The following is a 72,089-nucleotide window of genomic DNA, read 5'->3' as shown; positions in this document are numbered from 1 at the left end:
ATCACCTGTGTGAATAGCCTATCCTTAAGTTACCTCTAAAAACGTGAAGTTAAGTTTTCAGTCTTCTTTTGTTTGAATATTGATAGTTTTATTTATTCAAGTTCATTAAAAACGTACACCGATCTTAACTGAATTCTTACATTCAAAACATCAATAAAACATATTATCAGGTCATAACCTATTTCCATGTTTGCTTACATTGAAAATAAAAATATTTTAGAAACGATATATCAAACCGAATCTATATCGATATTTCTGCAGACATATGTCACGAATACATAGAGAAAACAAACTCCTCAATGAGTATGGAATTAATAAATAAATAAACATATCTATGGAATTAACCAACACAAGTTGTTACTCGTTTATCCTGTTTACAGTAGTAAATTTTGGTGAAACTGGGTGCGCTGGTGTCTACAAAATCAGATTTATTAGTTTAGGGTTATTTATTTGTTATTTAGTTTCATGGTTTGTACTTTACTGTTTGGTTGTATATCTGGGTAACGAGTTCTCTTATAAAACCAATTTATGAATTCATACAGCAAGTTTGGTTGGTTTGGTTAGTTTAGAACAGTTTCATTTCATAATGAACAATAATTTTTTCCTCATGAAATCATACAGCAAGTTTGGTTGGTTTGGTTAGTTTAGAACAGTTTCATTTCATAAAGAATCATTATTTTTTTCTCGTGAAATCATACAGCAAGTTTGGTTGGTTTAGAGTAGTTTTTAATTTCATAATGAACAATTATTTTTTCCTCATAAAATCATACAGCAAGTTTGGTTGCTTTGGTTAGTTTAGAACAGTTTTTCATTTCATAATGAACAATTATTTTTTCCTCATAAAATCATACAGCAAGTTTGGTTGGTTTGGTTAGTTTAGAACAGTTTCATTTCATAATCAATAATTATTTTTTTCTCAACAAGTGAGTGTTCACAAGATCTACATGTTGAAATCTTAACTGCCGTACTTTGCTATTGAAACCGTGGGTTTAAATGTTCTAAACTAACCAAACCAACCAAACTTGCTGTATGATTTCATGAGATAAGAGAACTCGTTACCCAGATATACAACCAAACAGTTAAGTACAAACCATGAAACTAAATAACAAATAAATGACCCTAAACTAATAAATCTGATTTTGTAGACACCAGCGCACCAAGTGTCACCAAAATTTACTACTGTAAACACCTTTCAAACATACATCCTTCAATAATTCAAAAACTGGAAATCACGTTTATAAAACATGGTAAAAATTTAAGACCCAGACCCCAGCTTAAAAACACTTCCTGAAGAGTGAAATTGTGTAAAAAGTGTATAAAATGAAGTTTTGGAGGATAATAAATGGGGGAAAAGCAATTCCAGTCCCAAATATTGACTGGAATTTAATAAAACCGACCCTAACAACAGTTCAACCTCTATATACACCATTTTTACACAATTCCACACTTCAATGATGTTGGATTCACTATATCGACGAGAAAAATTCACAAGGAATATGCACTCGACATATAATTTACTGTTATTTATATAATTTACACTCTAAGATAACCAAAACCGGCACGCACGGAGAGCACCATGTCTTTGGTTTGCCGATAGCCAACCAGCAACTAGCTTACAACAAAAATTAAAATCACTTTGTCCAACAAATACATATTGTTAGATATCCAATTATTTCACCAGGATTCACCCTGTTTTCTACATAATGTCCGAACGCGATTTTCCGACACAATCAGAATGAAAATTAATCACAAATTTGAGCTACGTCCTCCTTTGTCCCAACTCACTTTGAACTAACAACATGGAGTCATGGAGACAGTTCTAAACCAACAACTAACAAAGAATCCACCAGCTAATCAGATTACTGCATGAACGAAACCATCAGCCAATCAGAAATCTGCACAATTATATCATCTGTTGATCTGTTTTACCACAAACCACAAACAATAGCAATGCAGTTGCAGTGACAGGTCACTGTACCACAATTACCCCTAGAATTCCCTTAATTTAACCTGAATTCCCTCTGCATTTCTCGTAAAATCCTGGTTTCAATAGCAAAGTACGGCAGTTAAGATTTCAACATGTAGATCTTATGAACACTCTCACTTGTTGAGAAAAAAAATTATTATTGATTATAAAATGAAACTGTTCTAAACTAACCAAACCAACCAAACTTGCCGTATGATTTTATGAGGGAAAAATAATTGTTCATTATGAAATTAAAAACTACTCTAAACCAACCAAACTTGCTGTATGATTTCACGAGAAAAAATTATTGTTTATTATGAAATGAAACTGTTCTAAACTAACCAAACCAACCAAACTTGCTGTATGATTTCATGAGGAAAAAGTAATTGTTTATTATGAAATGAAACTGTTCTAAACTAAAAAGACAGAAATTTGAATTTTAAAGATCACATCACGCATGTCTCCCAACGAGCAATAGGAAGAGTGAGAGGTCTGTACATGTTCAGAGGTATGCTGCCTGAGGCTGCAAAGCTTCAACTCATGCAGTCACTGATATTGTCAGTAGTCTACTACTGCTTCCCTGCATATGGCAATAGTATCACTAAGTAAGACATGTGCAGAATACAGCGAATTCAAAGCTCAGCAATCAGATTTGTATTCTGCCTTAAAAAAATTGACCATGTTTCCCCTTTCCGTGAAGCAGCCGGGATGTTACCCATGGAAGCCATGTGCAGGTTGTTGACGTGCTGCATGACTCACAGGGTACTGACTCTCTGTGAGCCCGACTATCTTTGCCAGAGGCTTTCTGTCCGCGATGAGATCATACAACGTAGGACACGTCATGGTGGGAGGCTTCACTTTCCAAGGGTCACCTTGGAATTGGGAAAGAAAAGTTTCTCATATTTCGGACCCACATTGTACAACGGACCACCCAAGAGCCTAAAAACCGTTTCATCCAACAATACCTTTAAGATTAAGTTTAAAAAGTTTTTAAAAAATATAAATGTTTAGTTGTAAGTACAGTAGTTTAATGACAAAAGTTGTTCTGAAAAACTGATATGCATCAGGGAAACGCTGGCTAATAAAGACGTTTTTATTTATTTATTTATTTAAAATCGGAGTAAGTTTAGCAATCCTATAAGCCTATCTAAAAGTAAAGTACAGCTATCCTACTACTAAGTTGATGTTGCAACAATCACTAGAATGTTCATTTCTAGTATGTGTCTATCCAAAAATATGTTTTAGGACCACTTCAAATAGCAAAAACTGATTATTGTTTGTTAATTCTTGCAGTTCACCAGCTCGCCCCTTGCTTTGCTAAAACATTCAACACAGACCCGGGGCCTAATGTCACTAATGCAAGGCCGCCACCTTCTTAGAAAATTCTCTTGGAATGTGTTGTGGCGTCAACTTAGCCACAGCTGTGATGCCTTTGGTCTTCACTTTATTTTAATATTTATTATGTTACAGCTGTTGCTAGATTGTTAAAAATGTTCAGTTTTGACTATGTTATGATTCAACACACACACTTATTCATTCGTTTGTAAATAAAACTTATTAAATATTCGTTCATATAGTGGTGACATTATTTCATTCGCTACATGACCTCAGCCACCCAGGCATTAAAGCTACTGCAAAGCTTGTATCAGATCGATTTGTCTGGCCAAGTATTCAAAAAGATTGTTGTAACTGGGCTCATACTTGTGAGCGATGCCAACGTTGCAAGGTAACGCGACATGTTCATGCTCCTCTAGGGACATTTTCTTTGCCATCATTACGTTTTGAGCACATCCATGTTGACATAATTGGGCCTTTACCACCAGCAGGACCATACAAATACTGTCTTACAGTCATAGACCGTTACACTAGGTGGCCTGAGGTTCATCCTTTAAAGGGGATTACTGCAGAAAAAGTCGCCGAAGGTCTAGTCTCGTGCTGGTTTTCTCGTTATGGCGCTCCTTCAAGAATAACTACTGATCGAGGCCGCCAATTTGAATCATCCCTCTTCAAGTCCCTTGGAAAAACTTTCGGCTCTGAAAGAATCAGGACTTGCAGTTACCATCCCTGTGCAAATGGATTGGTGGAGAGATTCCATCGTCATCTTAAAGCTTCACTGATGTGTCATCATGATTCATCCTGGCTGGAAGCTCTTCTAATTGTCCTAGGTATAAGAAGTGCGTACCGTGAGGATCTTCAAGCATCAACGGCAGAAATTGTTTTCGGACAACGGTTGAGACTTCCAGGAGAATTGTTTGATCTCCCTGTTGACAGACCCAGGCACGAAGATCCTACTGATTATGTTGTACGACTCCATCAACACATGTCTTCAATCAGACCTGTCCAAGCTTCACGCCACGTCAAACCCAAAACTTTTATATTTCAGGATCTTAGAAAGTGCACCGATGTTTTCCTAAGAGATGACTCTGTGAAACGTGCTCTACAGCCTCCCTACAACGGACCATGTCCTGTAATTTCTCGTGATGAAAAATCCTTGGTAATATCACAGAATGGCAAACAAGTGCAAGTGAGCTTAGACAGGGTGAAGCCTGCATATGTGTTACCTGACAAATGTAATCATCCAACAATCAAAGAGCCTCAAAATATACAATCATCAAACACATCCCTCAAACCTCCAAACCCGGCATCATTGTTCAGAAACTTTACAACTTGATCTGGTCGAAATGTAAAGCTTCCTGGATTTCCAGTCTCTGAGGGGGGCTGATGTGGCGTCAACTTAGCCACAGCTAAGTGACTAAGCGAAGCCTTTGGTCTTCACTTTATTTTAAATTTAATATTTATTGTGTTACAGCTGTTGCTAGATTGTTAAAAATGTTCAGTTTTGACCATGTTATGATTCAACACACACTTCTTCATTCGTTTGTAAATAAAACTTATAAAATTGTTCATATAGTGGTGATATTATTTCATTCAGATTAAACATCACTATAGTGTTTTAGTTTAGTTTGTATTGTTGTATAGTACATAAGCTGTAGGCTACAAAGACAAAATTTGTAAAATTTCTACAGTAACAAGAATAGACAAATATATTTGTACTTTACAATTTATAATATTTAGAGTGCACTGGAAGTGGTCTAAGTGGAATTTTTTTTAACTGTCACTTCTTAATTCTTTTAACCTTTTCACGTTTTTTTTTAGGTTTCATAGTGCTCTGTCATTTGCTCAGCAACATGTCGGCTTCGGCTATCTACATTCTTGATGTGAAAGGAAAGGTAAGACAATTTGTATATTAATTATTAGAACCAGGGGACCGAGCATTGCTCAAGGTGTTTAATTTTTAGAAGTTGTTAAAAAAATAAACATAGGACTACATGTACAGTTTCCATGATATTATAAAATACAGTCTAAAATATTTAATAAAACAAATTATATAATAACATTTTATCATGCTCACGTATTGGTGCTATTTGCACAACATTCTGTGCATGACTCTGTCATCTCAAGTCATTGAAAACAGTTGTAGGCCTACCACTTCCTACGTCGTAGACCTGTTTGCCTCCCTTCCCATAGCATTTAAGTAGTGCATGTACATTAACCAAACTGCCACAGAAGGTTCCCTCACTCTGCACTGCTCCTCGCCATTACCCCTTCCCTTACCACTTCCTACTCCTACGTCGTGGACCTGTTTCTCTAAGATATTTCTAACATTTTGGAGGAAATCGTAGGAGCTGTTTTTGAAATCATTGTGTGCAAACGTTAATCATATTATAGTATAGATTGTGTATGGTTATGTTTTGTGATATATATGGCCATGGCCGTTAGATTAGGGCTGAATGACCAAATTGTTTCTAAACAAATTAAATGATAAGACATTTCTTGTTACCCGTGAGCGCAAGATACAAGACAAAGACATCCAAGATACAAAGATACAAAGATACAAGACTCCTGTACAAGACAATTTCTTGTTCAGTTGGAAAAGCTACATGAGTAAACGGGCATTTTAATTCCCCAGTAAAAATGGTTTCCTAAGGGGAGTCACGGAAAGGTAAATGTAGACCTCTACGTAAAACAAATACATTGTAACTAGGGGTGTGCGAGTACTTCAGTGGTTGAGTCGAGTGAGTATTTCAGTTCTCGCCTTGTCTCGAGTTTTTTTAAGCTGGGCTTCACTCCAGGCACATGCCAGTAGCATTAAAAACAATTTTAAATACATAGTCTACACCCTGGTTTTTTTTTAACATGGTCTTTCTAGCAACCAGTTCTTAGAAAGCATTACTGGTCAATAGTAAAAGAGTTATTTATGATTTTGATTAAAGATAAAAGAGTGGTTCATGCTTTGAAGAACACACCAGATGTGTTGTACATTATTCATGAAGTGTCTCCAAGTAATATTGTAATTGTAACTTGACCTACGACCATTTTTTAAACTAGCCGTTTCAGTTCTTAGAATTGAAAATATTCACTTACCAGCATTGTTTTTTTACTTAACAACATGCCCAGTGGACCAATGAGGTTCAAAGATTGAGAGAAAATAAGTAAAATTGTAATGCTTGGATCTTCAACTAATCAGCTGTTTACCAATATATTTGTGATGATTGGTGCAATTAGTGGTTTGTACAATGAGTCGTTGCATAACTGTTAGTGGAAATGAGAGATTATGAACTAAAAAAAAACCTCTCTTAGAAATTATGAGTAGTGTTTGTTAGTAATTAAAAACAGTCGTAGGTAAAGTAGTGTACGCAACTCATGTAAATAGTCCTAAGGACAATCATAGAAGTTTAAGGCACTCCCTAATGCTCGTAACTTAAATTTTCAACTCGTGTTGTTAACACTTTCTTTTGTTCCGTAAACTTCTATAAAATCTAAACTTAAATGTAAATTTATTTTGTAAATTGTAAATACCTTAGGGTAATAATAATAATGACTTGAAAAAGTTCGAAGCTCGCAAAATTTATGGAGTACTCGACTAAAAAATTTACTACTCTCACACCCCTAACTAATGGGAGCTTTATGCAGTGAGGAGGTTTCAATAGGGATGTACTGTATGGCTTACATAGAGGTATAGTGTGTGGCCAATGGGAACTGAAGATTTTTTGTACCTCACGGTCTATGTAGAAGCGTCTCTGTGATTAGTCCGTTCGATGACATATCACCCTTAAATTACCGTTCTGTCAGTAGTTCAAAATCATTTAGATCTCCTTTTTTTAACAAATATTTCCTGCTGAGTATCCAGGTAAAAATTTTGTAATTAAAGATTAATCTTATCATGATTGAATTTAATTTGTATTTCGTTCAACTATAGATGATACACATTATTAGGTAGGTAGACTTAACATTTATCTAGGTAACTTTAAAGTAGGGGTTTGCGGTACAGAAAATTTAAGGTCGGTAGGGTTCGGTAAAGTACAATACTGTATTTTGTATCTTGGTTCTTGGTACAAAATCGAAAATCGGTATGGTTTGCGGCTAACATAGTTGAGGTAAAGGCTTTACCTATTTTACTACTAAGATATGTCATAGCCATGATAAAGTGGTTTTAAAACTAGGCCAAGAATTTTTAGGAATAAACATGTTTGAAGCATCAATTCTACAAGATAATTTAACACAACTGGTTACATTTTTCAAACTAACGACTGGATGTTTAATTTAAACTTTTAAAAACATATCAATGCATTCAGTAAAAAGACAATGGTAATCGTCGTTGCCAGATGTTCACATTCAACAGACGACAATGAAAGACTGGAGGTTATGATGAAGTAAAGGCAAAGAGGAAAAATACATAACATCAAAACTTGTATCTATAATTTATAATAATATCAATTGCAAATGTTCCACAATTTCTACAATAATACTTTCCGGTTATAAACTTATAACTTAGCATGTTTTAAAAGTATTGAGGCAAAAAAGTTTACATCTGAACTTAATACATTGTTATTCATGTAAAGAGAATTATAACAGATAGGTTTATGACGAATGTGACACTCCTCCTTGGACTGTGAAGTGCAGTTCTAACCTCCTTTTGACTTTGTCGGCTGCTTGGCTACTGCGTTTTGCAATCTGCAAATTGATCGTGTCCCTGTTTCTTATTACATTTATAGGTTGTCTAATAATATATGACGATGATTTGATTCACATATAAACCAAAATAACAAAAAGGAACAAGGGAGTATAATGAAACAAATACATAATAATACTGTGAATGTATTTATATTTAGTATTCCTGTGATAACCCATCCAAACAACTCTTGCTTACTTCGCGGCTGCATTCCATCTGCTCACATTGTGTGACAACTACGTAAATCCATTGTGCAATCTGGCTTGCCTCATTAATTTTACCGTTTGACTTGAGGAAAACAACTTTTAGACTGGGATAGTGAATTAAAAGTAATTAATTTACTATAGGCTGTATCAAACTGAATTTGTACCGAGTAAAATGCTGTACCGAACCGATGGTGGTAATTAGGCCAGAACCGTACCGTACCAACTTTTTCTGTGCACCGCAGACCCCTACTTTTAAGCAGAAAAATAAGTTTTATATTTGCCTAAATCTTATGTTATTAAATTTTCATATTTATTTGTGGAAGAAAAATTCAACTCTTGATTGTGCAACGTAGTTTTCTTGAGGAGAATAATAATCGTGAATGTTGCCAAGATAGCTCAGCTTTCAATGGCTGGGTGAAATTCCAGGGTCTGCAATGAGGGAATCACCAGACTAAAATCCAGGTCTAACTGGTGTAGGACTTGTTCATACACAGGCATTATGAACTGCTCAAGACAAGTCATCCAACAGTCATGCAATAATCATCACCAGACCTACACCAATTTTCTACTCCCCTATTTGGTCGTTTCTGAAATCGCAACTCGGGATTCTCCCCCACTAAACAACAGTTCAGCCCAGAATGCCTAAAACAAAGTGAGTGAATCGGTAAATTGACAACAATAACCTTGACACATGACACATGTTATCACCAGGCGTGGTCTACTCGGCCACTTATATTCTGTACACTCACTATTATGCCCAAGCTAGCAATCCAACAGCAGTTCACTCAAAACACGACAATTCAACATTCAAATCAAAGTACAAGTTATGTAACTAAACCCTTAGTAGCTGGTCCCTACAACTCACACCCAGCTTAAACTAAATTCCAGTTGCACTATTGATAATATTATTAAACTACTTAGTGGTTAGTGTGATAAATGTTCTTGAATACAAATATTTTCCAAGCACTAAATATCTTATAGTTGGTACTATGCTATTCAAGCTACTGAGATAAAGTGCCAGAACTACCAACTGGACGTTTAATTAAGTTATGATCATAAAGTTAATAACGATTAAAAACCAACCACCACAATCAACCTGCTGTAAGCTGGGCCTATATTTTGTAGGCTATTAGGAGTTAACTAGTAACTTACTGGCCAAGTGCAGTCAAACAATTTGTATAGCCTCAAAGCTATCATTAAAATAATAAGTTCGTAGTTTAATACAAAATAAAAATTTTTCAAAATCACTAAAAATTTGCGCTACAAAGCTTGCCCAAATCTGTCTGGAATCTACTTCAACATTATTCCTGACACTGAAAAACCTAGCTTCAGAATTATACCAGTATGGTGACATCTCGTATTCGTCAAATAAAATGGGAGAATAATTATTTTCCAGATATTTCTCAGACCTTATATGAAATACTTAGACAAATTTTACTCACCACTAGTGAGAGACTCCCCTACCTGTAACTCCAACTCAAGACTTTGAGACACTCACCACCCAATCACACTTCTTGTACATGCATTTACCGTCTGCTCTAGACTCACTCACTCCTCTATACTGACTGTAGACTGCCTGTCCTGAAGATCCATGATACCCAAGGCTTTCCGACACTGATAAGCCGGGTCAAATGGCGCTGGCTCGTTTCACGCCGCTGCCGTTCAACTACCTCCACAATAGTCTTGCAGGCAGATAACAATATCATACCAACCTGGAACAACGGCTCGTTACAATAGTTAAGTAAGGTACTATTGATCTTTTGAACCGAGGACATGTTGTTACTTCCACCCGTATTATCATTTAACACGTTCATTGGGTTTATATAAATTTATGTGTTATGATAGTGGTCCAAGAACTATGTCTTGTATGTGTATTTTACAGCTGTTTCACAAGACTTTATGCACATATCTTGTCCGCATCATGTGATTAAAAAGATTGCAGATGGCGCAGTCTGTGGTGTGAATTGAAAACTAAACACGGAAGCATGTATGGTGCCAACCTAATTGAGTAATGTCAATGCTTATTTTCAGGTTCTGATATCTCGCAACTACAGAGGAGATATAGACCTTGGAGTAATTGAGAAGTTCATGCCTCTTCTGATGGAGAAAGAGGAAGAAGGGATGCTAACACCGATGCTGCAAACAACAGAATGCACTTTCGCTTACATCAAATACAACAATCTGTACATTGTTTCTACCACCAAGAAAAATGCAAATATTGCACTTGTATTTGTGTTTCTTCATAAAATTGTACAGGTATCCATTCACGTTTATTTTAAACACAAGAAATTAGTAGTGTTTTAATATATGAAGGTTTATAAAGTTAGTTTAGCCCAGTGGTCTCCAACCTTTTTACTCAAGGGCCACATTGTCAATTTTTGGAGGAAAGACCCGTCAACATTTCAGTGTAGAAAGGTAGCCCCCTCCAAATAACCCACAAAGAGGCAGTTTTCTAATTAAGAGCTCAGCAATTAAGTTTTACATTTCTTGCTGATTTTTTGTTGCTATTTAACCTTTTGACTAACTAAAATTCTACACATTTCTGCGAATGATACTGTGACCAAACAAAATAATTGACCCTACCTTAAATTATTTATGGGTATATAAACCGTGTTTGTCTTATACTTTGTCATAAATAAATCACGATCACTGGAATTTTACTGATACCGTGAGAGATGTTTACAGTTCAGTCGCGATCGTGGGAGACGATCACGGTATCGACGAGACAGCAAAATATTCTCGTGAGTATTGCCGCGATCATGAATGACGATTGTAGTATCGCGGAGACTGCAAAATATGCTGGCAAATGTTGCCGCGATCGCAAATAACAATTGTGTTATCACTGAGACCACAATATTTACTTACGGGTGTTACTGTGATCGCAAATGACGATCACATTATTGCCGAGACAGCAACATTTACTTACGGGTGTTGTCGCTACCGTGAATGACAACCCCGGTATTGCCAAGACCGCAAAAAATGCTCGCGAGTGTTGCTGCGATCGCGAATGGCGATTATGTTAATACCGAGACAGCAAGATTTACTTATGAGTGTTTCCGCTCCTGTGAGTGACGACAACGGTATTTTTGAGAAGGCGAAATATTTATACCAATAATATAAAAATAATTATTTCCCAGTAGGCCTTCGCGGGCTGGATAAAATCTGTGGGCCGTAGGTTGGAGACCCCTGGTTTAGCCTATTTTCCAGCTGACTCATCTTGGAACAGAATACACTTGCTGGAAAATGTGCAAAGTCTTGGAAGAGCCTAAACCATCCAGGGATATTCTGTTATCATGAGTTTATAATTGAATACTCTAGAAGAAGTCCTACTTTCCCGGATAAATCTATTCTTACGATTCAAATTTTAAATGCTTGGATTTACCATAAAAGGATGTATATAACAGCTATATTTATAAATTTAGTTGTATTAATAGCAATATCACAGACTATAGCGTAATAATTAAGTAGTAACGGCAGATACAAAGCCTCTTTGAGTTGGCCGTAAAATGGCCAAGAAATATCAGGAAAGCCAACCAATATAAGGAAATATCAACCAACCACCTACCTTAGAAAAACATAATGAAAATAAAAACACTTTAAAGCTTATTTAATATTTTTGCCTGTAAGATTGACAGCTCGAGTAGTACAACATGTATGTTGTATTAAATGTATCTTTTGTTTGTAGGTAATGACTGAATACTTCAAAGAAATTGAAGAAGAGAGTATACGTGACAATTTTGTAGTAATATACGAATTACTCGATGAACTTATAGATTTTGGATACCCTCAAACGACAGATAGCAAAATATTGCAAGAGTAAGTATTCTGGTTACTAACTAACACGGTTGTATGTTTTTTTTTCACTAGTGTCCTTGTGGGAGTCTGGCACAGACTACCACACTAACAAGACTGTTTATAAACCTAGTTAGCCTAGCTCTAGCATACCTAGTTAGCATTAACCTAGTTTTATCATATCAGGCTTCAGTGCGACAGGTTTGATTTCTGGGTAATGCTGTATATTGGTATTACAACTGACTCACTTAGTTGAACCTTTGATTAATAATAATACCCATGTTAAATTTGTAGCCAGATTTTTTTTTTTAAATTGTCGTAGTTGATGTAAGCCACCTACAGATTGCGCTGATTTTAATTACTAAATTCTTTTGAATACACAAACTTTTTACCAAGTCAAACTTAGGGAATGACTTATGGTGAGCTATAGCAACTGTTATGACCCATCAACATGGTCGGCAACAAAAAATAAGTTATAAAATATAATTTTAGACACTAGCGAATTCTGTGACAGGCTCACAACTATTTTCTTTTTTAATTAAAGATTGGCAACAGCTGGTCCATTTAGATAGAATGTCTACTTCAGTAGTATCCAATAGTCAATGGTTGAACTGCATTATTATTAACTGTTTACAAAATATTTGTAATTTCTCCTCTCAAACCATAACGTTGATGGCTCATCATATGTTTTATGAGTGAGCAGATACTGTTGATTTGTACAGTTTGATTTCTGATCACAAAAGTAAACTGTACATTTTTTGTAGAATACTTAACATTACTTTTAAATGATTTTAGGTACATTACCCAGGAAGGACACAAGCTAGAAATTCAGCCGAGAATACCAATGGCTGTGACAAATGCTGTTTCGTGGAGATCAGAAGGAATCAAGTATAGGAAAAATGAAGTGTTTCTAGATGTCATCGAGTCTGTAAATTTACTAGTAAGTTACTTCAATAATAAGTAATGTTTGATAAGGAAACTAGTTAAAAACATTCTATGCTTTTTATGTTAACCCTGTATGCTTTATTTGACTACATTGCACCAACTTACCTATTGATGTAAAAGGCGCAGAATTGTTTCAGCAACAGCTGTCTCTGCCGATCCTGTGGCCAGTGCTTCTCTGTTTATCACTTTGGAAACTATCACGGCGGCTTCTTCCCAACAGCTCAGAATTATTTTAGTTTCAAACTCTAGACAATCATTTTAGTTACATTATTGGACAACCAATGTGGAACTGATCCAAACTACTGTGTTGTAAGACTGCAGTCAATACAGCAGGCTATCTTGAAAATCCTTAAAACTAGTATTTTTTGTTCCAAAGTGTAGTAGTTAAAACTCAAATAAGCAGCACAATACAGTCAACAATAGGTGCTTAAGTAAGAGGTAAGATATGATATAATATGGAGTAAAGGTAAAATGACCATTCAAGGGTATAATTTTTCTAATATGAGGTACATACCTTTACGTCAACAGTTCAATTGTAGTAAGTAGAACTCACAACATGTTTCGCCTATTCAGGCATCATCAGGTGATATCCTAGCAAGAATGCTTTGTCTTCATCCTGAATAGGCGAAACATGTTGTGAGTTCTACTTACTACAATCAAACTGTTGACGTAAAGGTATGTACCTCATATTAGTCTAATTAAACAGTCCAGGGGCCACATCATGAATTTTAATATAATTTTTTTTTTTTAACAACAGATAGACGCCAAAAAGTGTGCGTTTAGCGGGACCACATTGAAGTGCACTTAGTTGGATCCATATACTTTGAAATCAAATAAAATACCCAATTTTTATTATTTGCTGCTGCAACAAGGCTGAATTATAAAACCCAAATATGATACTTTTGTACTTAACCTGTCCAACCTTTGTCATTACGATATGTTTGCAAGGTCTATTTTTTAGGCAAATGCAAATGGCAACGTGCTGCGTAGTGAGATCGTAGGAGCTATAAAGATGAGGGTTTACCTGTCTGGAATGCCTGAGTTGAGACTAGGCCTCAACGACAAAGTTCTGTTCGAGAGCACAGGTCGAGGAAAGTCAAAATCTGTTGAACTTGAAGATGTCAAGTTTCATCAGTGCGTCAGATTGTCTAGGTGAGGTTATGTTTCTGGTTAATGTAATTTTGTTTTTTGCAAACTTTTATTTAATAAATGCCTACCTATACATTTTTTACAATGTTTTATACATGATTAAAATATAGAAACGGTGCTGAATAATGTTTTTTTATTTGAAATAGGCCTATATAGATTTTAAATATAATGCACAAATAGGCAAATCACTTGAATGATTTTTTTGCCAGTATGTAATGAATTATCTTTCTCGGTTTGTTAATTCAATAAGGGGTTTCTGTAACATCTTTTTCACCCGTCCTACCATATGATTTGAATGAATAAGGTGTCATTTTGAAGCGCATATGATGTAGCATAGGGATGAATGGTAATTAAAATGGACTACTTCGTGTAGGGCTTTACCCCCTTGCCTTAAATTTACTTCCAGAGGGCGTTTTCACAGGTCCGATGCTTGCTTTAGGACCTTGCATCTTGCTTTATAACCTTTTAAAATGTGGATTGTAATTTAACATCGGATTATCTTCAGTTGAATGAATCAAACTATAGTCTGATCAGTAGTGATTCCAAGAGGGGGCTATAGAGGCTAAAGCCCTACCCCCAATGGTCCCTGAAATTGTGAATGTAAATGTACATTTCGTCATAAAAACGTAACTAAGTTTTTAGACACAGTTCTAGACATTAAAAATGGCTTTAAAAGTCACCAAACGGCTTTAAAAATGGCAAATTTTCTGGGGCGGAACCCCCCCCCCCCTTCTGGTGTGGATCAGCCCTGAGCTCCCCCCTGTACGTACAAGCATTGACTATTGGATACAGAAGAAGACATCCCATCTATATGGATCAGCTGTCGCCCAGTCACAGATTGGGCTAGTGTCTAAAACTCTATTTTGTACCTTATTTTTTGTTACTGACATAGTTGCTGGGTCACAACAGTTGCTATAGCTCATAATAAGACATTCCATCAGTTTGACTTGGTAAAAACCATCATGTTATCGGCAGAAATCAGTAATTTAGATCAGCGCAATCAGTAGGTGGTTCACATCAACTAAGACAAATTTTATTAAAAACCTGGCTACAACTTTAACATGGGGATGGAATGTCTAGTTGTTGTATTAATAGTCAAAGGTACAAGGTCCTAGAACCGCCACTGAGTCCGATTGTAAACGAGACAAAATAGATTATGAGAATTGATTTTAAATGGGCTGCTTTTACTGCTAACTGTTGCCTAATTAAGGAAGGTTAATTATTCTTTATGGTATAGATCTGCAATCGACATTTCTTAAATATTTCGCTATAGGCTTAGCGGTAGTTTATTTGTCTAATAACTGTCTCAAACAATCATTCATTTTAATTCTACATTCCTCAGGTTTGAAAACGATCGTACCATCTCCTTCATTCCACCAGATGGCGAGTTTGAACTCATGTCTTACCGTCTGAACACCCATGTAAGTAATTTTTGATGCAGCAAGGGTGTAAAAATTGGTAAAAAGTAATGTCTATGTCCCCTCTATGACCAAGATATGAGATAGTGCAAGTACAGTAGAACCTTGATAACAAGACTCTCAGGTTACACATGTGATTAGGGGTAAAATAAATTCTGGGGGATTTGAAAATGACACTTGTTATCAAGGTTCACTTGTTGTCTATGCTCTTGTTATCAAGGTTCCTCTGTATGTTGATGCCACAAGATATGACTGGAGTTGACAAACTGTGTGGTACGTAGCACACTAAAACAATAAATAGAACAGTCACATGCAGTATGTGACTGTTCTTTTTTCACTAGTGCACCTACGTTAACTAACGTTTTTAGTAGAAATTTTTGTTTTGCATTGTAGTGCTAAGAATTTTACATGTAACTGATGTTATTTATATAATTATTTACAAGCATCACTGCTTTATCCTGAGTTTTTGTGTAAATTGTAGCAGCATAGTAAATATGTCCACAAAAGATTAGTACAATATTACATTAGCCATACTGTTACTTTTTACGATGTTCTACCTGTGTTTATTTTATCTACGCTTAAGTTAATTTTTTCTTATAATTTTTGTTGAGTTTATTCTACATTGAGACATAAAATTAAACTGTGGACCAGCAGAGATACAATGAACATGATTGACCAACAAATTAACTCCCTAATATTCTTGGCATCACCCCGTGTGCTTTCTTGATATAGGGTAGATTAATGGCTTTGTCTAGCGTATAAAAACATCCTATTCGATGTACTAATGGAGAAAATTATGGAAAGCTTTTTCAGGATTCCAACAAAATTTAAAAAACATAATTTTACACATGGATTGAAAGAGAAATGGCAAACAACTTCATTTGACAGTTGACTTTATGCATAACTGCTATTTAATTCACAGCATTTACACATTTGGATCAAATAACAAGACAACTATGTTCACAGGTGAAACCCCTTATTTGGATAGAGTCGGTGATTGAGCGACATGTACACAGTAGAGTAGAGTACATGATCAAAGCCAAGTCACAGTTCAAGCGTAGATCTACGGCCAACAATGTGGAAGTAGTGATCCCGGTGCCAGCTGACGCGGACTCGCCAAAGTTCAAGACCACTGTGGGGAGTGTGAAGTACGCTCCTGAGCAAAACGCTATTACATGGACAATCAAGTCATTCCCGGTAAATATTCAACCTTTGTGTATGGGGATTATTTGTTGATCGAATTACACCTATTTTATTGTTTACCTTCCTTCCATCTTATGAATAAAATTGAAATTAGAAATAATCAGTTTTGAGTAGAAACGTGTTGAGTAAGCATAAACAGTAGGGAATGTCTGATTTGAGGTGTAACACACCATAAGACACAACCAATATTTCGTCAGTGAGTCTGTGGCTCAGTTGGTAGCGCAGTGGACTTTGAAGTCAGGAAGTGATTTCAAGGGTTCGGATCCTGGTGCCCGCCACTAAATTTTATCAGTACTCTTCACCCTGTACTGTAACGGCTCACCCGTTGCTTTGCTGAGTAAGTTCCACACGTGGGACTAAGGCCTATTTGGACGGTCAAATGAAAGTTTGAAAGAGGCCGCTAGCCTCTTAAAAAATGGGATCTGAACCCTCAAACTATAGTGCTGTCTCTTGGAAAATATCCTCAATAAACCTTTAAACATTAACTCACCATCACCAACAATGAACTTCGAACAAATAACTGTATCTGGCTCAAATTCTACCAAGGACAGTTTAGAAAGAAACAGATCAGAATATAAATTCAATAAGTGGCACCTATCAACAGTTTTAGGCAGATAAGGCTAAGGAATAAATAACAAAAACTGTGATGTGCTTTCTGCTTATGTGCTTTTTTATGGGTCATGCTGTTATACTAATGTAAATGTTTTGTTCAAATGTTATTATTTAATTAGGCCTACTTGTTATTAAGAGTCAGGCACATAGGTTATATACTCTATTTTAGGGTGTTAAAACAAAAGTAGAAAGATATTATTTAGCCCGCAATAAATTTTTTTCAAATAAATGTTACTTACCAGTAATTAGGTTTTCTGTTGTAATATTATATTTGTACATTTTTAGGGCGGAAAGGAGTATTTGATGCGAGCCCATTTTGGACTACCCAGTGTCGAATGTGAAGACAGTGAGGGGAAACCTCCCATCCAGGTCAAATTTGAAATTCCTTACTTCACCACTTCTGGCATCCAGGTATGTGACACGGTATTAATTTTTTAATATTGAAAATTTTGATCAACTTTGATGTAAGAAACCACATTGTGACAAGTTAGTTTTTTTTAGTTATTAGTTTATCAAACGTGCTTGAAGTAGCTATTACACCAAGCTAAAATAATAAACCCAAATACCTACTACAAGAACAAAGTCTAGTAATGAAGAAGGAGCTCTTAGATTTGAAAATTCTATATTTTGTTGTGTATTTTAATTAATTTTGTAAGTAAGGTAGGTATACTCACCAAAGACAAGATTTAAATTGATATTTTGGCTATCTAAGCAACCTTCTGCTATGGAACATAGCAGAACATTTATTACATTCCTCTGAAGAAGCCCGCTTGGAGGGGCAAAGTATCAAGTATGTTGTTAATATTTGTTTGTGTGCTATCAACTATCAGAAACTTTTCCCTCATATGAGGTAGTCTTATCCATTTATCCTTAAAGTATTTCTTTGACAAATGTTTTTCTTTAAAAAATGTACATTAATAGAATATGAATGCATTTTATTGTCTGGTATTTTGTATGGTTTTAGGTCCGCTATCTGAAAATCATTGAGAAGAGCGGGTACCAAGCTCTACCGTGGGTTCGATACATAACTCAAAATGGAGATTACCAACTGAGAACTAATTAAGTCACTTTGCAACCTAAGTTAAGCTAACTAGCAACGTACTCTAAAGCTTAATTTTAATGTTTACTCAGTGAAAAGTCTTGGAAAGAAACAAGTTTTGGAATTTTAATCAATGCTTTCTTAAACTTTTAAATCATTATTAGTTTCATTATATTTTTTTACACTTTTTTGGTTGAGCCCGAAATATATTGTACATTTCTATAATAGCACTTATATAAATATTTTTTAAATAAGTTATATTTTAAAAATATTATGGTTGTTTAGGCAGGAGTTTTTATTAAATACTTGCCTACTTATGCTATTGCATAGCTAAATTATGTCATGTTATAATCCTAATTTAATTGAGAACTTAGAGTGAAATTCCTAGCCCTACTATTCCAATAACCCATCATTTATCAGATTAATTATATATTATATATTCCAAATAAGTTGATAGATTCTTGTTAGCTAGGCTTTAGTTATGAAACACATCTGAGATTTGTTATTAAATCAATTTCTATAGTTTAGTCAGGGATTTTCACACTTTAACAAAGAACTTCTAGACAGTTTTTACAAGTAAATAATGTTTAATTTGTGTTTTCTTTTAGTGGAGAATCAAGGTGCCCAAGGTCTCGCTCTAAATAGCACTAAAAATGAGCAAAAATAGGAATAAATAGGAATACATTATTATTTACATTTTTTTGCGACCTTTGTTATTTTTTTAGTTATTTAAAATAATATTCAAGCTTCTTTACACCTATAAAGCTATGGTTATTGATCAGTTGAATATTTTTCTTTATGTTTAGAAACTTTTCTTATAAATATTAAATCTTAAGGTGAATATTGAAACCAAAAATACAAAGTATTATTTTATTGAAATCCGTCCCTATAACTAAAGTAAAGGAAGGGTATAAGTAAAGTAGTTTATGTAGAACCAACACAGCATGAAAATCAATTTGTATTTTTTTTATAGGATTGCAAATACAATTGCAAATAAAAAGTAGGCAAGCAACTAAAATAGATCATTTACCAGACTAAATCAGTCTAACGGTTCAAATTACAAAACAAATCAAGATTATTTTGTAAATCAAATAGATCGGCGAGTTATTCAAATTTGTCTCAATACTTCCATCTTTAAAGTAGTATATTAGTTAAACAGTATATATTTAGGGCATTTATAAGATTTATTTTAACTTTCATTTTAATTTTAATAAAGGTTGAAATAACTCAATTAAGAGTACATCTCATATTTTAAAACAGTTAGCATTGTATACTGTATACTAAAAAGGTATGTCATTAATTATTTTTCATACAACAATTTTTTTTGTTTCAAAACATATTTTTATTAAATTATATATTGATGTAATATGTTATACCCATGTTTTAATCTATACTGAACTTGATAATTTACAATGAAAAGAACCCATTGCAGGTAAAAAATACAATATAAATCTAATATACTGTATTTACTACTAGTTCGGGTTAGTTAGCGAATTTCCCTATAGGGAAGTAGCTATTGCCGTAGGTCGCACGGTAAGACCTAGGCCCGGGACCGATTTACTTTTTCATTTTGATGTCCCCAGAGGCCAAAAACACAATTTGTTCAAATTTATATATATAAATTTATATATATAAAACACAATTTGTTCAAATTTATATATATAAATTTGAACAAATTGTGTTTTTGGCCTCTGGGGACATCAAAATGAAAAAGTAATTCGGTCCCGGGCCTAGGTCTTACCGTGCGACCTACGGCAATAGCTACTTCCCTATAGGGAAATTCGCTAACTAACCCGAACTAGTAGTAAATATATATATATATATATAGTTAATAAGCAAAATAATAAAAACCAGAGTACCCTGAAATTCATACTCCAGTATTCCAACCAAAAAACACAAAACAGTGTGCTTTTATTAGGCACGCAATACGTGTACGCTTGAAAATAAGTTGGCAACACTTAAAGATATTACGACTACGATCAGCTGGTGGGATTTCCCATTTCGTTCAATGTTTGGATATAACCTAACCTATAAACGTGTTGTTCAGTGTTTGAAAGAATAATCATTTATATGCTTTATAGTCACTGTAGGAAAAATATAATGTGTAATGTGAGCGCAAAGTAAATCACTATTTCCATACACTGACTCTTTTTGCTTTGTGTAACCCTCCTCCACACATCCCAAACTCTAAACTTGGCTAGTGTATTAGAATGTTCTTGCCACTAAGCTATAGTGAACATTTTCACCTGCAATGGGTTAAACAATTATGGTGGTACAATAACCCTTATCTTATTGTATTTATTATATTGTTTAGGTTTGTCTATAAATGTTCTTGTTATTAATTGGCTGTGTAATTTATTTTTGCCTTCATTTACATTTCCTTACCATTTGTTAGACCTGTATGTACCTATGGCAGATTTTATTTTTATAGTCGTGTACTAAGAAATTTTTCAATGGCTTAAGATAGGCGTAGGAAAATTTTACAGTGTGTATGTATCCTTCATTTAATTTATTTTAACAGTTTGTTTGTATAAAATATTTATGAAATAGTCATTTTAACAAGTCTTGAGTTTTTTTTTTATTGATCATAAGACGATCATTTGAATGTAATATGTGTCATTAGTTAAAAACTACAGATAGTATTGTAACATATTTAAATAAATATCTTGTTATTTTAAGATAACCATTGTTTTTATATTTCACTCCAATCAGGACCCATACAATGTATTGTTATTATTTTTAAATCACTTTGATTAAAACAAGCTTCGGTCTAATACTGAGCTCTGAACACTGACCTGGTAGGTCTACTTAACAAATGAGGTGCACTTTTTAAAGTACAATGTTACCGCAAAAGTCAGTTGTTGTCATAAAAACACTGTCAGTATTAAGCCATTGTGAGAAACGGAGGTCACCTATTTCACAGCGCGCTGCTTCGACAGTTATGTTAGGTTGGGTTATCATAAATATGTTTGTACTCTTTCCTCGTTTTGTCATGAATCGAATGATACCAGATGAGTCATACTTTCTATTTATGATAACGATAACCCAACCTAACATAACCACTGCAGTGCGCTGTATAAGGGTGGCCTCCGTATAATAACACCTGTATAATAGTACCCAAAAAGTAAATACCTGTACAAATATATTTCAATATTAACAAAAAATATTGTAACCAATATTCTACCATTAGCTTGCACAGTGTATGACTAAGCGTTAACATTGCTTTAGAAACATTTTCATTAGGCCCTATCTTCTGATAATTTTTTAAAATAAATATTTAAAAAAATAATTTGTATTATGGACATTTGAATATTAGAGGTAATGTTGAATTAAATGTGATTCAAGTCACCTTTTGTCGATTCTATGACCAAACGACAATTTTATGAAGGATAGAGAGAGCCCGATTCAAAATCATCTAAGTTACAGTTGATTTTTTTACTAGAAGCTGTCGAGATCATTGCAGAGCAGTTTTTTTTATTTCATCTCAAAATTTAATGTGACAATTATTATTTTCATCACACTACAGACAATGAAGTTTCTTGTCAAAAACAGTCTACTATATATCACTCATAGTAATGTTGTTCAAAAATAGCGTTCAACCAGATATATACCACTGAAATATGCAAGAAACAAACTAATGCCCAATTACATTAATTACATATATAATGATGTCAAAAAAGTTAAAACAAGAGACCCTAATATTAGGTTATGTACGCTATATAACATAATCACTACTCCAAGTACCTGTAATCATTTAAACAAATTTCTAAAAACAAAAACAAAAAAAATTACGACCAGTTTTGATTAATTAATCAAACATTGCCTCTGTATTTTCACTTTAATTTTGTATCAATGAAACTAGCGACAACCAAAAGTTAACTGCTGCAATTCTGCTTCTGTAGAGGCTGGTAATTGATCTACTACAGAACTGGTTGCTAGAGGGCCCCAGCATATAGAAGGTTGGCAAAGCTCTACAATAAATTGTCAACTTAACAAATAGGAAATTAAACTAAAACAAATAGGAAATTTTAAATTTCTTTTAAAAATGTTGTTTTTGAATATCACTCTGGTGGGATTGTAAACAGCTTAGATAAAATCACACTATTCATTTGTGTGTGGAGTGTACAGAGCTACAGACCACATCAATGGTCCGATTTTGATGAAATTTGGTATGTACTAATCTACGATGGAGGTCTCTTTTAAAGAATCATCATATTTGCCTATTGTGTAGAGTAGGATTTCTTAACAGCCTATTTTAAATTATAAGAGGAAACAATTTTTTAAATCGTATATATATGCCATTTTACTTAGTGATGTGCTTAGTTGACTAACCAAAACTATTAGACTAATAAGACTAATTAGACTGCTCAAAAATAGAAATAGCAGTCAGCATGGTTTACATTTTCGTCATGGTAAAAGAGATCATTTAAACCTCTTTTAGTTCTGGTATCCTCCCATCCCTCCTTTAGGACCTCCTCTCCCTCTTTCTGAGCCTCCACCTCTCCCTCGGCCTCCTCTGCCACCTCCACGACCATCTCTGGACCATGTCTGGAAACCATCATTGGAGTTTTCAACACCTTGGGTGGGGGGCGCAATGTTGGCATGGTGAAGGTATGGGTAGGGATGGGCAGAGCACTCGGCACAACTGCTACATCAGGGTCCAGCTCTGCCTTCTGAATAAAGTCTAGGGCCGATACACAAACACTGAGTTGGATGCATGTGAGTACGAGTGTTCGTGTCGTGCTGGCATACAACAAAGTCGTGTTACCTTACAACAGTTGTCGTGTCGGTATACGACTCAGCAAACGCAACAGCGAACTTTACTGGCTTTAGGACTACTCATTTGTGAGGATGTCGCCGGAGGAAGAGGTTCTCCTTCTCCTGTTAAGGAGAAAACGTCGACGTAAAAGAAGATGTATCCAAACAGATCCTTTTTTACTTGATAGAAGGACGAAAGGACTGTTTAGTGTATCGTTTGACGAATTGAAAAGTGATGGGAAAAAGTTTTTTGGATATTTCAGAATGTCGCCAATGTCATTTGACATCATGCTGGATACTTTTAGGGACAAAATAAGAAAATTAAACACGTAAATGAGATTGGCTATACCTCCTGAGGAGAGGCTTGTATTGACATTGAGGTAATTAATTACGCGTTGACTAAATATTATATTAATATCTTATTTCTAACTATTAAAATGTTCATGGATTCAATAAGGTATCTTGATAAAAATGTAAGGGTTTTCAGGTACAGTGAAGTAGACAGTGTCAACAGTAATAAAAACAGTTTCAACAATTACTATAATAAGCCCAAAATGTTGGTAGTCGTGTCCCGAGACGCACTAGTGTGTATACACCGACGCGACAGCCATATAACGCCATGTCCCGCTATGACTCAAAACAGTCGTGAGCCCATACGACACGACTTGCCTGTCGGACCCCCAGGCGGTGTAGGGTGCGACTTGAAATTTGTCGTCCACGACTTTGACACCTCCACGACTGCTGTCGCACTAGTGTGTACACCCCCATGCGACTTCCATTGCCTACTTTGTTTCTCTACTTGTCGGGCAGATATACGATTTCTTGAGTCGTACAGGGGCACGACAAAAGTCGGTGTGTGTATACCGGTCCAAAGGTGACAAAAGTCGGTGTGTGTTTACCGGCCCAAAGGTGTTGGGACTGCCGTCTATAACGTTTGTTAACACATCAGCCAAGGGACACTGAGAGAGACAGCAGTCCAGCTGGGTACAGTCCAGCAGTCTTAACCGCTGGAGCGACTACAGGCTCCAACGTTGGTATTGCACTGGACTAGAAGGTGTAATATGGGTTCTTATGGCCAAAAACTTCAGGCAAAACCTAAAAAGTATTTTAAGTTTTAAAAGTTGAAATGTCCTTAGTTTTGAAATTAAATAATATTTTTTAGTGATTATTTTTTGCAAACAGTTTATTACTATCTTAACATGAATTCTATTTACTGTCTTAAATTTAATACCAAATTGTATAAAGATATCTTTCAACAGTTGTAGAGGTATAAATTTTAGATACTAAAAGGCAAAATGGCAATATCTCATAACGAGGCATTTTGAGAAAAAAAAATTTATTCGTGATTTTTGTTTTAATTTTACCCATAAAACCATTTATGGAGTTTGGCTGTTAACTTACGAGAACGGGACACCCTGTATATCATCAGAGTGAGGGGAAACAACACAATGATTGAATTAACTATGACTAAGTAAGACCAAGAATGGTACATTTATGCCCAATTCACATAAATTGGTCAAATCAACGAATTATGGAGCGTGTGATGGCCATAAGCAACGTGTTGTGTCATACGAGTGCACACAGCTATGTGTTGAGGATGCATCTTGTGACGTACAGGCACCGAGAGTGGCAGAACTCGACCGTGCTGTGTGACATTACTGTAATAATACACAATTGTTTACTGTTGAGTGTTTTTATAAGAATAATTAATTGATCATCTTATTAATTTTTTTAACACTCAAGGCCCTATGGAACCATTTTGAAGAGGGTGCATACATAGGGTCCGAATAACAGTAGAGAAAAAAAAATTATAAAATGTAAAATTAAGCAAAAAGCCATTTTCAACTCCTAAAATTTTATGGATAACCCGTTTTGAATCAAAGCAAGGAAGACGATTGCGTTAGGTTTTCCAAGTAGGTAATGTATGATTATGTTCGTATTTTAAGAGACAGAATGTTAGCTTTAGACGAATTTAAATATTTAATTACTCAGTTCTTGTTCTGTTCTTCTTTTTGAATTACCAGCAGGCAAGAGACATAGATAAAACATAGTCCCCTTAGTAGATTTCCCATCCTTATGGAACAGATGAAGCCAATTTTATTGTTAGTTCTGTCTGGTTTTCTGTAGATGTCGGGTTTTGTTTACAGTTTGTTTATATTATTTTAGGGTTAGTTTCTTATTATTTGTGTCTCATTATACTGTGGTTATATAGCTAGTGGACGAGTTATTGTTTATGCGATTAGATAGTTTTATTTGGTTAAACGAGGTTTTAAATTACGGAAATAACAAGAAACAAATTGTAAACAAAACACGACATCTACAGAAAATCGGACAGAACTAACAATAAAATTGGCTTCAGCTGGTCCATAAGGATGGAAAATCTACTGTATAAGGGACTATGTTTTATCTATGCAAGAGATTGAATCATGCATTTTCTCAATGCACTCATAGATGAATAATCATTGATGAAAATGAGAAATATACCAAAGTGTGCTTTAATATTAAAACATATTATTCTTGCCATACTTTACAATTAAATGTACAATAATGATAACAATCTAAAACTTGTACTACATTTTAACGCACGTACAAGTTTCACCCGAACGCAATTTTCCAAGCTACGCTACGAATAAGACATTGATAGAATTGTCCCAACACCGGCGACACACGACCTTCGAAGTTGACGGCGTTACTCCAAGTGACGCTGATGATTGCACTGGTTTGGTTTTGGTCTTTGTGCACGTATCACTCCGCGTTACGCCATAGTTGGATGGAGTTGTCCGTTGCCTTGGCGCGGATTTTTAACATTAGAATTTAAAATCAGCACAATTTAAGGCGTTCTCTCCACCACAAAGCGATGCCCTCCGTCCACCAGTATGTGGATTTTCGGTATCCATGTGGTTGCACTTTCCGTGGCATATCGGCGTCACAACCACGCTCGATTAGCCCAATTGTGGCCTCCACAATGTCCCTCGTGGTTTCCAAAGATTCCAAAACAGTGTTCTTCGCCTCGTCGATTACCGAGGACACCAGCACTACATCGAACCTTGAAACGTTCCAGCCAGGCGTCCAATTATAAGGTTTCTTGACTCATATATAGTTGCTGTTAGCAAGACTGAAAATGTGTGTACTGGTGATTGGAGCCTGTATAGTCTTCGATCACCTTCCAGTCTGAGATTCGCCTCGAGATGTTGTCCATGGTAAAGGCCACATCTGGTATTGTACAGTAACCTCGGTCCCTGCAGGTGGGTGATTCTCCGACGTTCGGGACAACCAGGCCAATCCAAAACCGCCATCTCCAAAATCCTTTGTCCTCAACGTCAGTTCTTGTTCTTTGCATATCCCAATCTATGGCTCGGGCATTAAAATCGCAGCCTACGATCAGGTGGAACTGATTGCAGGTGTCCACTGAGAAAGCGAAGAAGGTCCTCAAGCCGATCCAGACAGTCCTGAAAAGCAGCCACGTACTCGTTGGGTCAAATGTAGAAGCTAACAAATTTGTATGGTTGGTAGTTACCCAAACGAATCCATTTCCCCTACCGTGACTTCTAAAAAATACATTTGTATTTGGGGTCCAGATGGCAGCAGTCCCAATTGTGTCCGGGTACCAATTGGGTCCCTCCCTGTCACGGTACTGCTCGCTATAATAATAAGCAGGTCGATCTTTTTCCAAGACTATCTCTGGCCCCCCAGAATACCCAGCCTACCTTTATCCTTGCCGCCTTAAGGAAAAGGAATGAGTTCATTTGCTCCACGTTCTGACAGAGAGACTATATATGGCTTCAGCTCTCTGATGTTGGGTTGGGTTAAAGATACTTTATCCCCCCCCCGCTTGAGCTCCAAGATCTCTTTCGATGGCCTCCTTCACTTCTTTTTCGGAGGTGAAACTGTCAAGATTCCTAATTTCCAGAGAGATTCGCTCGGTTCTAGGTTCTTGACCGTTACATTTTCTCCAACGGCTTTCTTCAGAGCAGAGGTAAAATTGTCTTTGTTGTCAAATTCTAAAAATTGTTTTTAAAAATCTCTCTGTTCTCTGGGTCTATATTTTTATGATATAAGATCAAGAGCTAGCTATGAAATTTCATTACATTTAAATATAATGAATTTCATCAGTTGTTAACAATTATTTGTGATGACGTTTGTTGGGTTGGCAGTAGTGACTTGCTTTTTTTCTAGCAGAAAGCTCTAAAGCAGATGTTCGTCGCGTCGTCGTGCTCATGCATTTTTGATTTGACAGTTGACACTGACAGGAGGAAGGAAGGCTACGGCTACGGCCATTGCTTACAGTACTTATAAACATTTGTTATCATCATTAGTGTTTCCCTGGATATCTAAATCTAGGTTATCCTCGAATGTTATTTAGAATGAATTTTAAAAGCTAAGTGATATTTATTTTTACAATTTAAATTTAGGTAAGTTACAATCATGTAAACCATCTATTTCTATTTGTCACACTTCTTTTAAATTGCTAGGTTAAGTGGAAGAGAAATTTACTAGAACCTATTGTATTCAATTTGACATAGCCCACTTTTTCTGTTGTACACTTTTACCACAGGACATTTTACGTTGTTTACAAGTGAATGGAAATGTTTCTATTAAATTCTATTTATAGATATAATCACGGTAATTGTTGGGCTAAGCCTTAACATTTGAAGTTTTAGTTAGTTAAGTAGCCTAACTTAACTTAAATCCCAACCAAAGTGAGTTATATTGTAATCTACTACCTACGGTAAGGTACGTTAGATTGAATCTTAAATAAATATTTAACAGTATTTACCTCAAAAAGGATCCTCATTCTTATTATTGATAGACTACTAGGTGATAGATTGATAATTAGTCAAAAAGTCCTTTTAAATTAAAACTAAACATTAGGCTATCCTAATTTATTTTTTTATTTTAGGCCCACCTAGAAAGCTTTTGTTGACAAGCCCATTTAACTTAATTTTTTGTCTGCTCTTTGTTCTGTATGTAATAAAACATAAAACGTACATAATCAACTTCCAGTAGCCTACCGTAGTCTATTAAATTAGAAAACCTTGCCCAACAACAGTTCCATGCAAATAATGTCTAATTTCTTGCATGATAGTAAACTGTACGTGCAATAAGCCTATTTGATATGTTGTCATTTATTCATGGGGAAAAACTATTGCTATTCCCTTCTTATATTATGGGCTAGGTATATAAATAGCCTATGCAGAATTTTATTAAACTTTGCTGCCTTCAACTGTTAAAACTTCCTATTCCTACGAAAATACCTGCACAATTTGCTAACTGCTTCAATGAAATTTTTCTAACTAGTCTACATAACTTATAGTCTTTTTTCAAGATTATAAGTTAACTTACCACTAGTTTTAAATTGTGGGAAAACTATGTCCTTAATTTTTTGTACTTTACAGGATATTTTCTTGTCCTGCTTATCAAGTTAATATACTTTATAAGCCGCGTCTCCACCAACCGAACATGTTCGTCAAACAGTCTTCGACAGACATTTGTGAAGTCCGCCAAACATTGTTCAGTTTTGATTTGGTAGAGATGCATTCTCGAACATTATGAGCGTCATGGTGGGGGTAGTGCGGGTACCGGTTGTTGGCTGTTAAAGTTTGCTCCCAAACCGTTCATTTTAGTCGAAATCACGTTTCTCCTCATACAGCTTGTAGCAGTTTTCACTATTTTAGTGACCTTTGTCATTTGCTAATTGCTAGTGATTTTTTTATAAGACCTAGGCTCTAGGTAGTTTTTTTTAAATATTTTTATTGATTGTTAAATCAGTTTCAGTATTGTTAAATGAACAGAAATGAGTGATTCAACAGAGATTGAGTTTAATAACAAACAATTGAGGTAAAGAAGAAATTATAAAGTTTTCTTGCCCAATAAGGAAGGGTGATAAAGAGTGCAACTATGTCTTCTAGGATGGGAACAAGCGAGAAAAAGAGCCGTGGCGGGGGATCATGAGATTTGTCCGTTTATTTTTGCAAACATTGTCCTGCAGAGACGCGGCTATAAAGGCCGCTACACACTAGGACACCCGGTTGCTTATCAACCGGCGATCTGGTTAACGAGCGACTAAGTTGATGATTGAACGTTTTATTGCTGGAGGCCACAGACTAGGATCCCTAGCACATTCAATCAAGGAGGAAATCTAAAATAATTTGGTGGAGATTGATAAGATGTGTTTCGTTCTGGTTCGAGCTTAGTTGCACTTGGGCCTATCTAAGTGTGTACCTAAGTGACAACACCATGCCCACCGACGAAGAGGAATTAGCTGCCAAAGTTATGATTATATTTAATTGTGAGAAGCAGAGAAGGAAGAAATAAATTGTTTATACGGTAAGATTTTGGCCTAAAGGGTGGCTTCAACGTAGAAATAGTTACAGCCACGTCTACGAGCTTTGTGACTTGAAAATCCTCAGGATTTTAAGAACTAAAATCCACAGATGTCAAATGACAGTTTACGTCCTACTTAGCAACCAGTGTTTTTTTAGTGGTATTGCGCATGCCCAAGCCGTATTTGGTTGATCAACTTAGTGGCTGAACCCTTCACACTCTAGTTTTTTGAGAAATCTCATTGCCCGGTGATAAAATGGTTGATCGGAAACCACTAGGTTTCGGTAAATGACTAAAACGAAAACCAAAATGTCGCCTGGCAAACTGCAAATCGCGGTCAATCAAATTGACAGACCCCAACACACACGGCGATATTTGTGCAATTTTGTCGCTCGTCAACCAGATCGCCGGTTGATAAGTGACCGTGTTCCTAGTGTGTAGCGGCCTTAAACGTTTTAAATATAATTCTTAAAATATAAAAAAGTCTCGATAACGAGACCTAAACCAGTCACAGCAAGGTCGAATAACAGGAAACAATGAAAAACCTATCGTATGTTAAAGATGTCTTTTCTCTATTGGCAAACCTATCAAGGCTTTAATTTTGTATATTTTTAACCACTAACTTTCTCCGTTTCAAAGCCATTATTAAGGTTAGCAGGGAAGTATGCAGGTACGAGGACTTGAAAAACTGTGTGGTATGAATTGTGCTAAAACAATCAGAAATTACAGGCTCATGAAGCCTGTAGATTGGAGATGAATATTCCAATTACTACAGACAAGGATGGAAAAAGGATTGTCTTTAGTGTACAGTGATAACACATGGAAATAGCATGGGATTTTAATATACTCAGTTGTTCTCCGGAAGGCTTGGATAAAAGAGACTCCTCTGTAGTATATTTCACCAAAAGACTTTATAAATCTTAGTTTTTATTAAAGCCAAGCAAATTCCTAAAGCTAAAAAAAAAACTGACCGCTTGAAGGTGTTAACCCATTGGCGCTGACTTACGAACGTTATTCGTCTGGCCGCTTCAGGCCCAAAATCCTACTTACAAGCCTAGCTGGTTTTTTTTAAATCTTTTAAGTTTTTTATTTTTTTTTAAGGTTTTTAAATATCTTGCTTCTTGTTTTGCGTATGTAACCATTTATTTTCGGGGATAAAAATGTTGTGTTGCCATGGAAACCAGATATCACCCAAAATGAGCTGTGGTAAGGTAAAACAAACAATGTTTTTCCATATTATTGCTTAAAAGTAAACAACTTGTAATTTTTCTGCGTAGGGAATCAATTGAACTTTATGATAACAGTGTCATTTGGTGTCTGGATTAATCTTGGAATTAATAAATTAAGTTTCCTTTAAAAAAATATTTAAAAAATTTCTATTTTTTATAGTTTAATTTTTTAAATTTTACACTTTGATAATCCAGTTGCAATTTTATTATAAACAAATGGCGAAGAATTATTAATTTACTACCTAAGGTTTTCTTTCTATACCTTAACAATTAGAGTAAAAGTCTACAAATTCAGTAAAATTAATTGCTAACAGAGGGCACTGCGGGCAGCGAATTAATTCCTTCGCTAATGGGTTAAACAGGATGTACAAAATAATTACAGTGCATTAGCTTACACATTCGTACCTTCAGTGCCAAACACGTCAAAACAGTCAAAAACATTTCTCCTCTCGTCAAAGATTTTTTATGACACATTTCCATTCTTAAATTGTTATGGGTCTGTATACAAAAAAGCTACTAACATAATATGCACTACGTTCTTGTATATTTTAAATTATTATTTTAAACATGTCTGTAAATGAAATAGGAAAATTAATTATGACAATCACAATGTAAGAATACTTTGTTTATATACACCTAAACAAAACTACAAAAAAAAAGATTATGTAACTTTGAATCACCAGGTATTTAATACTAATTTAATTTAGCAGTTGAGGGAGACTTAATTCCTAAAAAATGAGTAGGCCTACTTCTTTATTTATGCAAAAAAATATATATATTTGTTTATTTCTTAATCTTCTTAAAATTGGTATGCCTATCTGACACTTTTATTTCATACAATTGATCGAGCTATCATTCTGGAGGACTATGACTAAATATATAACTTATTACAAAAGGCCAGTAAGACCCGCAACCCCAAAAAATATTTCAACTCGAGATTTCCAGACATAATGATATATTTAAACATATCCAATACAACCTTAAATTTAAAATGATCTGAATCTTCTTTTTAAATGGTTTAAAAACGATTCCACCTTGCCTAATGTTTGTTTCATCCCTGGTAGAGTATGAGTATGAGGGGCTCTTGCTAATTTTATGACATTTTCGCAATAAGTAAGGTTATGAAATTGAGTGTGCTATTAAATGAATCATAATATGATGTGTACTTGGTAGCTTGATATGACTTGTTTCTTTAGGGGCAAGTGATCTTAGCAACTACACCGCGCAGGTAAATTCACAATACCTTTTAATTATGGTTTGTTACAGGATAAACATGTCGTTAGCTGAAGACCCAAATGACATTGAAGCTGATGATGAGGCAAGTACCAGTAACTCTTTAATGATCAAGTCAGTTCTGAATGATTTAGATGTTTCATCAGTTGTTAGTCTAATCAGCTGTGGTTTAGGCCTCGTCACTGTCCATTAATGATGTGAACGCAAGAGTTATCTTATGAAACAAAAAAACAGCTGGGTTTAAAAATGAATGCAATATATTCTGAAGTGGTGTTGTGAATAATATTTTCTCCAATTCAGTCACAGTTTTATATATTTACATTTTAAAAATTTGCTAACTTTTTGGACTTGGTGTAATGTTTCAGTTTAAAAATCTTTTTAAAAATCTAACTTTTCTCTGGAGTCTTGCCACTTAGTTTTAAAGCTTGGACATTATCTATAGCTGTGTTCATGTGAAAACCCCAAAGTCCAAAATCTCCTTTAGTCAGCAGCACTCTAAGCCAAAACCGACCAAATCAATTACACAATACACATAACTAGAAAGTAAACAAAAAAATATAGATAAACCTACTCCAACTTGGCCAGTACTCTATAGACCTATACCATAAAAGTAGAAAATAGTACCACTGCTCAAATATTTACAATTTATTTTTGCATATTACTTTTGGGTTCAATATTGTTATGAAGAGTTTTCATGGATCATAGCCAAACATATTTCTGAGATTTATTTTAAGTTTAAAAACACCTTTATTTGTTTACAAATGCAAAACAATGTTTCATACAAACAACAGTTTAGTAATATGTTATAAAACATTTGAAAAAGTGTTGAAAACAGTTATTTTGCTTTTAGTATCATTTAACTGAAAACTTGGATCCTAAACTTTAAATATGTAAAAATACAGTTTATATGGGAGTCCATAACAATAAAGTCCCCATCTATTTGTTTTTAAAACTAACTGGAACTTTTAAATTTTGTATATAATGTAATTTATCTATCTAAAAAAAAAAAAAAACTGTGAATGCAGACAGTGAAGAATTTATCTGCTAACCCAAACCGCACACTTCTAGGTTCTAATCTTGATACCCTTGACCTTACAATAATAGTGCATAATTTTGAAGTCTGTGACCACCCATTTGACCTACTTACTTGGGAGTCCAGTATTTTACTGCCTGTCCAAGGGCATAAGACAGTAGAATTGATTCACACCTTTGCATGAACAAGTTAAATTGAAAAAAATCTGAACTAGATGCAATAAGTACCTTCTACAAAAATATAAATTAATAATTTTGTGAAAATCTCTCATTATTTAGTCTTAGTTATTGACTAAAACGGCAATTTTAAAGATATTTAAAAGTATTTGAAACCTCTTTAAAAATCAGTTGATCAATTGAAGTTGTGTCCTGGAAAACAAATTGACTTTGATTACTATTATTGAAAACATAAGACAGTTACAATTTATATAATCACTGTTGGGATTAATAATTGAGGAAAGCTGCTACCTCAGCTTCAGGGTCAAATACGAAGGTCAGATTAAACTGGAGACAAGATCCTTCTGTTGATGTCTTGGGTGTTAAAATTGCTCCTGTTATTCTGTTAGTGTTGTTTCCCCATCTAACAGGGTTGTCCTAATTATTGTGTACATAACCTGTTTACTTAATCAAGATCCTAATCCTCATGACTATTACATTGAATATTCTAATTTTACGGTTCATGTTTAAACAATTTACTAATATAAGTTAAATAGATAAATTCTATTCATTTTTAAACATATCTGATATTTATATTAAATAATGGCACATTATAATGTTGATACTGAAAAAAATGTAGACACAAACAATTATCTGATGCATCAAACCTGCACTTAGTAAATTTTCAGTTGTGTTTGATTTTTTATCCTAAAAGTTTGAAAATTAAGTGACATTTTTGCTTGCATTCTAATCTAATATGAATAGGCTAATGTGTGGACTTAGTCACAAGTAAATTAGTGTTGGTCACAAGTAAAAAAATGTGTTTTGTTAAATTTTAGAAGTGTGAAATGAAGTAAAGAAACTTGTATTTTCAAGATATAAACAAGCTATACATAAATTACATTTTTAGTTTTTATTCTCCATAATATATAAAAGGAGGCTGTGTGTAATACTTAGAATATCTTATAGTGTTAGGAAATCGGGAGTGCCGATGGAGACCTGTGGGGGTGCCTGCGTTTGAAGGGACTTGACCTGGTCTCCATCGGCATTCCCGTTTTGCTAACACTGTAGTAACCAATAGGTGTAGAATAAGAATGTAAAAGGCTGTGCAAATTTTTTTTATTTTAAAACTTGTTAGATTGGTAAAATATTTTCAAAATTCCAAAATTAAAGTAAACGGGTGAACCAGTAAAGCTACCAGTACACTATCGTCGAACATTCGCCCGAACGTTTCGCCAAATGTTAGGGCCGGATTGCGACCACGAATGTTGACGAATGTGCAGCCCGAACCATCCCGAACTAACCAAGTACACTATCGGCTAACTTCGGCCGAACTGTGTTGAACCCAATATTGCAGCAAAACATTCGCACCAAACGTTTTGCAACATGGACGCTAATGTCGAAGACTATTCTAGAAAATGCTAGAGGAAATTCTATAAACTTCGTTTGGTGTTAGACACTACTTGAATGTATCCTATGTTTCTTACTTCTCTGTGGCTTAATAATTTAAAATTAATGCTTAATTATTATTATTAAAATGTTGGTTTTCTTAAGCGATACTTTATACAGTATATGTATATGTACAATTAAACTATCCCACGGCCACAGAACAGGCTCACTATGGTATAGTTCCAAAAATAACAGTGTTTCCTCATTAGAATACCCCATACTTTATACAATTTATCTCTATAACATCTAGTAGTAAATAATTAAATAACAAAAACTAAAAGTAACTCAAACTACACAACCACTGAAGTAAATACTGTAGAAAGAGAGCGTCCGTTACTACGAATGACAGCGAGTGTGTGCTGGCTATGTTCGTGCCCGTCTGCGCTCGGCATTCGTCCTAGTTCGTCTCCTTTGATTCATGACGGGAGACCGCCAAAAAAGGGAACGCACCCGAACAAGAATGTTGGCGATGCGAACTACCCCGAATGTACACGAGCACACCGAGTACACTATCGCGCTCGTCTTAGTTCGCCTACATTCGGCGATAGTGTACTGCAGGCATAAGAACAACTAGATGGTTGGGTATATACTCCTATTTCCATGATCTGAACAAGTTGGTTTGTTTAATTGAAGTAGATGTTGCTTAAAATGTTTCATCCAAACAATGCGAGACTGCAGCTAAATATTGAACATTTTCAACGGTATTGTGGACATCACCATCATCTCCCACAATCATGTCAAAATCTTGATTACCTATCGTGATCTCGGAAACCTCTTAATCGTCTTTTGATTGTGGCAAAATCCTGAATACCTTCTGCGATTACGTAGAATTTACTACAGTCTCCCGCTGTCACAACATTATCCTGATTGATTACCACGGTCTCAAACCAACTTCTACTTCTTCTTGTTGGACTTATCTTTTAAGATTTCAAATTGTTTGATCTTTATCCTTGTCTTGGTCTTCAAGTATTGTCATTAATTCAGATCAGAGTTGTATCTCTTTAGTTAGCTGTTGCTCGGGTTTATTTGAAATTGCTATTACGGATGTTATTCAATTTAATAGAAATTCTTTCTCTTGTTCTAATCCTTCAATTTTAGGTTCATAACTCATTTCAAGAGAATTATTTTTGTTAAAAGCCTAATGGGCTATTTATAAAAGTTTAAATACCTGCATTCAATAATCCAAACTGCTGCTTGTGGCAACTATAGTTTCGGTTCAGCTAGGAACCATCTTCAGGTGTACAAGGTGTCTTTATTTACCTCCGTATATGAAGGTCAAGTCAAAATCAAATCAAATCAAATTATCTTTATTCACTTTATACATTTTATATACATGGATAGTGTCAAAGCATACAACATTGGATATACAATTTTTATCTAAAAGACCTAACCATAAATTTGACAATTAGTTTAGAACGGACAGCTAATTCTGAATGATTTTAGCTTCTTAAAAAAATTGGGTTTGTTTTGATCTTTTTTTAGTAAGGCAGGCAAACTTCTTATAAATAAATTGCCGATATACGAAGGCTTCATTTTTGAAAGTTTCAGCCGATGATGACTTTTTACAGTAAGATTTTTCCGCCTTGTATTGTATTTATGGGATACTTCAGTGTTTTTATCTTTATAAACATACCGAATAGTTTTAAAAATATACAAACCATATACTTTTTCATAAATAAAAATTTATGAATGAAAAATTTATTAATGAAATTTTTCATAAATTTTCATTTCTTTAAAGTGCTTTTTCACCGACTTCTTATCCTTAAATTTTTCAATAAGTCTAATGGCCTGTTTTTGTAGTTTTAAAACTTTTTTCAAATTTGTTTGTGCTGTCCCACCATAAATTTCGATTCCGTAGCCAATATGACATTCTATAAGCGAGTGGTATATCAATTTTAACAAAGCTTTATAAGAGATAAGCCATTGATCTTAAAACAAACAAGCCTGAATAAATTTTACCAATCAAATATTGAATATGTTCATTCCAATTTAGATGTTCATCAATTATCAAGCCTAAAAATTTGGTTGATTTCACTTGATTGATCGGTTTATTATTTAGAGTAATTTTAGGGATTTGATCTTTTTTTTATCTTATTTGTATGAAAGAGAACAAAATTTGTCTTGTTTGTATTTAGTGTTAAATACAAGAGTTAGTGTTTAGTTTGTTAAGAATTGTTCAAAATTTTTGAGCTCCAATTCAGTAGAATTTTTAATATCAGTAATTGAATTACCCGAAGTTTTAAGATTTATATCATCAGCATATATACTTAATGTACTGGCTGACTCAGTCAATGCATTTGGGAGGTTTTTAATGTAGCATTTAAATAAAATAGGGCCCAAAATAGAACCCTGAGGGACCCCTAGATGGATTTGTAGTAAATCTGATTTTGTCTTCTGTATCCATTTGTTTTTCGATAAATAAGAGAGTTCTACTAATTGATAGCAATCCTCCAAATATGAAGTGAACCATTTATGTGCAACACCCTTAATGCCCATTATCTTAAGCTTGTTTAGCAATACCATATGATCTACATTGTCAAATATAAATTAAATACGGTCGTCATTAAAAATATAAGTACATAAAACACACATGATCACGCACATTGATTGACAAACAATTAACATTTAAAAACTACACGAGATACGAGGACACGAGACAGGTGACGTGACCGGGCTAGTTTAGCATTATGTATCGTCAAATCATGCAGTTCTTGTTTTTATTTATTATTTTCTGTAAGTAGAGCATTACCAACTTCAACATCTATGGTTAAGGATGATTCTAGGTCTTCCTGTTCTTGGTCTTGAAAAAGCTGCATTATTGCATGAAGGTATTCTGTAATGGCTTTGAATTGACATGGAATGGTGGTTTCATGATTTTGAGAACTTAAAGGTGTTTTCTTTTATGGCAAAGCATGAGTTGCATCCCTTGGAGTTTACATTACAGTAATTAATTGCATTTCAATGATTTGTAACCAGCTTTTGAAGTGGTTCTGAAGTCACTGAAAGTTTGACTAGTTCCTCAGGTTCATTAGATTATTGTTGACAAATCTCCTTTCTAATTTTGTAATATTATTTATTTATCAATACAAACCAAACAAACACGGCTTGACAAGTAATTAACAACAAATATCAATAATCAGTTGATTAGAGGATTGCTAATTGCTTGTTAAACTCACATAGAAACTTTTTTTAATTTAGCATGTTTCGTCGTTAAAACAGTGTTTTCTCTATTGAATAACCGATACCTACCATTAGATTTCCAAGTTTTACTTAAGTTACCTCATGCCAATAAAAATTAGATATTTTGTGTACTTATTTCACTACACAATTGTGTAAGTGGAAAACCCATGGGTAATCATTACGTAAACAGGTATGGAATAATTTTGGTATTCCTAGTAGTCCATTATACATCAACAACACTTGGTTGAGGTCCCACTCAGGAATTGGTCAATAATCTTTATGCTAAGCATACCATATTTCAACTGTTTGTATTTTCAAATTGTTTTAACCATCAAATTCAAAATCACTCAAATAGGATTTTTAACTAATCATACCTTACTTGAACTAGTTAACTAACATTTTTGAGACTTGACAATATCAGTTCAGTCACATTTAGGTTCAGTACAAGGAAAATATGACTCCAAAACTGATAAGGTACCTTTGAAATTGGATTTTATCAATTTCATCCTCATAAGATACAAGATAATGATTGGTTAACAAGTGATATAGTCAAGTTCACTCTCATGAAATATACCTTTTATTGCACAAGAGATTATTTTATACATTACCTTATTTACTTTATTTATTTTACATTAATTTATTTTACAGCAAAAACTTTTTGAGACATGGTTATTATTCAAAAGCTTATACACATTTGAGGATAAGATAGAAAAATACAAAGTCAATTGAGTGTAATAAAACACCAATGTTTTAGTACAAAATTTGCTTAATGATTTCAATTTGCTGTAAACACTGTTACTTGAAGTTTGTTTACTTGGTTTAGTGCTGGTTTACTAAATGTCAGCATAATAATAAAAATTAAAGCTGGCCAACAATATTTTTTACAAAATTATATCCATCTTTTATATAGATTATACTAAATTTGTTTGACTTTTATATGTGTGTTTCAGTTTGAAGATGCATACGAAACACAGCCAATGTAAGTAAAAATACAGTTTAATTTGTACATTTTAGATTATTGTTTTTTAGCGAATTTCCCTATAGTCGGTAGCTATTACCATAGGTGGCACGGTAAGTCCTAGGCCCTGTACCGATTTACTCTTTCATTTTAATGTCCCCAGAGGCCAAAAACACCATTAGTTCAAATTTGTATATATATGTATATATATACGTACGTTTTATACGTTCGTGAACACAATAACTTGAGTAATTTTTGTCCTATTCTGATGGAATTTGGTTTAAAGGTGTAAGGCGGGATAAACTTGAATGAGTTCGCGAAACAGCATGAACGGACCATGGGAACGGGGTTTTACAGGAGGTTTTATAAGGTATAAATTGGTTTTTCTCATTTTTGACCCTCAAAACACAAAATTTCCCAATATCTCTCTCGACCTTTTTAAAGAGCTAAAAAAAAAAAAAAAAAAAAAAAAAAATAGTATATCAAATTGTTTTTGTTCGGTTATTGATAACGGAGAAAATTCTAAAAAATTTAAATTTAATATTCCCACGTTATTCTTATGGAGAATATTGTAAAATGTTGTAGTTTGCTTGTTTATGGATATATTGTGATCTATTTATTTATTTTATACTAAGCTATTAATATTTTACTAAAAACACACCTTATTCGTTTCATTGTAGCAGCAAACCTAGATACTCGTTAAACCTAATGTTATTTAAATAGATTTTATTGAAAATCAATTCAGACAAATAGAAATTCGCTCAGTCGGCAGGTTTGCTGCGGCGGGGGTATTTGTATTTAAGACGCAGTAAATCCTTAACAATACTCCTATAATTAGTAATTAAGACTTAAAACTTAATTACCGGTACTTGTTCTTGTTAATGGTGTACATTTATGATTTAAAACTGAATTGTGTTTGACCTAAACAACAAGAGGTTGGAGAAAGTAAGGTAATGTACAATATACACCAACAATTTTATTTTATTTACTTTCTGCATATCTATCAGCAACTTTGATATAAAATGTAGATTCTCCAATAACTCTTTGTAAATAAAATTGTTCAACAAATGTAAATTTTGGCTTTCTATTTTATCTCTGATTTACGCATTTAATTTTGTCCTCTAGCCAAAAGTATCATTGGCCAAATCTGGCCTTGACATATTGACTTTTCTTTAAAGTAAGATGTTTTCAATATCATATCAAGGCCATTTGTTTGATGGGATAACATTGACATGGAATAAACAAGAATGATAGCAGGCCGATTTTGAACACACCTAGTAATTCAAAGTTTCGTTGATAGAACTCTCTATTCAAATTCAATTCAAAAGGACACAGGTGAACTTATAGATTCATTCGTGTCATAACAGGAAACTATACTTCCTGTTGGCACAGTAGCTTCGGTGTTTAGTTAGAGCAGTAATTGTCATCCGTTACCAGTGTTTGCTCGTTGTAAAAGCTAAAAGCCCAGGTGTTTTAAAGGCATCTCTGTAACTTATCGGTCAAACAAAAAAAGGCTTGGATAAGAACTGATTTTTCAATGATACCCATTCATCATTATATATACTGATATGAAACGCCAAAATTGTAAATTTATCTTGTTCCTAGACATCAATTTTTTCTGCCAAACACGACATCAAAGATGCAGCTGCTTGACAAGGCATCATACAAAGTAACAAAAGGAACCTTTCATCTTTAAAACAAATTAACGTCATTCCCAATAAATCAAACCCATTTAATAATTTAAAACTCTTGATAGTTCAAATTTGTTTGCTTCACCTTCCAATTTCAAATTATTGTTTTCATAAAAATTTTGACTTTGAGTTTCGGGTGAAAATATATGTTAGGTCTGAATCCAAAAGAGAGGTTTTCGAAGCGATGTCTGTATGTGTTTAGATGTATGTTTGTGGATGTGTACACAGCTACAGACTATACCTGTGGTCCGATTTTGATGAAATTTGGTGTCAGGGTACCAAATAATATCATCTCCAAATTTTTTGATATGAAATTTTAATGGTGATTTTATCTTAAAACCAATAAAACAACTCAAAGCAGAACGTTTTTAAACTTTCTGCATCGAACTTGGTAAAATCCCAAAATTTTCTGCAAATATGCCCAAGTTGCATGTAAATGAACCCATGTGTGATAGTTTTGGATTTTGGGAATAAACAAGTTTTCAAATCGGTTTGAAAATGCCACTACATTAACCACCAAACCAAGCGTTTTGGTATTACATTAAATCGTTTTGGTAATTCAGTTATTCTATGCGTTCTTCCTCACGATAGATGCACTGGATATTGACGTCCCAGCTTTCGTTTATATAATGCATGACGTTTTGTAGTGTTACTGTTTGCAGAATGGAGAATTTTTCTGCAGAAAATAAAGTTGTCGACTTTCTATAAAAATATTTTCTGCAAAAAAATGTTATTAAATTGTTATGTCACATTTTCTACAGAAACTTATACAGGTTTAGTGTAAGAAAACCAAAATACCCCCGCCGCAGCAAACCTGTCGTCTAAGCGAATTTCCATTTGGCCGAATTGATTTTCAATTGATCTATTTAAATAACATTAGGTTTAACGAGTACCTAGGTTTGCTGCTACAAGGAAACTAATAAAGTAGTGTGTTTTTAGTAAAATATTGATAGCTTACTATCAAATAAATAAATTTGCCAAGTTTGATCAAAATATATCCATAAACAAGCAAACTACAACATTTTACAATATTCTCCATAAGAATAACATGGGAATTTTAAATTTACCATTTTTTTAGTTTTCTCCGTAACCAATAACCGTACAAAAACACTTTAATATACCGTACTGAATTGTTTGTTTTTTTAAGCTCTTTAATAAGGTTTAGAGAAAAATTGGGAAATTTTGTGTTTTGAGGGTAAAAAGTGAGAAAAACCAATTTTTACCCCATAAAACCCCCCATAAAACCCTGTTCCCATGGACCGATCATGCTGGATCGCGAACTCATTCAAGTTTATCCCGCCTTACACCTTCAAACCAAATTTCATCAAAATCGGATAAAAATTACTCAAGTTATCGTGTTCACGGACACATATATATATATATAAATCTATATATATATATACATATATAAAAATTTGAACGAATGGTGTTTTTGGCCTCTGGGGACATTAAAATGAAAAAGTAATTCGGTCCCGGGCCTAAGTCTTACCATGAGACCTACGGTAATAGCTACTTCCCTATAGGGAAATTCGCTAAAACCAAAAAATTATGAAAAACAACCAGTTGGGCAGGCTGGGCTTTCTGCAGCCCTCCTCGTCTTTCTGCAACAATGTCGCACTGGCACCTGTAGTTCTGCTTTGGGGATAAAACAACGGATAATTGGATTGAAAATACGGCTCAAATGTTTTTGATTAAAAATTAGTATGTTATATTACTTTTATCCCTAAGCAAGCTCAAATTAATTAATTAAATAATTTTTCTTCGGAACCTGTTAGCAAATGTCCCATATAAGGAATAAGCTGTTTTTAGGCTCATATCATTTCATAGTAATTTGGTTTCTCATTGAAATACTTAGTTTTAAGATTTAAAAATAAAAATTATAGTTGCATCAGAATAGACTATGTATAATTGAAGGTAATTAAACCCTAAGTACCTCAAATCAAAGTGGGGTCATCAATTGACGAGGGATTAATAAAAAGACTGATTGGAGAGGAATCTCAATCAGTGCTAGCGAGATGGCAGAAGCCCAGGTAGTGGAAGATGATTCGGTATCTGATATTGAAGATGTTATTGAGTGAGTAAATACATACATTTCCATATAAAAGTATAGTGTACTTATAGCATAGTTCCCACAGTGTTGTAACCAAGGTTTGGGTTTTCAAATGGTCTTGAACATTTATAGCAAAACTTTAATAAACTAAGTATGTAACATAGATAACAAGAGTAGGGTTTTATGGATTTTTGTTGAGATGGCAGATTCAGCTGAATGGGAAAGAGTTTACAATGGCAGAATAATCATACAAACATAACTGTATACACTAATAATGTAATTTTTGTGTGTAGAGTTAATTCAATTGTGCCAGCATAAACTCCTTCTCAATCAGGTAAACCTGATAATCCAACAATAATCCTTCAGAAGATTGGTTTCATCAGTGAAATCAAAAATGCCATAGATATGGATTTGGTGATTTAAACATAGTCTAACTTTTAAAATTATTATTTAAGGCCTATTAAATTGTAATACCAGATTTAAATATTTTAAGACAGAATATATTAAAAAAGAAATATCTCAATAACACCAAAATATTCATGTATCTTATCCGTCACTTCTGATTTTGAAAGTTACAACCATACGAAAAATACCAGTTTTCTATTCTTTTGGCACATAATATCATTGTCATGACAATGAAATTGTCCTCCCTTAAGGTGTTTACTCACTAGTAAGGTCTCCCCAGCCCCAATCCTGTTGTTGCGTCAGGTGTTACGCAATTTGATGAATATGTGTCTTTTTCCCTCACTAAAACAAAAGTGTTGTGTAAACTTACTTTTATTGTTAGTTTTGAGGATTTATTAAACGTTTTATTTTTAGAAAATATAGTTTTTGTTTTACTGAAAAATTTCTTAACATTACAACAATTTAAAATTGTATTTTTTATTCCTGCCAGTTCAATTCAGTTTCCTAGAAATATTTTAACTAACAACCATGGTCAATGGAGAATTATTTTAAAAGACATTTTATCTACATTTTTGACACAGTTAATATTAGATTGACTTGGCTTACAACTTGACACAACTTTGACATCTGATGGCTTCTGTAGAGTAGTGGGATCTTTCAATGCATTCCACTCTTCTTTGTAGTCACCTCTTTCATCTTTCTTGGAGAAATTAAAGGAGAAGAGTTGTGTCAAAGAGGTTGTAGTTTACGATTCTATTGAAGTTATTGCTGTTAAATGTAGTAATCGGGCTACACTGGGACGGTGGCGTAGTCCTGTAATCCAGCTACTAGGAGGTAACGAATTGTGGATATTTATAGGCATGCACTGTGGATGCGATACTCCCTGGTGTGGATTAACATCCGCATTAGTGAGTACTACGACTATCCGCCGTACTATCCTGATAATTAGACCAATTCGTTAATTACAAGGCAAAAATGTGGTTCGGATTCCACCATAAACTGAAGGTCCCTTAGTTGCCATTGGCTGTATGGGCTATTAATTAACAGCTGTGTCTAAGGAACAAGTCAGCCTTAATCACTAACAAGACTACAAGATCGTGCCACTTATCCTACACTCATCTCCATTCATACTTGGCTTAAAATACCTACTTTCGTATGGTCGCCATTTCAAAGTAAAGTATTAAAGTATACACTCTCCTCTCCAAAGCAGTACACCAATCATGTCACTTAAACTCATCAACACGTTCATGCCACCTCAAGCCATCAATCAACCCGTTGTCCAATAGCACTTACCGGTACGTGAATGTTGTTTCTTGACCTGGTTCAGTTTTACTAGATTATATTTTTTTAGCTCATACTGCAGACAAATTGACAATACATTTGATTGCAGGCCTAGCTCCATGGATCTGGAAACAGCCATGCAAGAGTCTAAGGTGGCTGTCCATCTTTTTTTCAACAACAAATTTGATGAAGCATGGGAAATGCTTAGACCTTGGTAAGGAAAAAATCATGTAAACTTCTTTTCAAATAGTGCTAAACTGCATTTGGCAAAATATTCAGTTTAATTGTTTTCTCTGAAGTCAGAAAATAATCTTTCCAAATTTGTTTTTTAATGCTGACTAGCAGTCTGGAAATGTTCTATGCAAATTCAAACAGTAACTAGTTTATTGTTTATCTTTTTTTATGAGCTTAAACCATAGATATTTATATTCAAATTTACTTGTTGTATCACAACTTGCACTACAGGCCTATATTATCTGTGATTACTTGTTACTTGTGTACAAATAATTGTAACTGTTGCAGGGTTGGCTCGAGTGTTTACCATACAGTTGGGAATGCAGTTTTCCATTTCCTAGAAGCGGTTCTTACACTGGAAGTGGTAAGTATCAGTTTATTGGATAAGGCAATTTTATGTGTTGTGTTGGTTATTCCTGTACTTCAAAAGATCAGTGGTTGTGTTGTGTGTTATTTATCAACCCATAAAACATCAAGTGTTAGTCTTCTAGAACACTAAATGAGTCTCAGTCGTAACAATCATAATTAGAGTTGCTGATGGACACAGTATTCTTGGAAGTGATATAATTCCTTGAAGTTAGAATATCCCTTGAAATTGATACTGTGCAGTATTCATAGAGAGTCTATTGAAAACTTAATTATAGATTTGATTAGTTTTACTAAGACAATGGCGTAACAACAATTTTTGGTGTTTCGGTTTATAGTCATTGCAATATTTCTAGATTAGTAGTTACTATTCCCCTTGAAGAAATAATTATTTGAACCCTTTGCGGATGAATGGCGAGTACAGGTCGCCGCCCCCTATTTTCCCGACTGCTCAAAAATGACGAGCTATACTCACAAAAAAATCTAAAATCAAAAAGTTATCTTTGCGGTCGAATGTGAGTATAGGTTGCCAAGCGCCATTTTCTCGACTGCTCAAATGGCAAACCATACTCGCCAAAAAATGGAAAAAAAAAAATTAACCTCAAAGGGTTAATATGATAGCTAGCATTATATTTTATAATCTTAAATCATATTGCAAATATTTGCTTTTTTTAAATTGCTAATATTTTTTTTTATATGTTAAAACTGTCCAATGATCAGTCTATGACACATTACAAAAACGTCAAATATATTTGTTGCATATTTTACTATTATAAAAAGGAAATAATACACTTTGATCTTAGCCAACAGGCCGTAGGTCATGATGCAATAGCTTTATCCTGGTATTGCTGATTCAACATTGGAATATTGAACATGGAACATATTTCTTAACACCGACAAATATATAAGACATTTAGGACATTGTACAATACTGTGTAGGCTAAATATATTGAATTTACAAATAAATGAGAGTACTTAAGAAATATCAATTGTACTTTAATGGCTTCCAGATCAGCCTATTAACTATACACCCTTATATCTCTTGTCATCTTTACTTTAGTTTAAGAAAAAAGGATTATATACCTAAGGCTTCATCGACTTATTCTGAACTTAGTTTTTTATTAAATAACATATTTCAGGACAGTATAACAAAAGCATCAGCAGCCTTAAAACAAAGCATACAGCTGTGCAACTTTTACAGAAGAAGACATACGTTTTCCGAGTCATTTGGAAAAATGGTGAAAAAACAAAACTATGATCATTACACACCAGGTAATTGATAAATGAATCTTAATCACTTAAGTTGAAGGTATGTGTTAAAAAAAGTGTCAAACTGTTTTGTACATTTGTATTTTATCGTTTAGTTTATTTTTACTATTCTTTGTAAACTCTTTAATGTGCTTATGAAAAAAACTAAAATTATTTTATGTTTAGTCAAAAAATCTTTAAAAAATCAATAAAAGTATTTTTCATTTAAATTGTAATGTATATACTAAGTATTTATTTGTCCTAGTTACACATAAATATATTTTAAACATATCATAGTCTAGTATAGAGTTCATAGCATTTATTGATTTCCCAAAGGCATACATAAGGAAAATAATTATAAATGAAAATACAATATAGATATTTCCAAAGCTAGCAATAAATAACAATAACAGATATTTAACAATGATAAATAATTTTCCTTTGTAACAACAGAACTGATATTTCTGCAATGTGTTTTTTGTTGATTTTAAAGGATTGACCCTGGTCACTTTGCCACAGATTTTCTAATTACAATTGTTGGTAACCAGTTCCATATGTTTTATGGTAGAAATAATAACCATTGGACTTAACACATTCGCTGCGGCCCGTCAATGGCAGGTGGCGCAGCGTCAGACAAACCCGATGATGGCCGGGCGATTGGCTTTCAAATATTTCGGTCTGACAAATAGCAAATAATGTGCGGTGATGTACTGCGTTACGACGAGAGTCAAGGCCACAATAAAAAAAACAGGCCGTAATGCTTGTCAAGCATGCCGTCACGATAGAAGACGGCAATGACGTAATGTTTGCCGTTGGTGATCAGCTGCTTGTTTTAATCTTTCCTTGGAAAATAAATAAATAAATACCTACGTCATTGCCGTCTTCTATCGTTGCGTCACGCTTGACGAGCATTACGGCCTGATTTTTTAGTGTGGCCTTGCGAGAGTTGACGTAGTTCGCTAAAAAACCCTCAAATAGCAGCACTGCTTGGAACGTAGCCGGTCCCATTGTATTGCCAATTGGAGGGAGAAAAACAGGACAACAAGTTGATGTCTAAGCTTGTCAGATGGGGATTTTACAGGGAAATTTACTACCTGTAGAATTACACTAAATGATATTCAAAATATAAAAGAACCATTTTATTGAATTCTTAAACACATCAAACTAAGCAGAATATTTACTAACAAACTTAATAATAATAAATCAGCTGATGTATTAATTACTTATACATTTAACTATCTAACACTTTTCCCCTCTTTCTTTTTACACGGATTCAACAGCTCCCATTCTTTGTCTCATCTGGTCCGCATGTTTCCTTTTTATGACACCTCCACAAAGTACATCATATGAGTACAGTCCATTTTTATTTTTCACCATTCCAGCTGACCAACCATTCCCATGTTCATTCTTAATCCACACATCTTCTCCTTCTTCAAAAGTTCGAAATTTTTTGCTGCCTCTCTCTTGTTCTTTCCAAAGCTTCATCTCCATCTTTTTCCTAAGATTAGGTTTCATATTGTCAAAGATTGTTGGTAGTCTACGACCGAGAAACAATTCTGCCGGAGTCCTACCAGTTGTTTTCTGAGGCGAGTTTCTGTAGCTAAAAAGAACATTTTGAAGAGCTAGCATTCCATCTCCAACATCCTGCTTTGTTGTGTAGAACCGTCTTTTCAAAGTACGAATTAGTCTTTCCACAAGTCCATTACTTTTAGGATGGTAAGGAGTTGTTTTTATGTGGTTGATAGAATTTTTCTCAAAAAATGTTTCCATTTCCTTTGATACAAATTGAGGTCCATTGTCTGTCACAATTTCACTTGGTATTCCATATCGACTAAACCAAGATCTCAATCGTTGAATGATTGTTGAAGAGTTTGTTGTCTTGAGACAGTCCACTTCTGCCCACTTTGACAAAGCATCAATACCTACCAACCACATAGATCCGTTGACTGGCCCTGCCAGATCAATGTGTACCCTTTCCCAAACTCTATCAGGTACATTCCAAGGATATAATGGTACTTCTTCCACATTATCTCGATTCTCTTGACAAGATGTGCACCTCTTGATATAAACTTCGATATCTTTATCCATGTTGGGCCACCATACATAGTGTCGTGCTACAGACCTCATTGATACAATACCAGGATGTCCTGTGTGCAATATCTTCAGAACATCAGTTCTCATGCATTCTGGAACTACAATTCTTCCAAACCACAATAATATGTCATCTTCAACACTCAATTCATCTTTCCTCTGTTTATATGACTTCAACATTTCAGGAACAACAGGGGGCCATGTATTTCTCAATACAAAGTTTTTTGCCATTTTAATTGCTTTATCTGTAAATGAATTTTGTTTCAAGAGGTCATAAGACATGATAGAGTTAACCTTATCAACATTCAAAAAACCAATGTGAGCCTCCTCAGGTTGATCATCTTCAATCGGAAGTCTTGATAGAACATCAGCACACACATTATCTTCTCCTTTTCTGTACTCTATGTCATAGTTGTATTGATTCAACTGGAGAGCCCACCTCACTAAACGGCTATTTACAACTTTTGGGAGATCTCGCATATTTCCAAATATCCGTTGTAGAGGTTTGTGGTCGGTTACTAAAGTAAACTTCCGACCATATACATATTGATGAAATTTCCTGAGTCCAAACATAATAGCTAGCGCTTCTCTGTCGATATTTGAATATTGTTTTTCAGCGGGCAATAGTGTACGACTGGCAAAAGCAATTGGTCTTTCTAGTCCATCTTCATATCTGTGCATTAGTACACTTCCCAATCCATTTTCTGATGCATCACAGACCATTACCAATGGTCTCATTTCTTCGTATGGTACTACTGTGTCTTTACTTGATAGAATTTCTTTTACTCTTTTAAATGTCCCCTCTTCTTGTTCGGACCATTTCCATTGTGATTTAGTCCCAGTCAGCTTATGGAGATCACTGCAAATGGCATGAAGTCCCGGAATGAATCGTTCATAGTAGTTAATAGAACCTAAAAATGATCGGAGTTCCTTGACATTAGTAGGTGACCGTGCTTCTCGAATGGCTTTTATTTTTTCTTCAGTAGGATGTATTCCACTCCGGTCGATTGTATGTCCCAAGTAAGTCACTGACTCTTCAAAAAATTTGCATTTACTAGACTTTGCTTTTATACCAGCTTCTTTCATTCGTTTCAAAACCTCTCTCAAATTTCGTAAATGCTCGTTCTTATTCCTTCCAATTATTATAATATCGTCCAGAAGAACTCCAACCTGTGGTATCCCAGCTAAGAGTCTTTCCATATATCTTTGGAAAATACCTGGACTAGATGATATCCCAAAAGGTAAACGTTTGTATTTATAGTAACCACTATGCGTTGCTATTACTAAATACTTTCGGTGTTCTTCTGCAACCTCCATTTGTAGGTATGCATCTCGTAGATCTATCTTGGAAAACTCTTGTCCGCCTGCAACTTTGTTTGTTAGTTCCTCAAATGTCGGAATAATTGCATTTTCTGGGACCAAATTTTGATTCAAAGTGACTCGGAAATCTCCACAAATTCTTATTGAACCATCATTCTTCTCTACATTAACTGTTGGGGTAGCCCAGGGAATAGGTGTAGCAGCAGGATCTACCTCTTCAATGATATCCTCATTTACAAGTCTTGTAAGTTCATTCTCAATTCGTTTTTTCAAGGGAAACGGAACCCTGCACGCTGAAAAATGTTGAGGGTTTGCATCTTCTCGAACGTGAATTTGTGCTTTATAACCCTTGATTTTCCCATGTCCTTCAGAGAACACATCTTCAAATTCTTTTAGTACTTCCTTAACCCTCACATCATCCATCTTATATTGATTATGATTCTGCTTACATTTTACTTTACTAATAGTAACATCAGGAGGGAGGTTCATATTACAGGCTAATATCCATGGTAAACCAAACAGCGGTTTCTCATTTCCATTTACTACTGCTACTTTTAATCTACGTGTCTCATCACCTACTGAAACATTGACATAACATTCACCAAGTATATCTAAAATATTGTTTCCATATGCCACGTATTTTGAATTAGTCTTATCAAGTCTTGGTGAACCAATTTTCTCCCAAAGAGGCTTACCTATCATTTAGGCCCAAGCTCCAGAGTCAAATTCCATGTTTGTAGCTACCTTATTTAACTTTAAATGAATACGTGCCTTACAAATATGTCTTCTTTCCTTTTTAACATCGTTTATCCTCATGTCATGTGAGTCCGATTCAGATTCTTCATCTTCTGACTTTTCATGCAAATTATTCACTCGTTTTTGTCGACATACCTTTGCAAAATGTCCTATTTTTTTACAATTCAAACACTTTTGTTGATAGGCTGGACATTTACCAAATTCATGCTTTGTTCCACATCTACTACATGGATGATTTGTCTTTTCATTGTATTTCACTTCTCTTTTAAACTCCTTATTGTTTCTTCTTACTTGTGATACTTCCAACTCTTTATCATTATTCTTGAATATCTCATGACGAGCTCTTTCCATTGAAGTGGCCAGTTCAAAAACATCTTCAGATGTTAACTTGTCACCATTTTCTTTTACCCCATCAGGCCATCGTTGTCTAATTTCTACTTCAAACTCTGGAAAGTTTATACCTCCAGCAAATCTATCTCTTATTCTTTCATCAAACTTGTTCTCATACTTACAAAAATCTGCTAAATTTTTCAAACGTATTACAAATTCTGAAAGACTTTCACTATTTTCTCTGATACTTTTTTCAAATTCCATTCTAGCGGAAAATATAGTTTTACTAGCTTTGTATACTGACCTGAAACCATTAACTAGTTCTGCCCACGTAGCCTGATGTACTTTTAAAGGCAGCAGAAAGTTTGAAACTTTTCTTAATGGTGCAGGACCCACATAGGCAAGCAAAAGATCCCTTCGAGCATCCTCTGCTCTCTGAGAATCTTCTCCCAATCCTTTTACCTTGCATAACAATAGAAAATGTGCTTCATAATCATCCCACCTACTAGACTCATCATAGCTTTGACATTTGAACTTCTCTATCTTTGATTGTAATGCGTCTTCTTTAGTTTCATACTTATCTTCTTCATTGAAATAACTATTTCTTCTTTTGGTTCGTTTACTCATCGTCGCCAATGTAGAATTACACTAAATGATATTCAAAATATAAAAGAACCATTTTATTGAGTTCTTAAACACATCAAACTAAGCAGAATATTTACTAACAAACTTAATAATAATAAATCAGCTGATGTATTAATTACTTATACATTTAACTATCTAACACTACCAACCTACACTACAATTATAGACTGGTATTAGAGACACAATACTAACGTGTACCAAGTCCAATTGTGATAGATCCTGAGCCATACTAACTGGGCAAACAATGCATTGTGCGCTGTGTCCTCGGTGACGCAGCCGCCTCGCACCACGGCACGCTATGCGTCACCGGGGACACAGCCGCAGCGAATGTGTTAAAAAGTTTATTGTTACTGTATTACCAACTGAGAAGGAGTTGGGACTGGTCGTATTTACCCAAATATGAGAAAAGGATTTGTGTAGAATGAAGTGAGGTGCCTTGTTTAGCTGTAACTGACCAAGAACAGCTGTTTCTTTATTGAGAAACATTTTATTAATAGCCCAAAATTCAAGGATAGCTAGGTCTGTTTCAAACCACCAAAAACTTTGGACCTTTCTCAGAATCGAACCTTTAATTATTAGGTTAGGTTAGGTTAGGCATTGTAACCTACCCAGCTATGATATATGACAGGTTAAACTTGAACAATTTCTTCTTTGGTCTGGTTCGTTGTGGTTGACTTGTGAAATGTTGTAACTGTATTTCAGAGGCAATACATGCAGAGTTGTGCTATGCTGAGTCTCTATTACTGAAATCCATGCTGACATTCATTGAAGACGAGTCCTTAGTTAACTTTCTTAAGGGTAGTTTAAAAATCCGTTCCTGTTATAATTCGTACAAGTAAGTACATTTTAGAGTATTGTAAAACTATTTGAATTGCTCAATGTTTTACATTCAGACTGTCCCAAAAGTCCCATACCGGTATTTATCGTTTATTTATTATATTTACCGGGTATGATAGCTATTTAAAGATTTCTTGAAACTGCTATTTTGAATCTTTAAACAACTGCCATTTTTTACTCAGTTGTTATTTTGAGCTAAAATTTGTGGCATTGTATTCTACTAATAAAGCCCCTTATTTTGATGTGCATATCGACCTATGCATACAGTTAAGATTTTTTTCTGACTCCCCCCCCTGAACCCCCTGAAAAGGTAGCGGCCCCCTGAACCCCCTGAAGAGGTAGCGTATAACATCATTGCAAATTCAATGCATCTTTGAATAAATGAATAAGTGTCGTTTTAGACTCGGTTGTCCGTTTGAGATTGGGTTTGCGACAAAGTATTCTACTAATAAAGACCTTTTATTTGATATGCATATCAACCTATGCTTGCATTTATGATTTTCTTCTGACTCCTAGCCGGGCCGTCCCCCTGAGGAGGTAGCGGATCACTAATTATGTGATAAAATAGATTTTTGTGTCCAGTATCTTTGTGCAAAGTTTTGTAGCTCTATTTTAAATATTTAAAAATATATTAAACCAGTCCGGGACTTTTAGGACAGTCTGTATATGAATGTTATTTTGTTATAGTTATGTGGGTAATATTTGAAGTTTTGACAAAGATAAATACCACAATAGGTTACATCATTTATTGCTTTATCAGATGAAGTACCGAAAACATAACACACTCACATATGAAGTACTACAGTTAAATTTAAAGACATTTTACCTCTTATGAAACCAAAGTAATAATTTTAGAAAGCATCTATACTGGAAAAGTGAACATCTCTCTTTAGTCTGTATTGAAAATAAACTGAGTACAGGCTGATTTTTTTAAAATTTCATTACTGCTTATAACTTTGTAATGACAGGCAAATCCATCCCATAAGGAACATTATGTAACAAATCAAAGTCCATGAAGAGGGATCTTTGGAAAATCTTTAGTTTGAAAAATAAGGACATTTAGTTTCAATATGAAAAAATAGTAAAATCACAAATTAAATATCAGACTTAAACAAAGTGTTAACAAATAAAAATAAAATAAATAATTCATGATGGAAATTAGATTAATTCTCCAAAATAAAAATATAACTTAATGCATCTCTTTAACAGCTGTTGGAAATAGTGATGTATGTTTTACAAGTGATTTAGTATATACATTTTGTAATCTATTCAACCTGACCTTTGGCCAAGTATTATACATTTAAGCATATGTGTTGGGATTAATTTGAGAAATATAAATAAAGGTAGTAATGTAACAGTTTTTACTGTTTATTAACACAGATCACTTGTTTACTAAAGCAGAGCAGATTTAATTTTTTTTCCTAGTATAATAACAAGATACAAGATTCTTTATTTGGTCGATTGAACAGAAATACGGTTATAGACCATGTCAAATTGTTGAGTTAGGCTACATATACATACAAATTGAAATATTGCATACAGTACAGGTACATAGTGAATGAACATTTTTGGTTGACTAGATTTAGTAGGAACATTTAAGCTGCAAATACTATACACAAAGGAATTCACAACGTATAACGTTCATATAACAATGACAACAACAGAAAAATGAACAAACAAGAAATATTCATTTATATTCATTCATTTGATGTGGCTTTTCTGTTTCACTAGGCAACTCAAGTAAACTGAAGCACAAAAACAGAAAGAAAAATAACAGAATAAATTAACTTGATAAAATGGGATACTTAATCTGCTGACAGCCTAGCTTTATAATAAAAACGTTTTATGTATTTAGCAGTAGATTAGTTAACTCAATTGTTGGCAAGGAGTTTGGTTTCAAGTTAATGTTTCTTTTTATTTAGAGAGTGTGCTAATATACTGCACCAGAGGCACTGGACCGACGAGGCTCACAAAGTTCATTTTGAAAGCGGAGTGCGAATGGGTATTGGAGCTTTTAACTTGGTGAGTAGATTTGATCAAATTTTTTACAAAAAAGGACCATGAAAAATATTTTGGAAGAGAGGCACTAATATAGAGCTGTGGTACCAAGGTATATATTGTGGATCCTCGTGTGCACAAGAATCCTTCCCTACCACCACTACTTTTGTTAATTTGAGATAATTTTAATTAAGCTTTGTAACGAAAAAACTGACATTTCTGCAAATTGTTTACGTTGATTAAATTTTTAAGGATTCACCCTGGTCACTTGGCTACAAATTTTCTAATTACAAGTAACTAACCAGTTCCATATGCTTAGTAGTAGTAGTAATAATCATGAAACTTAAAGGTTTATTGTTACCGTTTTACCAACTGAAATGGGAACACAACTAGTCATATTTTAACACAAATATGAGTAAAGGATTTGTCTAGAATGGAGTGTGGTGCTTTGTATAGCTTTGTCGCTAAATAATACCAGCTGTTTCTTTATTCAAAACCGTTTATTAATTAATAGCCCAATGATTGCTGGGTCCATTTCAAACCATCAAAAAGGTTCCGACTTTTCACAGGATCGAACCAGCAACCTTTGATACTCAACACCATTGTTTTTGTTGATTTGTACAATCATTTCAACAATTAATTGCCAATGAATTGATTTAATAACTCTGTGTGATTCTCGGCGACTTTTCGTGAATTCTTCCAATTTTGCTGATGGAAATAATTTTACTATAATGGTTGATTAAACTACTCTATTGTTCATATGGGTTGTAAACTGAATTACATTCAATTTTAATGTTTATTTTTATATACAATTTAAAAGTAAATCATAGAGAATTAAGACACTAGAAAGTGCCATGATATAATATAATAAATAAACAATTTACTGCTTTGCTTCATCTATTATTTCAAACAGAATCTGCAGAGATTTTTTATACAGAACCTGTTTGAGATTAAATATCAGCTGAAACTGTTTAAATAAAAAGAAGTGGGCACTTAATGAGACATTCTTACTGAAACAAGTGAATATAAATTTTGTTTAGAGTACAGTAAGGTAGTTTCATAAAATTATGAAAATTATTATTTTTTTCAGATGATATCATTGCTACCTAGTAGAATAATCAAGCTTCTAGAATTCATCGGATTTTCTGGAAGTAAAGTAAGTGGAGATTATGTAATTTCACTTCATTTGCCTTAGCCTATTATTGTTTATCTTTATTTTAATTTGCAATATTTGACTAAAAATGTACAAACAAGACTTAGAGGTTAGAGACTTCATGCTTATACAATATTACTGCTGTAGTCCACAGAACGCTAGATAATTTGCTTTGTCATCATTTGAATTGCCCCAGTGTCCCGTTCGTGGACATTTTTCCCCTCCCAGTCGTCTTAGGGCCCTGTTATATGAGAAGCTTTGCTGTGGCAGATAATACGCTCACGCTGTCCATAAATAACCAAGCTGTTACACAAGCGAAAAAAAACGTCGCGTATTCTACACACACGCTCGGTAGTGGAGCTGTCATACGAGCAGCTAAAACACCACAACAGGTACCGAAGGTGCTCGAAGGCTGCTGAATGCCGAATATACCTGACCTTGCGAATCAGTTCTTCAGTCTGCTACAGTATTCGCTTTTCAAGATGGATGCAGTGCGAATTACTTGTGTCGATTTTCACCATTTGTTGGAAACATATCTTGGTGGCACCAAAAGGGAGGGAGGAGAGGTGTTGGGGCACACACCATGTTTTAAGTAGCCAGTCGTCTACTGGGACATTTCACACCAAATTCACACTACATAGGCGGTACGAAAATAAGTTTTTCCAGTACTACAGGATGTCTGTTTTTTCTTTCGATGAGCTGCTAACCTTTTTCGCAAGGAAATTAAGAAGACTGACACTAATATGAAGCGGTAATGGGGGTGAGGTAGCAGATGTGCCGTGTCAAAGCTACCCGTCATTGCTGTTGGGTGTTTGCTGCCAGTTTACCGGTCGGGATGCTTAATTTACGCTCACCCTGACTTTTCAGGGTCCGACTTGACAGTTAAAACGATCGTACACAGAAAATTCTATTGCCCGGTAGGCTTGACGTATACGCGACGTAAAAGCTTCCGCGACAAATCTGCGCCTATATCATGGCCCTTCGTCTTTTATTAGCTGGCACTGTCATCTTTCCTTGAAGGTGCTTGACTATTGGAGAAAATATAATAACAGTTTGTGATTAGTATAGTTTAACTCAAAGGTAATTTACATAGCCAACATACATTTTCAGTTAGGCTAAATTAATTTAAATGTAATTTCTTCCTCAATCTGTTCAATGTAGAAAACAATTAGAGGTCCTAAATTGTTTAATTGATTGATCTCATAAATTACAAATACTCACGATAAAGTTTGCACAATATACAATAATATTTATTGAAATTAAGGGACACACATGTTACAAGCTGAAATAGTTTATAGTTTTAAAATCAACACCTTAATGATAATAAAGTTTGCTAGAAAGCATGTACTAACTTTTACATTGGTTAAACTTGGTTAGTACTGTGTAGACACTAAATAAATTTTCCAGTAGGCATTCAAGACCATTTAATTCCATTGTACAGTTAAATTAAATTGAAGCTAAGTTGGATAGAGTTAGAATAAGTACATTTGTCCATGTAGAAAAAAAACATTAGTTGATTATCTAACACAATTTGTTAAATTAAGGAACAATACATATCATATATCCACTTCTCAATGAGAACACTACAAAATGCTTGCTTATTGAACTTCATGTATAATTCAGTCTTATCTTTAGCGATAAGGCATGAGTCATCTGTCCCACTCTTCCAAATTCAGCTGTCACATTGTTTCTTTAAGCCGTCACTTTTTTTGTGAGATTTTGGAGCCACTACTTGAGAGTTTGAACTATAGACAATTTAATTTATTGATGTTTCTAATTTGGATGATTTGAAATTGCCTACAGCATGATTTTGATGCTGGATTTCATGTCTATGATCTAAATCCATTTATATAATTAAACATGAACATGCTGTGAATGTGGGATTACAGTTGATTGCCTATTTACTTTTGGTCTATACACTAGAAGATTCATAACTAAGGCATTAATAAGGCATTAATAAGGCATTTATTCCGCCATTCAGCACATTACAAATTAGTCACATTTTATTTACAAGACTTCTAACGGTCTTACTATAAGAAAATGTAAAATTTTAAAACACATCTGACATGTAGGCCTACATAGAAAAAACATTTACAATACCATGCATACACAACATTTAGCTAAATTACATAAAATCAGTCTCATGTGGGCAAGTATAAAAAAATTCACTAACATTATAAAAAGGGTTGTTTAAAAGACATTTATGGAGCTTTTTACTAAAAACAGTTACAGACATGTTTTGGCAGACATTTGGCAGCTTGTTGAACATATTTAATCCTAGGTAGGTATGGTAATTCATAGTTTTCGAGAGTCTACATCTTTGCAGGTCCAGCTTATTTTTATTACGAGTGTTGTGGTTATGTATAAAACTTCTAGGGTGGTAATCACTTAAATTCATTTTGACATGGAGTAATACTTCTAATATATAAAGGTTGACAATGGTAAGGATTCCAGCTTGGATGAAAAGTGGTTTACGTTTACAATGCTCCAGACTATAGGAATTAGTAAGTATTCTAAGAGCTTTCTTCTGTATAATAAATACATTATCTATACCTACCAACTCCATTTCCCCAAACAATCAGACCATATCACAAAATGCTTTCAAAGAAAGCAAAATAAGCCATTCTCAAAAAATCGTCTGTTACTTGGTTCTTAATATTTACTAAAAGAAATATGACTCTAGATAGTTTTTTATAAACATTGTCAATGTGATCAGACCAGGAAAACTTAGAGTCTATGTAAATACCTAAAAGCCGAACTGTTCTCTCATACTGAACTAGGTACATCTTTGAAGGTAACAATCAGGTTCTTGGTTTTGTTTTCATTTAAAAGCAACCCATTCACATTGAACCAGTTACAGGCCATTTCCAATGCATTACTACTGATAATACTAAGATGATTTACAGATTCATGATTATTTAACAGAGTGGTGTCGTCAGCATATATGGTTGTACAACAAGGTAAATTAGAATCAAGATCATTGATTAAAATAATAAATAAAATAGGCCCCAAAACAGATCCTTGAGGGACGCCATAGGTAGTAGTCAACACTTTAGAGAGGTTACCATTTACATCAACAACCTGTCTGCGGTTACTTAAATAAGAACTAAATATTGACAGCTCCTTACCCTGTAATCCATAAAATTCTAATTTCTTAAGTAAAACATCATGGTTGACACAGTCCATCGTATTATTTATTTTATTTATTATATTAATATTTGCCTTAAATAATTATTGAGATTGTTATTGAAAATAAAACTTATAAATGACAGCTGGTCTAGATTTTAATGATTAAGAACATGACAGACATGCCTTAAGACCATTATTTCCTCTGTTTAGTTGGTAAACAGTAAAATTACTAAACTCTCTGATTATTAGGTACCCCCGCCGCAGCAAACCTGCAGACTAAGCGAATTTCCATTTGTCTGACTGGATTTACACTAAAATGTCTCCTTAAAAATATCACATTTATTCCCTTTTTAAATAACATTATTTTAACGAGTACTTAGGTTTGCTGCAACAGGGAGGGTGAAAAGGTATTTTTTTTGTAAAATGCAATAGTTTAGTATGAAATGAATGCATTTTCAAAATGTGATCAAAATATGTTCATAAACAAGCAAACTACAACAGTTTACTTATTCTCCATAAGAATAACATGGGAATTTTAAATTTACAGATTTTTGAAATTTTCTCCGTAACCATTAGGCACATAATCACACTTCAATATACTAAATTATTTGTTTTTTTAAGCTCTACAAAATGGTATAGAAAGAAATTGCTAAATTTTAAGTTTTATGGGTCAAAAATGGAGAAAACCAATTTTTACCCCATAAAACCCCCCATAAACCCCTGTTCCCATAGTCCGATCATGCCGGTTCGGGAACTCGTTCGAATAAACGTAGGTTTACATGTTTGTACCAAATTTCATCAAAATCGGATGATTTTTGCTCCAGTTATCGCGCTAACGGACACATATATAAATATACATATGAATTTGAACGGATGGTATTTTTGGTCTCTAGGGACCTCAAAATGAAAAAGTAAATCGGTCCCGGGTCCAGGTCTTACCATGAGTACTATGGTAATAGCTTATTCCCTAAACCTATGGGAAATTCGCTAAAAGAATTCTAAAAAAATGTGAGCCTATGACATGAATGCACAGTGAGACTCTAGTCCCAAACTTTTATAGAAATAGGATTTTCTGTTGAAATTTGAACATTTTTTCCTATTTATTTCAAATTTTGTATGGACTGCCTTTTGTCGAACATGTTTAACAAGTTTGTTAGCAAAATAAACTGAAAACATTAACCCTGTTTTAAGCATCAATTACCATTGATTGCAATCAACAACACATCTTTGCCATTTTTACTCACATGATTTTGGAACTCTGTCTGATTACATTTTTACTCAAATATTTCCATAAATAAGACATATTTATTCCCAATTTAAATAACATTAGATTTAATGATTGCTTAGGTTTGCTGCTACGGGGAAGGTAAAAAGTGTTTTTTGACCGTACGTCAATAGTATAGGATGAAATAAATATATTTGCCAAATTTTATCAATACATATATATCCATAAACAAGTAAACATGGTCCGATTATGCTGGTTCGCGAACTCGTTTGAATAAACGTAGGTTTACACGTTTGTACCCAATTTCATCAAAATCGGACCATTTTTGCCTGAGTTATCGCGCTAACGGACATATATATATATGAATTGAACGGATGGTGTTTTTGGCCTCTAGGGACCTCAAAACGAAAAATTAAATCGGTCCCGGGTCCAGGTCTTACCATGAGTACTACGGTAATAGCTTATTCCCTATATGGGAAATTCGCTAAAATAAATAAACAACGTTTAATTATAAAACTATAAGTATTATGTTGAATTCGAACATTTTTTACTATATAGATGATAACATATGAGATTGGTGAACATAACCAACCCCTTCTTTCCCTTGAATTCACCAATTTATTCTTTTGTAAATGAGCTCCATTCTTGTCAGTTTGCTTGTCAGAATAAGAAAAACAAAAACCCAAGTTAGGTACATGTCTTGTATTCTATACCCTTATATTTTCAAATGTGTTTTTTTTTCAGGAGGTGGGGCTAAAGGAGCTACACATGGGGTATGAGCTCAAGCAGGGGCTGAGACATGTCTTATCTGTTATGACACTTCTCTCTTATCACCTCATCATAGTTTACTTCTTGGGACATTCTGATGGAGATTTGGAGTTGTGTGACCAAATACTCAAAGCACAGCTTAAGGTTAGCCATTTTTGCTTAAGATAAAATTTTGAATCTACAGTAGACTCTACATGTATTGGATTCCCAAGGTGGGTTCAAATCCTGCCAATCACCAATGGATTTAATAAATAACAGTGGATAATATTAATTGTGATAATGCTGTAATCTCTAGGACTCGTTTGAAGTAATGTGTAAAGCAGTTACAGGTTACAACTAGCGTACTAGGTACTAGGTTGTAAAGGTGGGACATGAGTTGGGCCATTTGGATAGTCTAAAATCTGGATGATAAATAAGTTATTAAGTTTTTAATGTGATATTGCATATAGAAATATTTAAAGTGAATTCTATCTAATTAAAAGATAGGGAATTTGTCAGAATTGTTAAGGTAATCGATAGGAAAGCAGGCTCAACCTTAAATAAGTTCATAGAGACACATATAAAAAGTACGTTTGTGGTCACTGGCCACTTTCTTAACCACTAGAGTGGTTAATACTACTAAATACTACTTGAAAAGTTAATACTACTTCTTTAAAGATTATTTGGGTCTAATAGTCATACCAACTCTCACTACCCATTCTATAACCAACTATTGAACTTTGTACGAATGGAGTGATGTTCCGGGATTTGAGGAAATCCAGGAGTTTTGAAAGAATTATGCATACAGTGTAGTGAGCAGCATTTTCATTTGCTTTTTAATAATTTTTTATTCTGGTTTCCAGTATTTACTACAAAATTTAGTTTTGTTTAGGTTCAGTAAAGATGGATATTACAACTTGAATATGCAAATTATGACAGTTCAATGTCCTGTTGAAATATGTGAAATGGCTCTTGCATACTATGTTATACAATACTTAAAAAATATTAGTATGGTTATGGTTTTATGTATACAAATTAAATAATACTTTTTATACTTCATACTTTACTTTGAAATGGCAACCATACGAATGTAGGTATTTCAAGCCAAGTATGAATGGAGATGAGTGTAGGATGAGTGGCGGGATCTTGTAGTCTTTATAGTGACTAAGGCCGACATATTCCTTAGACACAGCTGTTAATTAATAGCCCATACTGCCAATGGAAACTAAGCGACCTACAGTTTATAGTGGAATCCTAACCACATTTTTGCCTTGTAATTAACAAATTGGTATAATTATCAGGATAGTACTGTGGATAGTCAAAGTACTCACTAGTGCAAACGTTAATCCACACCAGAGAGTATCACATCCACATTGTATGTCTATAAATATCCACAATTTGTAACCTTCTAGTAACTGTATTACAGGACGACTTCACCGTCCTGGTCAATTAACTAAATTGTGCTTGTACAAGAATCATTTATCAATGTTTTTCCACTATTAAAATAACTTATACAGATTTAATTCCGGAACAAAGTATATTCTTTATGGAAATCTGAGTAATAGGGGAAACAACAATTTGGGTAGTTGGAAAAGTTAATTAAAATAAGTTTTGTGGCCTATACCCTAAAATTGTGTAATAATAATGATTGTTTCAGCTATATCCAGAGGGTGCATGGTTCCTGTATTTTAAGGGAAGATTAGAGTTGATGAAGGGAAACTTGTCAGAGAGCTGCTCCTGGTATATCAAGTCTTGGAATTCTCAGAGCGTTTGGCCTCAGTTCCACCACCTCTGCTTCTGGGAGCTCATGTGGGCTCACAGGTAAACACTTCTCATGATGTCCAAGACCATCAACTAGTCCATAATTAAGTCCTATTAAGTGAATTGGTGGCTAAACGGTACGTCCAGAGTGCTCCGATTCAAAATCAGATTCAGTGTTTAACCTGAGTCAGATATGTTATTGGTGGCCACAGTTACGCCACTGTTACTGACCTAGGTTGGGCTATCTTAGAAGGATTAATCCTCCTAGGTGCTGGCCAACGATCACATAAGACTAATAGATGGAGCACGCCTATCTAACTAACATTAAAGCAGGTGAAGCCAGGTCCACCATCTTTGTTAGCTGCTACTTTTGTTTATTTTTTGCTCAAATAAGTTAAAAAACGGTGGATTTTGTAGCTAAAGAGTTGAATTTTTTTGGATCATATTTAAAAAAAAATTGTAGCTGGTGTAATTTGGTTGTAATTTAAATTGTAATGTAGGGGCTACCCTACGCGCCGTGTTGTGTCATGCGGGCAGATTCTGCCTACGACCTCACTTGTAATACAGTTTAGATACTCAATTTTGGAGCTATACAGAAAAGTTAGGTACTAAACTAATTAGAAAATCACGGAGTACATATAAATGTTCTTCGTTTTATTTTTTGTATTTACCTAAAAATTAAATTTTTTTAGCTCATTCATAAAAATTAATATGACAGTCAGAATATAAAGGAGAGTTGTATTAAGAGTTTCAAAAACTATCTTGGGACTTTGAAAATTTGTACATTGTAAACCAAACGCCAGACCTTTATCAAACTTTAATACGATATAGGCCTAGATACATATATTATAAATTAATTTGTAGCTTTTCAGATTTTTTCTTTCACCCAAAAAGTTTTTGTTGTTAATTATGTAAACTAACTTTTTCTAAGAAACGGTAAACGATAGAAAACAAATTAAAAGCATATTTTGAAGGTCATTGTGTTAGTAATAGAACAAAGGCTTATTGTCACGGATATCATTGATATACTTAGTTGCGCCCGCTATTAGGGCTCATCACAGCCGGCAGCCACCATCTTGTTGTAGATTAGTGAAAAGTACTGGCTTCACGTCGCGGCCAACATGCTCCATCTATTGGTCTTATGTGATCGTTGGTGCTGGCTCAGTTAGCAAAGAAGCAAGTCAATCGAACTCATGGGGTTGTCGGATGAGGAATTAATATGTCTAAGTTTATGATCTGAAACTATTGAAATGAAATGAAATATTATTTATTTATACAGGCCAAAGTTACGGCCACATAAATTAACCCGTCATAAATATAACAAATATATTTTAACTATTACATTAATATACAACAAAAACAAAATCTAAATCATGGATACAGAAACTTTAACAAAAGAAAATAATTTACATTTTAAACTGTACAAAATCTTCCTCTCTCTCTCTCTGAGAGTGAATTGTGAATTACAACCAGTGAAAAATTGTGTTCATGATGTTACATATCAATTTTCCTAGCTAGAAAAAAATTTGAGCATGGTTCTTTATATATTGTTGAAAGGAGCACGAGCTGATTACCGGTACTACATTTTGGGAAAAATTGAACATCGTATTATAAGAAACTGGTGTGCCCTACATTAACAAAGGATTTTTCCTGAAGAACGTTAAGTGGTAATCCTAAGATAAGGATGAATAATTAAATATTTTACTGTAAAAACCTCCTTTTTTAATTCAATAATGTGCGTTCGGAGCACTGTCTGATTCTGAAACTGAAACCAGAATGAAGAATTCATTCCGGTAAGCAGGTGCCTGCGCGCAGGCTCATCAACCGGTGGCCACTATGAGCCATTTTATCCATTTAAAATGCAAGTGCCATTCCATGCACTCTGGACATATCGTAAGTCGATAAGCGTCACTGACTCCGGGGCAGCGATATCATAGGTTTCACAATGCAAATTAAAAAGGTTAAATGCAAGGTTGAAAGAGGCTGCCAATGTAAACAATGTTTATTATGTCGAAAACTAATTTAAGGAGTGTTATTATGTCCAAGGCCATCAATTAGTTCCGTAATGTCCTGAAAGCAAATATTTTAGAAAAGTTCCATGAAGTCCAAAATTAAAATTACCACAGATTTTTTGTTAGAAATTTATATTTTTATTTACACAATTAGCACTAAAGTCATAAGCTAATCATAAGTTTATAAGCTTTGTAACTGACAAAATGTAACCTTAAAGCTTAAAGTAGGTTCAAGCCAATACAAAACCTTTTGACTGTTAAATTTCTTAAAAAATTTTCTTTTTAAAGTTTAGCTCTTGAGTGGGACCAAGCAGATGTATACGCGACTCTGCTGATGAAGGAAAGTAAATGGTCCAAAACCACTTACGCTTACCAGAAATGTTCCATACAACTCATGTCACACCAAGTTCTACCTCAGGAAACGCAAGACACCATAGATTCCCTGATGAAGTAAGTTTACTTAAGGAATTTTCAGCGATCAGTTGATGTTTAGGTTAAAGCGTGGGACTTTTGTTCTGAAGGTGTGGGTTCAAATCACACCAGTCACCAATAGAATGTAGTTTTAACCACGGGACGGAAATAAAAATATTCAAGTGATTGAGAAATTTTCATTGAAAGAGCTACAACGTTCTATTTACTATTTACAGGGATCAGTCTCAGTGATCCTAAGAGACCTGTCACTCATTAAGTAAAACTGTCTCAGTGATTAACTCAAGCAGTAGTTTACAACATCACTTATAATAAAGAGTTATAATAAAAAATCACTTTTCGACACTGTTCAATGTACTGTAAATATGTTCTAAAAGAATAAAGATCGTTTGAAATTAAATGAAATGAACAGCGTGAAAGCATTCAGTGCTTCCAAGAGCCAGGTGTCCACATGACATTCCAACTATCCACTGTGGAAATCATCTACACTATTTTTTAGTACCATTGAATTGTCTTTTATTTCTTTACCTGTAAAATATTTCAAATTTAACAGATTAAACTAGAAATAATATCAGATAGATGTATAAATTACTATAGATTATTTCTATTCTGTATGTTTTCCAAGTAGAAAAAAAAGAATAACAACAACAATTCAGAAGCTTTAGAATTTTATGATGAGGATGATTCTTGATTGTTTAGGAAGTTACCACACTGGAAAAAGAGAGTTGCTGGAAAGTCTCTACCAATGGAGAAATTTTGTATCAAGAAAGCAGAAAGATATTGGAATCAAGACAGAAAACTTCTTTTACCAATGTTTGAACTGCTTTACGTTTGGAACATGTTCAAGATTTTGGGAAAAAAGTGGAAAATGATTGAGGCGGTCTACTTAATTGTTGATGAAACCATCAAACAAATGGATTCCGGGAAATGTAAGTGTTATGATTATTTATCCATGTTATTTGAGAGGGAAAAAAGTTTTACCATTTCTAAATTTAACTCCATATTGATTATCAATTATCAATCATTAAGATGGGGACGCCACATAGGTGCGTATTTAATTAACCCAAATATGAGTGAAGGATGAGTGTAGAATGGTGTGTGATGATCTGTGTAGCTTTGTTACTGACTAAGATCAGCTGTTTCATTAGCCAGGATCATTTATTTAAAGCCCAATGATCAGGAACAGCTGGGTCCAGTTTCAAACCATCAAAAAGCTACGGACTTTTCTCAGGATCGAACCGGCAACCTTTTGATTAGTAGGCGAGCACTATAACCACTCAGCTACCCAGCCAGTAGTATTGATGAAGTATTGAAGTATTGATGAAGTCCATATTGATGAGACTCACTGTAAACAGATATAACAATCAATGTTTAAATTACCGTATCTTGTCATCATATTTTTCCTGTGATAACCAATTCATCATTAACTGTGTAAACGAGGACAAATTGTTCGTTCCAAACAAATTGATGAATGTAAGATACTATTAATATATCTGGTCATATTTAACTACACCTGTTTGATCTTTTTCTTCAATTTATGAACATGTAGACACATACACAGATAGGACTTGATCAGAGGGTCAGCTTACTAAGGATTTATCCACTATGTAAAGGTCTTCAGTACTATTCACATTTTATTTTAGGTGGAACTACTCATTAATAATGTTTTGTGTTTTTAGGGTAAAAAATGGGAAAAACCTATTTTTACCCCATAAAACCCCCCATAAACCCTCGTTACCATAATCCGAACATGCTGGTTTGGGAACTTGTTTGAGTAAATGTAGGTTTACACATTTATACCAAATTTCATCAAAATCGGATCATATTTTTTTTTAGTTATCGTGCTAACGGACACACATATATAGGCCTATATATGAATTTGAATTGATGGTGTTTTTGGCCTCTAGAGACCTCAAAACAAAAAAATTAAATCGGTCCCGGGTCCAGGTCTTACCATGAGTACTACGGTAATAGCTTATTCCTTATATGGGAAATTTGCTAAAAGGCTAGTCACATTAACATTTTAAGCAGCAATATGTGATGCATCGGTTGTCATGAACATGGTAACATGACAAAAGCTTCAGTTACTTTTTATACGAGCATAACTCAACAAGCGCAGCTGAAATCTGTTCCTAACACATACTGCAATCACTATGAGGGCTATTTAGAAATCAAAGAATGTCTAATGCCAAGAGGCTTGCGCTGATCGTATATTTTCTAGATCAAACATGTTCGCCTTAACAATGACTGTCCAGTCATCACAGCGGAAGTATCCTTGTGCTGCTTGTTGTTACAATATTAAGTGTGCGGATATTTAAAAATCCTGCTAATTATAAGTTGCGGTCTGTAATATGGGTTTTGTTGCCCATAAACTTAAAACCTATTGAAATTTATCCTCAAATAAGACATTCATTAGTTTTTCGACAAAATTACAAAATTTTGCAATAGACATCGCCATATTAGTCACATTAAGCAACATTAAATTGAGCTAACATCACAGAAAAATCATGTAATTTTTAAAATCTAAAATTAGGCTAGGCTTGAAGACTCAATTTCAATATTTAAAAATTCATCCAATGTATAAAATGGGTTCAATTGTAACCAATAATACGATCTATTATGAAATGCTTTCTGAGGCAAACTCTGCGAAGTCAATGGTAACTTGTTGAAAAATGTTAGACCTAAATTTACATGATAATTCATTGATTTACTTAACCTAAACCTTGGTTAATCTAATTTATACCTAAATCTAGTCACATAATCATGTATTTTTTTCTCTGGCAGAAAATATATTTAAATTAATTTTAACAAACATTAATAACTCCAAAATATACAAGTTTACAATAGTCAGGATCCCCGATGAGACAAAAAGTGGCCTAGAGCGGGCTAACCTTTCTGAGTCCGTCAAAACTCTTATTTGTTTGGCGACTACGTAGAAAATTTGTATTTAAGTTGCTCTTTCAAATGTTTATATTCAACAACAAAATTGTCTTACAATTTTTATTTTTCCCAAAACATTCCTTACTGTCTGAATAGCCCTTATATAGTTTTTGGGTTTATGAGTATTGTTAGTGGGGTGAATCAATCGATGGTCAGACGGCTGCCATAAGCATTTCCCCATCACCATAAATCATAAGCATTTCCCCATCACCATAAATCATAAGCATTTCCCCATCACCATAAATCAAAGGTTCAAATCATGTTAGTATCTTTTATAAGCTCAATCTGTTATCCAGTGAAGATCAGCACGACGTATGAGGCAGACAACCGGGGTCTGCTGATGCTGCTCAAAGGAGGATGTCTACACCAGATGAACAGTCCTCTGCAAGCTGAAGAGTGTCTGTCCAATGTCCTGGCCCTGGAAAAGAAGATCAAAGAAGATCACTACCTTGTGCCGTACGCCCTTGTACAACTCGGCATCATTCACTTCCACCAGGGCCATAATCAGAAAGCTATCCAGATATTAGAAGATGTCAAGTAAGTATTTAAGCTAAGTTTTGATGGATATTTGTGAAAGGCATAAATCTTAGTTCCTTTCTAAGAGACCAATGTATTTTTGTTTTTTTCCATAAGTGCACTTAACCACTATAGAACCTACTGAAAGCTACGCTGCAATGCCAAGAACAAAGGTGATTCTAACAGATATATTAGTGATTTTGTCGCAATAAAATTCTATTGCCAGTTGTTCTAACAATCTCTAATCTAACAAAACTCTTTTTTTGACAAAACGTCAGGAAAATATTTTAGTTTATTGCAAAATATTTGTACTCCTCGCAAAATATTTTATGCAAGTACATTATTGCAAGTTATTGGAATATTTATTAAATTCTTAGTCGATGACATTACTTATCTTAGAAAGTTTGGAAAGCAATTGAAATAGCAAAAGTTTATTTTAAACAAAGTTTGTTGTGCAATCATGCTTGCATGTACTTTACCATTATATCCAACCTACATCTAACATTATGAAAAAATGTTTAAAAAAACTATGTGTAATTCCTACATATTTACATTATAGACAAAAGCTCGGCTCGAACAAAATATCCAATTGGCCTGATCAAAATTCTCAGTCTCACACATTTCTTGTTATATTGTCAGTTTTATTAATGCATAATTTGTTGTGCGATGACTTTTAGCCCTTGGTAAATTAATAATTCATTCAATGCACAACAGGAGTGTTCCTTTTCAAGGAGAGTATTATCACTATCTAATTCTTCCTTCCTTTTCATTAATGGCTTTAACGGTGGCCTATCTGTTTATAACCGAAAACCGATAAAACAAAAACCGAACCTTTAAAACAAAATATCAACCGACACAACTATTAAGAATATTTGATTCTAGGAAGAACTACACTGGATATTCCTTGGAATCCAGACTACATTTCCAAATCCATTCTGCTCTCATGGAGCTCAACTCTAAGGAGAAGAAAAGCTCCCGTGACAATATCATCGAATCTACTCGTGTCTAGCTACCTACCTCTTATAGTCATTCGCTATCACAGCTTATTATTTATCTGTGCCTTTGTTGTTAATTAATTGTTAATCATTTTTATCATTGTTACTCATAATTTTACATAGTTATTTTTATGTCAATAACATTCTAAATCCTCATTTGAAGTAGTTTTATGTAATTTGAATCTTTTTAGTGTTATGTAAAAATTCCATATATTTTTAATAGTTAAATGATGATAGATTTAGGTGAAAATTTATGATATCGAGTTTAAAATGTAATTAAAAAGTTGAATTGTTAAATAGTAGTTTTCTAGGATTTTTTCCATAAAGACTGATGAGGTTTGTTCTGTGATGTAAGAAATAACAGGTTTAAATATAAATTCAACTTTCTAAAATTAAAATATAGCCTATCTTTAATGTTAATGTTTGTTTCGTTATAGTCTTTTGTATCTAAAATATATTCCTATGTGATTTAATTAATACAATTGCTTATGTCTTAGTAAAATAAAACTGTGTTATTGAACATGTTTTTACTTAGATATTCAATATAATTGTTAAGTTTTAAAATAATCGTTAGTTAGGATAAATTGAACAATGTTTTCTTGTCACTAATGTACAGTAAGTAAAAAATCCCATCTTAATGATTTATAATGCCCAGCCATTATTTTACACAATGTCACTTTATCGAAACAAATTATCCAAAAAAATATGTATTGGTAAAAATGTTTCTTTAAATTTAAAGCCTCTTTGATTTGAGAAATTTTACAAACCAAATCAAAAACCATAATAAGTCATAAATATAATGCTATTCGAGTTTATAAATGGCTAGCGCTCCATTTATTTTAATAATATAAATATAAAATATAAATATTTTCCGTTGTATCTTATTTTAGATATAAAATGTATTCCTTACTCTTATATGTATTATAATCAGGCCAGAATTTATTAAAACACAGTCATATTGTGAGCCATTTTCTGTTAGTTTAAAGCCCATTCCATGTTATCATATACCAATAAACATTAAATTGTGTGGTATAATTGTAGTGAAAATTTACCCGCAGTTTTAAAATGCACTTCAAACTATAATATCATCATCAGTTGAAGAGTTCGTTAATTTATTTACCAAATATTTTCGATGAGCCATTTTTCCTTCTCCTCGAGTGCTTTCTTTTTGATTATGTGTTTCAGCATTCATTATTAGCTATATAGTTTTTGAATAGTTTAATTTAATGAAAGATGTGCTGAAATACTAAACCAATTATAAGTCCTAAAACAGTAGTCAAGTAAAATTATTAATACTTTTCTGTGTATTTGGAATGTTCTAGCCATAACAAAAATGTTTATGGCAGATTTCATTCTATGTTGCAATTCCTTATTAGTTTGCATCATGCATCGTTGATTCTTTCTAACAATACACCAAACTCTAGAAATTGTAAATAACAAGACCAAAGTTTTTATCTTTCCTTTCAAAATGATTGCAATTGAATCACTAACTTAATTTGCCAACATTTGAAATGAAAATGTAATGAAATGAACAATTATTTATTTATAGAACAATTCACACATAATACATTGCAAAAAATGCAAAACGAATGTTTTAACATTTAACCAGCTAAGTAAGAATTTTACAACAGACAACATAGATAAAGAAACTTTTAACGGAAGAAAATAGAAGCAAGAAGATTGAAGAATAAAAGACTAATAGTAAGATAGTTTCCAAAGCTCTTGTACACAAAATACATTCTTTTTCACAATCTTATCAACTGTTGGCCTTGAAGGTAGGAAAGGACCAATCATGGGCCTTGCTGGTTTGACCTATAGTCAGGAATCGCATCAAATGTTAAAGTAGAGTTATTTTAGTTTTAACTACTGTATGCCTCTTCGTGTGGGGGTAAATAATATTTCAAAATGTATTTACTGACATTGTTAGGTAATAAGTAAGATAAAGATCTGATTTTACAAGTATAAGCTAAGTGTTATGAGCTAAAAGTAAAAAATATCAAATTTAATTTTTCATCCTTGATTTTAATTAAGATAAACATGTTTAAGATAATCCGAGTACACCCCTTCATATGTTTTTTAGTCACAGTGTCTTATAATAAATAATACACTTTATAACCTTTTAACAAAAGGGAAGACCAGTGCACCTAGGGACAGCAATATTTCATTTATCATGTAAAGCCTAGCAAAGGACAAAACAATGTATCATTAATTCTTGATAATCACGAAAACCACGCTAATATTAAGGTGATTCATCTCAATAAGGACAACGGCATAGTTTTACTAACATTCCCCCCCACTTCAGCCACACACTTTAACCCCATGACAGAGGAGTTTATAGCTCCATTGAAGTAATACTACAATACTACATAATTTAAAATGGTAACTTAAAATGTTGGTAACCGTTTGGACATGTAAAATACTGCATCGCTATAACATTGGATAAGTCAAGTTAGTCCGTGGTATGTCCGTAGATCGCAGCACTGTAGTGTGGGGTACTATGCAGTACATTGTCTCTTTTTGGACCGGCAAAGTGTTGCGTGATTGACAGTCTTTGCTTTAACATAGTCATATAACTGTTTTGTGTTTCCAGATCCTGAAACGTCGTAAGAACTTTAATTTTTTTTTTACTTGTGGCACACAAATGGTAGGCCTCGTAAATTGACATTTTGTCGTCACGACCAATGACGTACAGACAGACTGACAGGGATTGAGATAAAATACTGGTTTTTGTTTTTTACCCAGTAAAAAAAATCAGAAACGTAAAAATAACCTAAAACTTCACGATTCTATGCAATGTACTTACAGAGAAAACTTAAATTTTATTTAAATAGATATTTAATTGTTGCAGTATGAATGCAGTAATTATTATAATAACCTAATCAACTAAAATGTAGTTCTTACCCTGGAGTTAGCTACAATGATATATAGTTTAATAAAAATACTTCAGACATACTTGCGTTTGCGAAAGAAAAGATGGCACAAGCGCAACTGTGAACTTTAGCAAGTGACTAAAATGCTCATCTCCTACGTTTTTTGTCAGCCCGAAGGCAGTAGCCAAAAGCAAGACACACCCTTATCCGTGTTGAGTACGTGACTATACATCCAGGAGGTGGACTCAAAAAGACGAAGGTGTAGCCAGCAATATTAATGGAATTCCTGTTTTGAAAGGTGACAAGATCACACACACACACACACACACACGTGTTGCATGTTCAAAAGAAAGTGACATACCTGTCATGTTATTGTCTACAAGCTGAAATGTAAAATA

At 34.0% G+C, this 72,089-nt stretch overlaps 3 protein-coding genes across 4 annotated transcripts in view; all 3 read left to right on the top strand.

Moving 5' to 3' along the window:
* The window catches only part of LOC128998418 (AP-1 complex subunit mu-1), a 25,145-nt gene extending 4,119 nt beyond the window's left edge, over positions 1–21,026 (top strand). The window contains exons 2-10 of the mRNA XM_054424537.1: positions 5,123–5,196; positions 10,217–10,441; positions 11,871–12,001; positions 12,773–12,917; positions 13,884–14,074; positions 15,414–15,492; positions 16,456–16,686; positions 17,590–17,715; positions 18,269–21,026. Of these exons, the coding sequence (XP_054280512.1) occupies positions 5,155–5,196; positions 10,217–10,441; positions 11,871–12,001; positions 12,773–12,917; positions 13,884–14,074; positions 15,414–15,492; positions 16,456–16,686; positions 17,590–17,715; positions 18,269–18,367 (1,269 nt within the window). The 5' untranslated portion in view covers positions 5,123–5,154 and the 3' untranslated portion in view covers positions 18,368–21,026. The remainder of the gene's footprint in view (positions 1–5,122; positions 5,197–10,216; positions 10,442–11,870; positions 12,002–12,772; positions 12,918–13,883; positions 14,075–15,413; positions 15,493–16,455; positions 16,687–17,589; positions 17,716–18,268) is intronic.
* On the top strand, positions 3,568–4,637 carry LOC128998926 (uncharacterized). The gene is made up of 2 exons (XM_054425283.1): positions 3,568–3,692; positions 3,836–4,637. The coding sequence occupies exons 1-2, from the start codon at positions 3,568–3,570 to the stop codon at positions 4,635–4,637; spliced, it is 927 nt and encodes a 308-aa protein (XP_054281258.1).
* Positions 21,027–27,346: 6,320 nt separating the features above from the next.
* LOC128998733 (tetratricopeptide repeat protein 39B-like) lies at positions 27,347–69,980 on the top strand. 2 transcript variants are annotated; one of them, XM_054425057.1, is made up of 15 exons: positions 27,347–27,513; positions 31,921–31,972; positions 38,655–38,683; positions 44,199–44,303; positions 44,612–44,687; positions 45,829–45,961; positions 51,782–51,914; positions 53,839–53,938; positions 55,005–55,070; positions 60,166–60,333; positions 61,826–61,989; positions 64,230–64,391; positions 65,070–65,299; positions 67,607–67,847; positions 68,709–69,980. In XM_054425057.1, exons 2-15 carry the CDS (start codon positions 31,928–31,930, stop codon positions 68,833–68,835), a joined length of 1,779 nt encoding a protein of 592 aa, XP_054281032.1. In that variant the 5' UTR covers positions 27,347–27,513; positions 31,921–31,927; the 3' UTR covers positions 68,836–69,980. The 2 variants fall into 2 exon arrangements, with proteins under 2 accessions (XP_054281032.1, XP_054281033.1); XM_054425058.1 differs by lacking the exons at positions 27,347–27,513; positions 31,921–31,972; positions 38,655–38,683 and adding an exon at positions 42,370–42,427.
* The last annotated feature ends 2,109 nt before the right edge of the window (positions 69,981–72,089 follow it).

Source organism: Macrosteles quadrilineatus, unplaced genomic scaffold, assembly GCF_028750875.1.
Source record: "Macrosteles quadrilineatus isolate MER2022 unplaced genomic scaffold, UCM_ALF_1.0 Scaffold_7__1_contigs__length_78375512, whole genome shotgun sequence".
Taxonomy (NCBI): domain Eukaryota; kingdom Metazoa; phylum Arthropoda; class Insecta; order Hemiptera; family Cicadellidae; genus Macrosteles; species Macrosteles quadrilineatus.
The sequence above is the reverse complement of the archived record's forward strand: the minus strand, read 5'-3'. Positions and strand labels throughout refer to the sequence as shown.

Coding starts and splice junctions, on each gene's coding strand:
- LOC128998733 (XM_054425057.1), top strand. CDS start 31,928: ATGTCGTTAGCTGAAGACCCAAATGACATTGAAGCTGATGATGAG. Junction 45,962..51,781: donor CTATGATCATTACACACCAG/GTAATTGATAAA, acceptor ACTGTATTTCAG/AGGCAATACATGCAGAGTTG. Junction 61,990..64,229: donor GAGCTCATGTGGGCTCACAG/GTAAACACTTCT, acceptor TTCTTTTTAAAG/TTTAGCTCTTGAGTGGGACC.
- LOC128998926 (XM_054425283.1), top strand. CDS start 3,568: ATGACCTCAGCCACCCAGGCATTAAAGCTACTGCAAAGCTTGTATCAG. Junction 3,693..3,835: donor AGCGATGCCAACGTTGCAAG/GTAACGCGACAT, acceptor CCGTTACACTAG/GTGGCCTGAGGTTCATCCTT.